This window comes from Physella acuta, unplaced genomic scaffold, assembly GCF_028476545.2.
Source record: "Physella acuta isolate Inbredline_101_S28 unplaced genomic scaffold, ASM2847654v3 ptg000562l, whole genome shotgun sequence".
Classification (NCBI taxonomy): Eukaryota; Metazoa; Mollusca; class Gastropoda; family Physidae; genus Physella; species Physella acuta.
Window position 1 is genome coordinate 1,752,686 of NW_026732081.1, and position 72,089 is coordinate 1,824,774.

Consider the following 72,089-nt stretch of genomic DNA (forward strand, 5'->3'; position numbering starts at 1 on the left):
CTCCCCAAATACTCTGGATAATCCCCAATCTGCACCTTCCCCAAATACTCAGGATAATCCCCAATCTGCACCTCCCCCCTCCCCAAATACTCTGGATAATCCCCAATCTGCACCTCCCCCCAATACTCAGGATAATCCCCAATTTGCACCTCCCCCCAATACTCAGGATAATCCCCAATCTGCACCTCCCCCCAATACTCTAGATAATCCCCAATCTTCACCTTTCACCTCCCCTAATGTTCTGGATAATTCCCTGCTACAAAAATAGCTGCCCTTTTCAGCTTGTCTTGCTAATCAGCATGAACAAATTCCTAACTACGCTTGAGCTGTCTGTCGGAGACTCAAAACTTCGTTAATTATCTTAATGACTTTGTTAATTATCCTAATGCTTTGTTAACCAACCAAAAGATACCGAGTAACAATCAGAAGTACAAATTTGACAAAGCGATTAGCTTTTTTAACCAATGTAGCTTAAAGTATCATTTATCTAAAATCATATTGTGTTGTTTTTCTAGTTCAGGCAGTAAAAAAATTGGCAGGCTAACCCGACACAGCACTTCACGAACAATTAGATTTGTGTTAAGTGGTTTTTAATTATTTAGACGAGTAACTGGAGTTATCTGCCGTTGATGGATATTTTACGTACAAGTGCAAGGTGTTAGCCAGGATGTGATTTGGTGTGAAGGATCAGGGTTGTCAATTGCCTTCACATTGGCCTTGTAGTAGGCCGAAACCCTTTAGCTAATTATTTTTTTATTGAAGGCGTGTATAATATTTGTTAATGTCTTGGGCACAGTTTCCTACATATTTTATGTGATTATATCCATCCTTGTTTAGATAAGTCAAATAATTGACAGGATGTTATAGAAACAGTGCATACAATGAAACCAGTCGGTTGGATTCTGGGATGTAACTAAAGTTACATTTATTTCGTTAAATCGCTAGCAAATCGCTATTTATATTTACTTGTAAAACCTTGATTTTGTGCAAATAATTTGGCTAAAAATGTAATATTTTAGTTATACAATGTTCCTTTTCTGTCCTCGTCTTCACATTTTATTCTCTAGATCAGGGGTCTCCAAACTTTTCAGTCCGAGGGCCGCATTAACTATCAAATTTTAGTTCGGGGGCCAGTTTCTACCAGGCATATCTTTGATTATTTCTGGGCTAAGCTTCTCAGCCATCACCAACTAACGATTATTCCTTGGACAAAAAGATCTCCGCGGGCCGGATGAGAGGACTTCGCGGGCCGCATCCCTCCCGCGGGCCGTAGTTTGGAGACCCCTGCTCTAGATAACCCGCGTAGACCCAATATATAAGTGTATTCTCAATGAAACCCCTCCAAACCTACAGCGTAAAAAGTGCATACTCATTCTGATAGTTAAGTATTTTATGATGAAGGCCCGTCTAATATTTTTAGCGCAATTTCCATACGGACAATTGCGATTATAACTCGTCAAGGATGGATGTGTGTCCGATGTGTGTCCGCAGCTTTAAGTCGTATCTCCTCCTCAACGAAGCAATATCGAGGACTAGTTCCAAAAGCAAATATGTTAAGCAAGTTCCGAGGATGATTGTGGGCCAAAAAAATTCCCGGAATTCCTTCCTGGATTTCCCGGAAAAGCCAAAAAAACCTCGAAAAAATGCAGCTTTTGGCCCATATTTCGGCAACCAGAACACTTAGCGACTTGAAACATTTACCAATCGATTACTGCCATAATTTAGAACAATATACCCGAAGAAAGTTTTCAAAAATATCCTTTCGTTCGGTCACAAATTTTTTTTTTTAATTACATAAACACCTACAAACCGATCGTTCTCCTAGCTTGAACGCACCCCAGCATTATATCTATTTTTTAGATAACATAAGAAAATTGCGCTTAAATTGTCACTAGACTTTTTATTTACTTGTTTAATGCCTTGGGGAGATTTTACCAAATATTTTCTCTAACTATATCGATCCTTGTTTAGAGTAGTCAAATAATTGGCAGGATGCTACAGCAACTGTACATAAAATGAAAACAGACAGTTGGGTCCTGGTCTAGTTTCTCCAACTGTCCCCAGTTGTGACCCACTTTTATTATTGGGTCCTGGTCTAGTTTCTCCAACTGTCCCCAGTTGTGACCCACTTTTATTGTTGGATCTCGTTCTACCTACCCCAACTGTCCCTGTTTTGACCCACTTTTATTATTGGGTCCTGGTTTGGTTTCTTCAACTGTGTCCCACCTTTACAGTTTCGCTTTCCAGATTTTTCTTGGCTTAAAATTTTGCCGTGTAGGTGTTGCACTCGGTGAGTTGAGTGACGACAGCAGACGTCAACATTCTGTCCTCTACGTCATCGCGCTGGCAGACGTCAATTGCCATTGATGTGTACACTGTTTCTCTACAGGACCGCTGTCTGGAGGCAAGTGTCTCGTTTGGTGGGCCGCAGTAAATGTGCTGCTTACATTTTAATGGATTTTCAAAGCTTTTGAATGGGTTTTCAATCAGTTCTCAATGAGTTTTTAAATGAAATGATTATGTGAGGTAGACACTGGCATAGATTTCATACATTAATATTACCTAGCTTACGTTTCTATTTATAAACACGTTTCTTAAGTCCTCATATTCCGCTTTTATTCAAAAACACGGAAACTTTTATTGCTATTCAATTCTGGTTTAATAAGTTGATTAGTAATTAGTAATTTGTATATGTAACATTTTCTTTAAGTAGATCTAGCTTGAACAGTCACTCAAACAAAATTTACATTTATTTCAGTAAATCATTAACAAATCGCTATTTATATTTAAGTGTAAAACCTTTAATAATCAACATAAATTATTCTTCTATAGTTGATTGTAATTTTAAATATAAATGGGAGTTAACTTACTACTGTATTTAAATTTTTATTTTAAACATTGATATACTCAATATCAGTAAAACAATTTATATTAAGTTAATATTACACGTGAAACAAAAATAGGTTAAACATTATTCATGATTTTTTATATAACCATATATAAAAGTTAACTAAATCAGAATTATAAACTCTATATATTTTAACTATTAAGGATTTAGCGATAATAAATAATAAATATTAAAACATTTAATTATCTGCGATGCACTGGCTTTTTTTGTCTAAACAATAAATATTAAAACGTTTTTCTGACTGTTTTTTTTTTTTTTTTTTTTTTTTTTGACACTAAAAGTTATCGACCCGGTTGGAGATTCTACTGATGTAGCAAATAATTGAAATATTCTAGTTTTGCATTTCAAGAAAATTTCTAATAATGTCATTTCAATTTAAGAGAATTTAAAGAATCAGTGACTTTGGATTAATTTCATCTCTACTTATTTAAACTCGTGTGTACTTCCATTTGGAACCTTGTGTGTGTGTTATTTTTTTTTTCTTCACATTTTATACATTGTAAGTACTTTTTATTCTTTTTTATATCTTGTGTGTGTTGCCTGGCCCCGGGTGGGCCTCACTCAGAACTATGTCGGAAAAATACATCAAACGGTTATTCCTGCCTAAGTTTGGCATGGCAGGACATGCACCAAAAACTTTAGAGATGTTCATAGAAGAGGGTTTTTCTTTAGCTACCCTCACAGCTGACGAACTAAAAAGAGAGCTATGTATGTTATGTAGCCTAACACCAGCTGAATTTGAAGGTCTGTATAACTATGGGACACTGCGTAAATGGTATGTCACCATTAGATCAAAGGAACTATATGAGAAAATGCACCTAAAAGAATTTCACAGAGATTTGCCACCTGGGGTAGCATCCAGATACAGAGTGCAGAGAATATCAATAACCCACGCCGATAAATCTGGGCAAAGGGGCATGCTGAAATGGCTGCCTTCCAAGACAAGCGACGATGATATAATGGCGATTCTGAAATCTATAAGCAGTCAGGACTCAACACCAACATTTAAGAGAATAGACCAATCAAATGTGGTCCAATTCACCATCTCTCTGGAGAAAGAAGATGTGGAGAGTGTCCCACACTATATTATACTTACAAATGAGGCCAACAAGGAGAGCAGAGTCCTTATAATCCTCAATGGGAGGAGGGTGCAATGTTGCCACTGCAACACAGACAGGCACCTGCCTAAAATGTGTGAGCATTTGAGGATTCGCGCTCTTGACGGCGTCCAGCTAGTAGATGGACAGTACAGGGCAATTGAGCCTTGGGATGCAAATGATAAAGAAGAAGTTAGGGAGCATCTAAGTAACAATAGAAATTTCTTAAAGCATTGGGACAGTTATGATGTTGACGGAGAAAGACAAAATGAAATGCTTAGAGAAGCAAGGCATAGAGAGGTAAAGATGCCTTTGAAGTAGATGGCCAAACTGAAACACATCATACTACTGCAGCATCACAGCAAGTTAACGAAAGCGTAACAGAAACCACCATAGAAGCCGAAGCCATGGAGACAATAGCGATCAGAAATTCCAAGGTAACGGGGTCTCAAAAAGATGGGAATCAGGAAAATTTGGAGGCTGTCGACGAAACAATAAATGATATTCTTCAAGATAACACTAGTTCAGCAATCAGTTCAAGTAAAAATCAATTACCTACAGTAAAGCCACCTCAAAGGGTCGTGACCAGGGCCCAACGGGATAGCAAACCAGCGGTTGGAAAGTTTGGCGTTAAAAGACCACCACCATCCAGCCCTCCAGAAACAGATGTTCGAAAGAAAACCCCAAATAATTCATGCTAACTCTGGCAACATTGAACATCAGGGGGGCTAGGGACAAACACATTATATAAACAACATAATAAATAAATACAATATTGACATCCTACTTCTACAGGAAACTAACATTTGAACTACAGAAGAAGCAAATAAACTAGATGCATAATTAATATCGACAGTCTCAAGCTAAACATCACTCGATCAGCCCTGAAGTAAATTAACATTAGAACAGTGTTCTGTTTCGCAGGTTTTTAAAAGTGCACAACCTGAATGGTATAAAGAGATACACACCTCAACCCCCCCCCCCCCCCACACACACACACACTTCCCCCACTCAACCGGACTGGCGGATTATTCAAGGTAGCGTGCCCTCTTTGCCAAGGGTCAATTTTATGTCATGGAAAGTTTTGGAATGATAGATCAGTATGTGTACTGCAGAGACACTTCTCCCACGGTCGTTTCTATTTCTGTCCATGTGTGGCTACAATGTGAACTTTTGACTCCTCAGCTAAGGACAAAGTACAGTAAACTAAGCAGTCAAGAGAAACCTAGTTTGCACACCTTATTTTAGTCTAGTTCTTATGCCCTTTTATTTTCTCCATTTGATTATTATATATGCAATTGATGTTCATGTCTTTGATGCTGTGTAAAATCTATCAAATAAATAATTATTACTGATTTAAATGCTTAAAACAATTGACTTAATAAAAAAAATTTAAAAAAAGGAAAAAAAACTAATTGAGGACTGTATAGATATAGATGTTTGAAAGGGAAGAGTGTTTGCTTTTACGTGTCTCATTGTAATAACATAGCTTTTCCGATTGCTTAAAATTTGTATCATTTTAATTCTCTGTAATCCCAAATTCATTTCAGCTCTACTTAAAAAAAAAAACAAATTCCCCCCCCCCCCCTCTCGTCCCCTCAGCCCACCACGCCGAAAAAAAAAAATCCCTTGAATCATCATTTAATTACACATTTGCATTTTCAGTTTCAGGTTGGTTTTTAATTTTTATTTTTTCTTTATATTTAGACGTTTTGTATTAGATCTATGTATAAGTAAACCATCTTAAATGAATGAAAGCAGGCTACAAGTAAGAAAGAAATATTACTATTGTAAATCTGGATCAGTCCTCACAAGCCGATGAAAAAAAAAAAAACGTTTTTCTGACTACGATATTCATGGCTTCACCTAAATCAAGTGCTTGGCATTTTATTAGGAAAAAATAAATCGTATGCACATATTAATTAAGTGAATTCTCTTCTCAATGAAACGCTTCCAACCCTACAGCGAAAAAAAGTGCTTACCCATTTTGGGTTGTTTTTTTTTATCTCCCCCACCCTCCCCTCCGTCACATCGTCAATAAAAGCCAGATCACCCACCCCCATCCCTCCCAAATTGACGTCACACCTCAGCCCACAGTCCACCTGTAAATGCATTTGAATTTTTCTTTAAACAATGATATTTTCCCAAAATGTTGTCTGAACTCTGTCAAAGTAGAGTATTTTAATCAATTCTTTTTACTATGTATTAAAGCAGTTTTCTAAACGCAAAATAACGGCTAAAAATCGTTTTCTAACACCGCTTTTTTATAACGCAAAAGTGTGGAGTCATACCATCTGACCCCCCCCCCCCCATACGAGTGTGGCGTAATTTATAGACGACCCCTTATTTTAGTATTTTATAATGAAGGCCCGTCTAATATTTGTTGATTTCTTAGGGACAGTTCATCACAAATTTTCTCTAATTATATCCATCCTTGTTTAGATAATTCAAATAATTGAAATGGTGTTATAGAAACAGTACATAAAATGAAATCAGACAGTTAGGTCCTGGGCTAGTTTCTCCAACATTCCCCACTTGTGACCTACTTTCATTGATGGGTCCTGGTCTAGTTTCTCCAACTGTCCCTAGTCGTGACCCACTTATGAGTCCTAGGCTAGTTTCTCAACTGTCCCCAGTTTATTTTAGTAAATCACTAACAAATCGCTATTTATATTTACGTGCAAAACCGTGATTGTTTAGTCATCATTGAATTAGTACGAATAATTTGGCTAAAATGTACTATGGAGAAAGGATATAAATATGTTTGCATAAAAAAATGTAAAGAAAATATAATTGGGATTGAAATCCTGAAATCAGAGAAGGAAATTATTTTGAGCGGACAGTGAGAGTTTTCACATTCTATCAATAGTTTTTGTATAAACGGTTGTTTCATTTTGAAAAGCCACAATACCAATATAATTTTTTTTTTTTAAATGAACATAAGTTATTTTTCTATAGTTTATTGTAATTTAAAATGAACATGGGAGGTAACTTATTATTGTATTTTAATTTTAATTTTAAACATTGATATATTCAACAACTGTAAAACAAATGATATTAAGAGAATACTTAACATGAAAAAAAAATTTGCTAAATATTAATCATATTTATTCTTTAATCATGTATAAGAGAAAAGTAAATTATAATTATAAACTGTATTTGTTATAACAATTAAGCTTTTAGCAATTTTAAATAATAAATATAAAAAACATTTTCTAATCAGCGATCGTTGCACTACATTTGACCAGGTGACATTTTTTAGCAAAAAAAAAAAAAAAAAATTGCCTAGCCCAGGGGTCGGAAAGGTACTTTTTTCAAAATTACCAAGTTTTCAAAGAGCCACTAACTTTTTAATTTCAATATTATATTTCATTATATATATATATATATATATATATATATATATATATATATATATATATATATATATATATATATATATATTTATATATATATATATATATAATTTAAAATAAATAGCCTTAAATAGAAAATAATATTTATTCATATAAAAACATCCACATGTTTGGCACAAAAAATATGCTAAAATAATAAAATCAGTAATTAAATTATATAACTATAATTATTGAATAAAATTTACAATAGTTTGGATTTGCATGCCTTCTAAAAGTTTGTTTAAATCTGGCCCTTAACTTGTTTTAAGTTTCAAGCACGCCTCTAGATTTGTATTTGTTAGTTGGCTTCTTACTTTACTTTTAATTATATTCATGCAAGAAAACTCGCATGAATGTGTTGACGCGAACATGGTCAGCACTCTAAATGCCAACATCTTCACATCACTGTAGCACCCTGGAAACTATTCCATGCGTCACATAATGCGTCACATAATAGTGTCTCAACTCGCGGCATTTCTTTTAGAGCTGTCCAGTTGTGCAGCGAAACGTGCATGTTTTTCTGGACCTCCAACTCTTCGAACTTGCTCCTGAGTTCCGTGAACTTACCACTCCAAAAATATTTCGTTTTCAAATCCAGTAATTGCTTTTAAAGCGAACAAGCATCAATTCTGAATAGCTTAATGTTAATCTCATTTGTTTTTATGTTGAGAGAATCTACTTTGAACGTCAGAGTACTTGCATTTGTTTTAAATTGCTCAATCTCTCAGTGAATCTATCCTTCATTTTGCTTATGGTAATACTGAAGTAATTCATGTTAATCGTAGCATTGGTTTCATCGTGATATTTGTTTTTTTTTTAGACTTTTCTAAATTAAATAATTTACCGCTCTCTGTGTGTTTAACAAGAAAAAAGTTTTGTTTTTCCAAAACAATCCAGTTCTTCAAGCAAGGAATAGGCTTGGTTTACATTTAACTCGTTCAGAGTTTCTTCCAGGCGTCTACCACCCCCCCTCCCCCGAACAAGATGGATTTTATATAATAAACCATACACTTTAACTAGTGTCGCCCCCCCCCCCCGAAAAATGTTGACCCCCCTTCCCCGAAACCGAAAATTTCGAGTGCCCCCCCCCCCCCCCCCGGAGAAAAAAGTCTGGAAGAAACACAGAACTCGTTATACATTTACCGCGTTTAGTTGCGTTGTGATACCCACCATGAAGCTGAATGTTTCATAGAAAGTACATTGAAATATGGAGTAACAAAATATGCTAATAGAATAGCGAGTGTTTATTTTTTTATTTATTATTATGTCAACTATCAAGGATTGTTGCAGAACAATATTTTGTGAGTTTTGAAAATAAAATAGTTAGATTCTATTCAGAGGCGTATCCAGGTTTTCGTTGTAGGGGGAGCGAAAAGAGCAAAAAAAAGGCGCCGAATTTTTAACATGTTCTATATACGTGTATCATATATATATATATATATATATATATATATATATATATATATATATATATATATATATATATATATATATATATATATATATATATATATAATTCTCTTCTTCGAGCCGTTAGAAAACAAGCTGCAAACGCTCTCCCTACCTCCCCACCCCTACATGGTTTTAGTGAGCTGTGTTCACTCTAAATGTTTACAAGCAGAGCCAACGATTTTAAACGTAGGGGGGGGGGAGGGGGGGAAGGAGGGGGGGGGGGGGGGTTATGGTCCTTAACGAGCTACTTATAGTGTTTTAAAGAAATATTTTCAGTGTCAGCGTTGGTACTGTCGAATTCACAAATTATGAATTATTGAAAATTAGAAACAACTAAATAGCGGCGTATGTTATGCCGCGGGCCGGTTCGTTTATTTATTTATATATATATATATATATATATATATATATATATATATATAGATATAGATATATATATATATATATATATATATATATATATATATATATATATATATATATATATATATATATATATATATATATATATATATATAATTACTAGCTGTATGTCATTACTTCGCTATGATGTAAAATAAATTGAAAGTAGCACTCTGAAGAAATAGGAAAAAACACACAATGTAGGCCGACAAAAGCAAATATGTTAAACAAGTTCTGAGGATTATTGTGGGCCAAAAAAATTCCCGGAATTCCTTCCTGGATTTCCCGGAAAAGCCAAAAAAACTCGGGAAAATGCAGTTTTTGCCCATATCTCGGCAGCCAGACCACTTAGCGACTTGAAACATTTACCAATCGATTCCTGCCATAATTTAGAACAATATTGCCGAAGAAAGTTTTCAAAAATATCCTTTCGTTCTGTCACAAAGAATTAATTAAGAAATATTTACTACTTTTTTAAACTGAGCATCGTGTAGGCCTACTCGTTGATATAGGTTAATATAGTTGTCTTTTTTTTTAACTGAGCATCGTGTAGGCCTACTCGTTAAAATAAAACTATTTCCGTTGCTGAATATATGATTTATCTCGATTTAAAATTGTTATGGATAACATAAGGAAATTGCGCTTAAATTGTCACTAGACTTTTAATTAACTTGTTTAACTTAGTGATAGGTATGGGTTAGATCACTGTATTGATCACACACCTTTTTACTGGGTAATTGCAAAAACAATATTCACAGAGTTTTATGTTTAAAAAGCTAATTTTCTGGCGGCATGGTACTCTGGTACATCATTTTTACATGTACTTAACAGATGAGTTCGGGGTGGGTGGGGGGGGGGGCGGTTTCAACTTCATTCACCACTGTCCGTTCACTTTAGGTCAATTATCCAACCCAGTGTATACCTAGGTGTGACATTAATGTCGCTCTACACAATTGTGGTGGTGAGGTGGGGGGGGGGGAAGATAACCAACTCAGAGTGAACATACTGTCAGTTTTTAGATGACTGTTCTAAACATACACATATTACACAAATATATATTACTAAAATATATATTACAGAAATAGATTTAAATAAGTAGCAGTGGTATTATGACAATATTTTTTTTACAGAGGGGTCCATGGGGGAGGGGGGTTGTAACTGTTTCATATAATTTGTAATCGTAATCACTATCGCCCAAACTGTAAGAATACTACTACTTCATCGTGATGACGTTGTTGACCTTGTCAAAATTTCCCTACCACTACGCAGTTTGCTCATAAGTAAATTTAAATAGAGGTGCCACATCAGTTGCATTTGTTTCTGTATTGTAATTTTTTAAAAATTAATCACACGATTCAAACTGTATATTTAAAGTAATTATGTGTGAAGTTTTATGTATAACATTTTCTAATTCAATTATTCGTAAGCAAATACATTATACAGTTGCCTTAAACTTAACACCCCTCTTGCCAAGTGGTACTACCGTAGAGGTTTTTTAAACATTGCAATGCATCGTAATGGTTATTTTTAGAATGGCAAACTGATGCAGCTGTTAATACGTGTTGTAAACGTAGACACTAATAGACTAGTACAATAATGCTTAATTGCTGCATGAAAAGAAATCTTGTGATTTACATAGATGTGCCGACCAAAAATATTTTTTTAACAAATATCATTGTTTAAAACTTTGAGTTTAAAAAGTTTCCAAAAAGGCGCCACTTTGCTGAAAATGGCCAGAGGGGGAGCGGCCGCTCCCCCTGCTCCCCCCCTGCGTACGCTACTGATTCTATTAATATTTGTGCATGGAGTTGAAGAGCCGCATATTGACATCAAAAGAGTCGCATGCGGGTTGCCGACCCCTGGCCTAGCCTCTCTGGGTAGCATGGTAGCACTTAATTAATTAAGTGAATTCTCAATGAAACCCCTCCAACCCAACAGCGTAAAAAGTGATTAACCATTTTATGGTTATGTCGTCTGAGCGGAACTAAATACGCTTTATGATGAAAATTATCAAATGGGTTGTGCTTACATTATGTATGTTTGCAGAATTTGCAATTAGCCTATATTTTAAAAAATTAACCATAAGGAAGTTGAAACTTGCAGATTTGAGACCATCCAGAGAAAAAATAATTTTTACAGCTTACACCACCGATGGTGTATACAGAGGGCTTCGGGGCTTTAACTCCCTACATCCCAATGTATCCTCACAATTTTAGCAGTCTTATCATGCTGCGGGTTTTGGTCGAAGCGCCCGTGTCGTTGTGAATGCTTTCGATTTCAAACATGCGATGATCTTAAAACCGCCACTTAATATATATATATATATATATATATATATATATATATATATATATATATATATATATATATATATATATATATATATATATATATATATATATATATATGTTGGCTGGTACCAAATTGTTGATTCTTAAGTAGGCATGTTGGCTGGTATTATATTGTTTATTTTTAAGTAAAATGGTAACTTGGGTGCTTATTAAAGGGGTTTAGGTGACTAGGACTAGTTACAGAAACCCAAGGGGTTAATCTAAGATATTGGGGATGAGCAGGCCGGGGATATCTAAAATTTAATTAAATGTTATTGGCTCACTCTGGTCGTTAAGGGCTACGAGCTCTATGCAGGTGCATGAGTGGCACGTAATGATGGGAAGACACCCGCGGTGATTTATGTCTAAAGTTGAGTTTGGACATGCCGCTGGACGTCCCGGTAGAATCATTACTCATGATCTCTGTTGTGGTCAGTTGTCAGGTGTGAAACGCAGCGGGAGTACCGCGTGGTCGTACGTTAGCTCGAGCGGTGTATGACACGATCGTTAGCCCTGAGACAATGTGAAGATCTATAGCTGTCAATTATCAGGTGTGCAACGCATGGGTGCATAGTGACCGGTGTTATCTCGAACGTCGAGAGATGGGACGGAGCCCAACTCGGGTTCTATAGCTCTAGGGAGATGATAAGGGGGGTGAGACTAACCTATATATGAGGAAGGGCGACTATGTTGAGGTCTCTTTTCTCTCACAGACACATAGGCTAGACACGATGGTCTAGGCCTCGGATGGTGGCAGCCTTATGGCTGGCCACTAAGGCTGGATTATTGGCCCAGTCGATGTTTTGTTGCTGTACATATGTGCTTCGTTCCAGATATTTACATATGTGACCTATGTTTATACATGTGGCCAATGTTGTACCAGTGGCCAAACGTCTGCCGTGTAGATATGTTCTTCGTTCCAGTGGCCATTATCTTTGTGGCCCGATGTTTGTACCAGTGGCCAGATGTTTTATTCCAGTGGCTGGAAATCTTCCTGCCGTGTAGATATGTTCTTCGTTCCAGTGGCCATTATCTTTGTGGCCCAATGTTTGTACCAGTGGCTCAATGTTTATTTCAGTGGCTGGAAACTTCCTGCCGTTTGAGTGTCGAGCTAGATTGTTGTGAGTACTGATGAGTATTCATAGATGGACTTTAACCGTGTTTGATTAGTGGAATCAGAATTAGTGATGATAACATTTACCCGTGTCATTCTGGGATTACATAACAGTGCAAGTAGTAAAGATAGACGAGACGATGACATTTACGTTTTTGATTTTGAGCTTACATAGCAGTACAAGTGAAATTAGAACTAGGAAGAATAACTTGGACAAATGTGATTCTGAGATTACATAAGCAGTGCAAGCATTTAATTTAGGACTAGAGGATATGACATGTGTGAATTCTGAGTTGTGTAAATGTAGATTTGCTATTCACACTTATATATGTGTTTTCTATGAATTAATGTCAGTTACCACGGTGACTAATTCTGCATTGAAATGTAAGTTTGATTATTTTTGTCTTTTTGACTTGTATTAGAAATTCAAGTGATGTTTTCTTGAATATGAAAGACTGGCCAGGTCTTATTTGTATTGTGTCTTTGCTTTTAACATATAAACCTTTGTGACGTCAAACAAAGATAAATAAATGCATATTTTGTGTGTTTACTATGTTTTATTTTTAGTTTAATATTGGTGTTGTTTAGATGTAAATTAGTTTTGTTCAGGTCTATTAGACCCCTTTGTCACCACGCAAAGGTGCACGGATGAGTGAATAAGATCACCTCTTCGGTTTAAACCCCCCTAACATATACATAATATTTTATATATATATATATGTTTATTTTATATATATATATGTTTATTTTATATATATATATATATATATATATATATATATATATATATATATATATATATATATATATATATATAAACATTTCACCGTACAAAAATTCTGCAATGTACACAACGTATTAATAAAGAAATGCACAATTTCAACTGGGTGAAGGAATGTTTCTAATAATGTTGTTAGTTTTGCTTGTTTGAATATCTAGTGTGACGTAAATGTTTTTTACAAGTTTGTAAGTCTACTGTGACTACACGTATACACCAGTGAATACCGAATCTCTAACCAAACTGTAGAATATGTGAAGAGTTTTGTGAAGAAAAGGTGATCTACAAGTAACGCCGTTATATGTTTAACCTATACATTTATTTACTCAGTAGTATCATACAATCTTCATCATCAGCATTTCCCTTTCGTGCCCAAGAGTAGAGTCAATCTGCTTCAGAGACCTCGGTATATGAAGGGATAGTGTGGTCACCAGCTACCTTTGTTTCCTCGTAGGTTGGGTACCCATAAGAGCTGAGTGGACTCATGGATGTTACTCTAATTAGAACCCGGATTCAAACTCGTGACTCTCGCGTTAGCAGTCTAACTCTCTACCGCCTTGTGTCATACAATATAGATATCAAAATGTTCAAGGAAAAACAAACACTTATGTTTAAATATACAATTTTATCCTAAACTTATTTGCATTATAGCACAGTGAATATCGCCCACAATATCGTGTCAACAATTGCTTTTATATAGATCAAGTACTGTAAAGAAATTATGATCGAATATTACTATCGTATTTATAATGCAATTATCCGGTTCACAAATTTTATATTTATCATATTGTTTTTAAATTTCTTTACAAGAGGTAGAAAAGCTGTACCTGAGACTTCATTATATATATATATATATATATATATATATATATATATATATATATATATATATATATATCCATTGATTAAAGAAAAATACAATTTAGTTATTTCTGTAATATTTGGTAGTACATATGTAGGACAACTAACCAATAAGTAAAGCCATCTAATACTACTGATTAGTTTTTGGTATGCTTTATTAGAAATGTGAGTCAGAAAAAAAAGATAATTTAACAAAACAAGTAAGAAGTTTAAAATAAATTAACCTGAATATACATATATTTATACACAATAAAATATAAGACTATATTTTAAACAATTGCTCTTTTTTATTAATTAATGATAATTATTCTTTTATTAATCGAGAATTTGATAGTATGTTTTAGTATACCGTCTACAAATATTAAACTAAATAACATCAAACCAAGCAACTAATCAACACTTGAAAGAACGGGTGTAATCAATATCACTTTTCGTTTGCTTATCTCCCCTAGTTTATTTTTAGACTGGAGTAAAACAAGGTCGCAAAACGTCACAGTTTCGAGACATACGTCTTCGCTGTGCTGGAAGACCTCATCGAGACAAGCCGAGACTCGAGCGAGTCGTAGATGGTTCTGGTGTTCTTGTGGCTCCGGCACCAGCACAGACATCTCTTGAAGTTCCTCCGGAAGTTCTGGCTGAAGATGCCGTAGAGAACCGGATTGGCAGCAGAGTTGATGTGCGTGACCACCATGACGAAGACGAAGAATTCCCAGCTGTCTAAGACAGAGGACCTGGCGAAGGTGGAGTAGATGAGGTGGACCTGGGTGGGCGAGTAGCTCACCATGTACAAGACAACACTCGAAATCAACATCTTGACCACGCCCCTTCTAGCTTTGATGGTATCGTTGGTCGAGTCATTCGTGCGATTCGCAGTCGAACGCATCTGTAACCGAGTACTTAACTCGTGATTACTGGCGAACAAACGCTTAGAGATAATCGAATACAACACGATCTGGATTGCCAATGGTAGGAAATAAAACAAAGCGGATTCCAGATATCTGTAGATCATATGCATTCTTAGTCTATCTTCACCTGGAAGAGTTATCTGACACAGGTGTATACCCGGCAATGAAGGCACCATTTCGTTGTAGATGACAACGGGCAGACCACACGAGAAAGAGACTGGCCAGATGACAAAGATGACCCCGATCATCTTTTTTCTCGTGCAAAGTTCATAAACCTTGAGAGGGAAGACAATCCCAATAAACCTGCAGGAGGAAAATAATTGAAGAAAAAAAATGTATTAAAAGTTGTCTCCCTTAAATGTAATTTCAATTTTTTTAAATTTAATTTTTAAGGTAGCAATAATTCTTTGAACTGGATGCATTTTAACTTTTTAAGCCTGGGTGTTCCGTTCAACTCCCACAACTTAAAAATTGAAAAAAAAAAACCGCCCCAAACACATAAACTACAGTGGCAGACGTAAATTGTATACGTTTACGTCCCTTTGTGAAATATTGTGAGTTACCTTCTCCTGGACTCAGTACACGAGCTGTCGTCGTCGTGTGTTTAACTTAAAATTTACTTCCCAAATTGAATTTTTCCTAAAGTTTATGAAGCAAAAACCATTTTTTTTAAACTTATTTAGTATTCAAATGCTATCAATGTCATTATGGAATAATCTAGAAAAAGTTACGTGGATATCGAAGTTGTGTACCTTGTGTTAAAATTGGGATAATAAATGTGTTTGGATCTTGTAGTGCTAAAGGGGGTAAGACTGTTTTTGGTTGGTTTGTTATTGTTTAGCTTTTTAGTTAATTTTCTGAACCCACTAAGGTTAACATTTTGTACTTAAATAATTACAACAAAAGTTAACATTTTAGTGCTGTAGTAGATGCGAAGGGAATACAATTTCGTCGATGAATTAAAGAAGGCTAAGCATAAAACATTGGAGCTAAAATAAAAGGGCCTATGGTCTAAGATTACAATTTCGGCGATGAATTAAAGAGGGCTAAGCATAAAAAATTGGAGCTAAAATAAAAGGGCCTATGGTCTAAGATTACAATTTCGGTGATGAATTAAAGAGGGCTAAGCATAAAACATTGGAGCTAAAATAAAAGGGCCTATGGTCTAAGATTACAATTTCGGTGATGAATTAAAGAGGGCTAAGCATAAAACATTGGAGCTAAAATAAAAGGGCCTATGGTCTAAGATTACAATTTCGGTGATGAATTAAAGAGGGCTAAGCATAAAACATTGGAGCTAAAATAAAAGGGCCTATGGTCTAAGATTACAATTTCGGTGATGAATTAAAGAGGGCTAAGCATAAAACATTGGAGCTAAAATAAAAGGGCCTATGGTCTAAGATTACAATTTCGGTGATGAATTAAAGAAGGCTAAGCATAAAACATTGGAGCTAAAATAAAAGGGCCTATGGTCTAAGATTTCAATTTCGGTGCTGATATGAAAAGTACTAAGGTTACAACTTTTGTGCTCGCTATAGCTGTGCAAATGGTTGACATTTTAGTACTAAAATAATTGCAGGTGGGGTTTACTGTTTTGTTGTTGAATTGTAAATAAGAAGCAAATATTTCCAACAGACAGACTGTTAATTGTGCTCTTATGAGACTTATTTTCTGACTGTTAACTGTGCTGTTGTAAGACGTATTGTCTGACTGTTAATTGTGCTCTTGTGAGACACATTATCGCAACCCTTAAGTCTGTTTGACAAAAGGTAAATTGTCTGCACCCAAAAGCACTTGTAAGCGTTTTAACTTTCTTCATAAGTCGCTAGATGATGGGTTGGGGGGGAGGGGGCGGGGAGGGTGGGGAAGGGGGAGGAGGGAGGTAAAATTGTTTACAAAACATTCGATCATAACATCAATGTCACTAAGGTTACATCACAAGGTAGGCAACATACACATACACACACATATATATATATATGTGTGCGTATGTGTATGTTTGTATGTTTGTATGTATTACTAATGCCTGCCCAGGCCTCACAATACCAGAGTATCGCACACTCAGGAAAAAATTGAGTGTAAAGAAGTAAAATGTTTCCGTGCACTAATCTGCACCTGATGACCCCTTATTTTGCTTAGGTTGTCTGCCGTTAATTAGTCGGAGTTTCTTTTTGTAACGAATCTCCTAGCCCTGTCTGTCGTGTTTTATCTTGGCTATTTTTGTTGACATTTATCTGGACACTTTACGAAACCCAGGTCACATACTCACTGTGTGTGTCTATCAGTGCGTGTGCGTTTGTGTCTTTGTGGTAGTGTGTAAGAAAGTGTGTCTTTTTATGTCTGTTTGCGTTTGTGTGCGTGTGCGTGTTCTATATTCAAAAATTATTTATGGGAGCTGAAACAAGTGTACAGATGTATGTATATATATATATATATATATATATATATATATATATATATATATATATATATATATATTTATTTATTTATTTATTTATTTATTTATTTATTTATTTATTTATTTATTTATTTATTTATTTATTTATTTATTTATTTATTTATTTATTTATTTATTTATTTATTTATTTATTTATTTATTTATTTATTTATTTATTTATTTATTTATTTATTTATTTATTTATTTATTTATTTATTTATTTATTTATTTATTTATTTATTTATTTATTTTTTTATTTTTTTATTTATTTATTTATTTATTTATTTATTTATTTATTTATTTATTTATTTATTTATTTATTTATTTATTTATTTATTTATTTATTTATTTATTTATTTATTTATTTATTTATTTATTTATTTATTTATTTATTTATTTATTTATTTATTTATTTATTTATTTATTTATTTATTTATTTATTTATTTATTTATTTATTTATTTATTTATTTATTTATTTATTTATTTATTTATTTATTTATTTATTTATTTATTTATTTATTTATTTATTTATTTATTTATTTATTTATTTATTTATTTATTTATTTATTTATTTATTTATTTATTTATTTATTTATTTATTTATTTATTTATTTATTTATTTATTTATTTATTTATTTATTTATTTATTTATTTATTTATTTATTTATTTATTTATTTATTTATTTATTTATTTATTTATTTATTTATTTATTTATTTATTTATTTATTTATTTATTTATTTATTTATTTATTTATTTATTTATTTATTCATTCATTCATTCATTCATTCATTCATTCATTCATTCATTCATTCATTCATTCATTCATTCATTCATTTATTTATTTATTTATTTATTTATTTATTTATTTATTTATTTATTTATTTATTTATTTATTTATTTATTTATTTATTTATTTATTTATTTATTTATTTATTTATTTATTTATTTATTTATTTATTTATTTATTTATTTATTTATTTATTTATTTATTTATTTATTTATTTATTTATTTATTTATTTATTTATTTATTTATTTATTTATTTATTTATTTATTTATTTATTTATTTATTTATTTATTTATTTATTTATTTATTTATTTATTTATTTATTTATTTATTTATTTATTTATTTATTTATTTATTTATTTATTCATTTATTTATTTATTTATTTAAGTACATTGCGCAGAACTTACTAAAGAGCTGAGAAGGATGGATAGATAAAATGATACTATATTAGCTCATCTAATATCAAGAAATATTAAATAAGCAATAGGAATCTTGTCTAGATTTTGTTTCATTTACTGTTAAGTTAAGGTAGATGTTAGTACATTGTTTTTGATGATGCCAAACATTGGTGATTGCGGGTGATAAATTGTGGTTTCAAGTTGTTGATAGGATGGGATGGTAGATGATGGTTAATGGTCAATAGTGGTTGGTTATTGTTAGTTTAATTAACGGTAATGATAACTGATAGCGGATGATGATAATTGATAATAAATAATTTGAGGTAGTGATGGTTGGTTATAAATGAATATAGGGGATGGCAGATGATCATAAAGGGAAAGATTCTGTCACTGTATATTGGGTAACCAAAGAAAAGAAAACTAATAAGGGAAATAATTCTCCTACAGAGACAACTCTTAATGAACCTCGAGAAAAAATAATTCACTTGTCTCGTTCTGGACGGACTTAATTAGCAGACAAATTATTTCCGTCCATATGCTTTTTATTCATTTACTTTCTCATTTTTTATTTGATAAATTTGTATATAAACTAACATAATAAAAAATGTGAAACACAAATTATGTTTTCGTATAAAATAAAAATCATATGCCTACTAAAAAATGCGATGCACGTCATTCTCCTCGGAATACTTTGTTTGATTGCAAAAAAAAAGAGTTGATGTTTTCAAAATATTGCTACTGTTCAAACTGAAAATGTCTGAACTTTTCAAACATTGTAAAGCACATTAATAATATTATTCAAGCATAACCAGTTATCCAATCGCTACATATGCAGTATGTTCAATTTTACAATCCTACATATTGAAGTATTTAAACGAAAAATATGTCCTAACAGAATTCACCTCTCGCCTTCATCTCACGCCTGATATAACTCCCACCCCACTAGGTACAACCTGATATAACACCCCTCCCACCCCCACTTGATACACCCCTGACATAACTCCCCTCCCATCCTGACTTGAAACACCCCTGACATAACTCCCCTCTTATCCTGACTTGAAACACCCCTGACATAACTCCTCTCCCCCAACCATTTGATACACCCCTAATATAATTCCCCTCCCACACTATTTAGTAGATATAACCTCCCCCCCCCCCACCCTCCTCTTGTTATAACCAGAAAACTAAACCAAACGACTTGTGTGTAAATTAACCTGTAACATTCCCCTCACAACTAAAACAGAAGATCACCTGCTCCGACAACCCCCCCCCCCCCCATGCAACACAAGAGTAAGGTGTCACCCCCAGCTGTTGCCCCGTCCCCGGGTCTTGTTCCCCCTGTCACGTGTCAGCCTCAATTACTGCACGTGTCGGTGGCTGGATGTTTGTGAACACGTTCTGTCACGCGCAGGTTGCTTGATGAAATCACAGGAATCTTGCTGCAATGTGTACTCACGTTTTGCTTGTTGGTAGAGGCGAGTTCCACGTCGATGCTCATCAACAAGTTTGTTTATAAAAAGTTGAGTTGTATCGAGTTCAAGTTAGTTTGTATCAAGTTAGCCAGGAGCGTCGACATATTGCTACAGTTATCTGCCTTCATTGAGGCTTGTTACATTACAACCAGTCAGGTGGTCGAAATCATCAAGTTCAGCATCTGATTGGTAGTTGGGGCACGATTTGGTAGCGATCACAACTCTTAAGTAGGCGTAACACACCCTACCTTCTTAAATAGGCGTGTCCCATCATACCCTCTGAAGTAGGCGTGTTCCATCATACCTTCTTAAGTAGGCGTGTCCCATCATACCCTCTGAAGTAGGTGTGTTCCATCATACCTTCTTAAGTAGGCGTGTCCCATCATACCCTCTGAAGTAGGCGTGTTCCATCATACCTTCTTAAGTAGGCGTGTCCCATCATACCCTCTGAAGTAGGCGTGTTCCATCATACCTTCTTAAGTAGGCGTGTCCCATCATACCCTCTGAAGTAGTGAAGTAGGCGTATCCTATCATACCCTCTTAAGAAGACGTGACCCATCCTAGACTTTTGTATGTGTAAAACGGCGATTATAATTCCCCCCCCCCCCCTTTCCAAGTAGTCGTGACCTCAAACAGGTAGTTATGAGTGTCTTAGTTGGTAGTTTAGACTTGAGTATTTCTCATGTTTCTATTTTTTTAACGAAGCCAGTGCAGACGTTGTGTATGTTGTTGTTTATGTTGGGAACGTTGACAAGTTACAGATAAGAACCTTATACTAGGCAGCAGGCACATAACCCTGCATGTTGCAGATGCGGGTCCCGATCTATAGTAGCCACATGCCCAAACTAGAACCAGAGATGGGTCTGCTACCAGAGATACCCATACCAGATACAGGCAGATACCCATACCAGATACAAGCAGATACCCATACCAGATACAGGCAGATACCCATACCAGATACAGGCAGATACCCATACCAGATACAGGCAGAGATACCCATACCAGATACAGGCAGATACCCATACCAGATACAGGCAGAGATACCCATACAAGATACAGGCAGATACCCATACCAGATACAGGCAGAGATAACGATACCAGATACAGGCAGAGATAACGATACCAGATACAGGCAGAGATAACGATACCATATACAGGCAGAGATAACGATACCAGATACAGGCAGAGATAACGATACCAGATACAGGCAGAGATACCAATACCAGATACAGGCAGATACCCATACCAGATACAGGCTGAGATAACGATACCAGATACAGGCAGAGATACCCATACCAGATACAGGCAGATACCCATACCAGATACAGGCAGAGATACCCATACCAAATACAGGTCTGGTACCAGAAACTGAACCCTGACTGGAACCCAACCCTAAGGCAGACCCCAACTCCCCACCCCCCCCCCCCCCCACACACACACACAGCAAAGGTAGCATGACTTGGATGGAGCAGAGACATGGACAAGGAGTAGCCCTCTAACGAAATAACAAAGACATATGGCTAGGAAAGCTAACTGAGTGTTGGGGTAATGAAAACTAGCTGGGTGTTGGGGTAATGAAAACTAATCTCCAGACCTTCAGCTAAGTCTGAGAGGCTTCAAGTATTTGATTCCCCGCACTGGAGCTGGTAATGTGACAACTGGAGTGGTCGTCAGGGTTGCGTGTTTATATGGAGGGGGGGTGTATACATGCACCTGGAATTTTGTATGTGACAATATCGACATTATTGGCCAGGTATAAATCGCCTGTGCTATTTTAAGAATATTTTGCCTGCAGTATCTGTGTGGGATATTTTGTAGGAGACATTTTTTTCTGCGGTATGTTGTCTTGATTATTTTTAGAAAATTATGATACGGATAAGGGTTATATACGATAAGACGGTAAAATGGGTGGAGGGTGGCGTAGGACAGCCAACCCAAACGTCTCGAGTTCGGATACATTTCTCGGGTCCGTAGGACATATGGGTACCTGTTGTTAGGACATATGGGTACCTGTCGTTAGCGATGTCTACACTATTATTTCTCATGCCGAGGTCAAAGAAACAATTGGGCTCTACTTCATAATTACCTTACCTTATAATACGGATCTTTCAACTGTGATATATTGTCTGGGATATTTAGAAAAGGGTATTTTTATACCTGTTTCATTAACAATATTTTATTTAGAATTTTTTTTTTCTAATATACTCTGTTCAGCTATCTATTATGTGAAGTCAGTTTCGTGAGATATTTTATCATGAGATGTATTTTGACGCACACAACTCATTCACAAATTGCATTCAACAGATACGAAAGTTGTCATATCCGCTCTCGGTATAGAACAACAAATCTCGCGAGACCGACATCAGTGTTTACGTTCAACATACTCTATCTGCCAAGGTGGCTTATATATTTATAGCAGCAGGCACTGTTTTGAGATAAGTAAATTGAAACTTGTATCTGTTCTCAGTATCTGACCGAGTTCTCTCCTGCCCTTGTTACTGAAAACTGGGACAGGGGTGGGGTGGGGGAGTGTTATTTTTAGTTAACTAGAGGCTAACTCACCAACTGGGTGGCACTCAAAGATGCGGGTGCAAATAAAACAAAGATAAGACGATGTATGATACACGGAGGGTGGGGGGGGGGGGTTGTCAGGGAGAGGGCGCTATTATAGAGGGTGTCATAGTTTGCTGTTTACAACCTTGGATTAGATGTATTTGGACATGTAAGCTGTTCTAAAGGGGACGGTAATAAACAGGGGCTATTATAATCCGGAGTTTGATGCGGTTGTTTAGCAATAAGGATATCGCTTCAGAACAGCCGAGAGTTAAACTACACAAGTGTCTAAATTAAAGGCAATGTCAATAAATGAAAAGTGAATTTCTAACTGTTCAAGGCAGGCAATATCACTATTTTATACTACATAACCCATATAACAGACAGTATTTTTATATTTTAGTTGAAAAAGTTAGGCGGTTAAATACTAGATGTAAAGTGAATTAATTTCAACAACAAAAAAATGTTTTTTTTTAAATAACGAGTTTGAATACATTTCACGCTATCTTTAATTCTTTGTTGATGTACATTATAGGTGGGAAAACATATGTTTTAACTCTAAACTAAATCTATTAGATAGTCAACTGGCATTTTTATTTCTAGATTAATCCGTCAAGATTCGCAAGCAAGCTTCTTCCCTTTTGTGCAATAGTTTTTTCCCTTTTGTACAATAGTTTTTTCCCTTTTGTGCAATAGTTTTTTCCCTTTTGTGCGATACTTTCTTCCACTTATGTGCGATTCTTTTTTCTTTTTGTGCAATAGACCCTTTTGTACAATATTTTTTTCCCCTTTAGTGCGATATTTCTTCCTTTTGGCACGAAGTTTTAGCTTTATTATGGACTTACTGCCGCAACAATAGACTCATAAGGGGAGACAAATAAACTTCTCACTCGCGACAGGTATGCAAATAAAACCAGAAACGATGCCATTGTAAAACTAATAAACTTTTCCACCTGAACCATAAACATATCGACTGTTTCAAACTCTTTTGAAATTAAATTTGCGGGAATAATTAACTGTGCGTGAAAGAAATTTAGAAGGTGACATCTTTGTGTTTGCAATAAAAATATTTGGATCTGTCTAGACGGACATTAAAGAAGGTTAGAACAAGACACCTCTCTAACTAGTTGCGTGTGGTGGGATCTCCAACAAGAAAACAGATAGGGGAGTGCTGTAAAGACAAGGTTAAAAAGATATTTACAATGAAGACATGGGGTTTCGAACCCGCAACTGACGTGACAGATGTCGTATTCTCCACTCGGCCACGACGCCACATATTGGTCAAAATGTCGTATTCCGGTTTATTTCAAGTTTAGGGGTCTAGCCTGGTCTGGACAACATGCCACAGTCTCTAGCTATACAACAAACTAGTAGGCAAGTGACACATTATTTTTTTAGGCATACAACCAGAGGCGTAGCGACCCCTTTTGGCGCCCGGGACAAACTTTCAATTTGCCCCCCCCCCCCATATATTTTTTTATACTTATAATTCAAAATAGCAGCTAAAATGAGCTTATTTTAGCGCCCCTAGGGTCGGCGCCCGGGGAAATATGTCGTCCCCCCCCCCCCCCCCATCGCTACGCCTCTGCATACAAAAAGACAATGAGAGCCGAGCTAGCAGGGCCTACATGAACATTTCTCCAATACAAGACCTACGTGATAAAGACGTTCATTTTAGGTTGAATGAAAAAGTAGCACTGAGCGATTTTACTTTCTTGAAAGTTGTCGGTCTGTTATATGTCTGCGGTAATGAAGGTTAAGACATAACAACTAAGCTCTCAATTACAATATCATAAATTTAAAATGCGTCGTTTCAGCTTAAAACTATAAGCACTTTGTGATATTTACTTAAGATTATATCTCAAATAATTCGATTTGATTAAAGTTTGAAATATTTTCATTTATTACTAAAATATTTACACTTAGCTCTAGACATAGCCCCCTACTCCACACGTCTATAACATTGTTTTATTGAGTAAGAAAAAAAAGTGCGTGTATAACTTTTGTACTGTACCCTACTGTAGTCTAGACATCGTATCTCGGTGATAGACGTTTCAATTATTTCAGTTTTCAATCAAACAGAGATAGATTTGAATCAGTCTCAGTGAGGAATAAGTCTGGGCTATGTTTACATTTGTTATAGGCTGCTGTAGTTTTAGATCATGGAGTTGGTTCCCTGACAATACATGCCTGAGTAGCTACCAGTATTTTTTGTTAAGTATCTTTAAATTTTTGTACTTTACCACATTGATACAACTCTAATCCTTTGAACGCTGCAACATTTGTATCACTCTAACCTTTTGAAAGCTGCAACATTCGTACAATTTTAACCCTTTAAACGTTGCAACATTGCACCACTTTAACCCTTTGAACGCTGCAACATTCGTACAATTTTGGCCCTTTAAAAGCTGCAACCTTCGTACAATTTTAACCCTTTGAACGCTGCAACATCGTACCACTTTAACCCTTTGAACGTTGCAAAATTCGTACCATTTTAAACATTCAAGTGTTTGAACATCCATGCAGCCTTAACCCTTTGAGTGCTGGAGAAAACTTACAACCTTAACCTTTTGAGTGTTGGTGAATACGCACCACATTAACCCTATGAACGCTGCATAATGTACTACTCTTTAACATCTTAAATGCTGCAACATTTGTATGACTTACCATTTACGCGTTCCAACTTACATACCACATTAACCCTTGCACGTTACAACATGCATACCACTGTAACCCTTTATACTTCCTAAATGTTGCACCTCTACGTCAATGAACAAGCCCTGTCTATTGTACCCCTTTAACCCTTTCAATGAACAAGCCCTGTCTATTGTACCCATTTAACCCTTTACCCGCGCAAACTTCCGTACCACTGTAACCCTTTACACGCTCAATCTGTTTTAACCCCATGGAGTCCCTTGAGAAAACAAACATAACTCTGCTGTACTAGACACCAGGCGAAAACATGTCGGAACTTTTTGCGGAAAATTGGCCATCACCAAACACCTACGTTTTACAATATCGAAAGAGTTTCAGAAAAATCCAAACGAAGAGTCAATTTTTTAGGTGTGGACTATATAAAAAAAACTTTTAATGCGTCAGTGTATGCGTCATTTTCTAAAAATAATACATCAAATATTAGTAGATATTGAATGTTTTCGTTTAATTTCCGTCGTGGTATAGGGTACAGTAAATGACGCACTAATCTTACCTGATGAAAGTCATCTTTAAAGGACGATCTAACAATAATTCATGGATAAATTGTTGATTGGATAAGTCCGAGTATGATTGATGTTTCGCAGATTACTGATCGGATTTTGTACAAGTACACTGATATGATTCGAAGTTTAAAGATCGGATTTAGTACTAGTAAATCATAGGAGGACTTTCCAATTTTTCTTACAAAAATAAACTTTATTTAATTGTAGAATTATTTTATATGAGGTGTTGTAAATGTTAAGTGGCAGCTTTTCCAGAGATATCGAAATGTGGGCTACGTCATATTTTAATTATCTGGACATCGTATATTGCCAGTGGTGTGACGTCAATAAGGGACATATCCACATACCCTTCCACACCATCCTTCCCTATACAGTATTACAAACACACATTTATGTAAAGTTAACTTGCAAGTATTATAGAAGTACAGAAAATATAAACACAGAAACGCTTGCATCTTTTATATATTTTATTGCAGCTGTATAAAACTCCTGATGATATAATTCTATTCGGTTTTGCTCATTATAGGATGGATGACGTCACTGATATATTAAAGCCGGTCGTTTGTAGAGTCGAGAATTTTATGTGACGCCGCTTGATGACGCCACGGAGCAAAGAGTCGAACACACAAACACGAATCCAGTGGGAGAAATGCAAGTGGTAATCTGTTTACTCACGCCTAAATCTAATCAGCTCGCGGCACGTTGATGCACGTGCTTCGGCGAAACATTGTTGAATTGTTCATTTCGGCATTTCGTGGGTAAACTGAAAGATGGACACTTGAATGTCAACCGTCGGAGTTTGTCTGGGAAATGACATGGGAAATGACATTTTGAAATTTGTCTCATGTGAGAGCGAGGAGTAATTAAAGCCCTAGCAGTGTTGGTACCCTGGGCGCTACTCGTAGTTAGCGAGCTCTAGGGGTGGGGGTGTCGTCTGGGGTAGGAAGGAAACGGGGAGGGGGTTGTTTATGGATAGAAACTGGTGGGAGGGGTGGGGTCATTGTCGGTAGATGAAAACTGGTGTAGACGTCACTTGCTATGTATAGGTAGGCTACATACGTACAGGGGTGGATCGGCCCGACGGAAATATCCCGGTTAGCCGACAGGAAAAACTTCAAGTGGGTCCCAGGAAAAAAATTCCGGTCCAGGAAAAATTTCCGGTGAGACACCAGGAAAAAAATCGCGGTAGGCCCTCAGGAATGATGGTGTAATACGCCTATAGTGTTTTGATTTTTTTTATAAAATGCTATGTTGGTATTTCTCCATTTTACTGTCGTCGTCTCCCCCCCCCCCCCCCCCTTCCTTCATGCCAAGGCGTAAAATTCAATTTTTTCAAGCCCAGTCACGTGGGGTAATGTTTACAAACATAAAAAGTATTTGACCTTTCACCGAAGTACCGGGCAGAATGTTAATTTAAAACAAGAATAGTTAACCTACTTTCGCTTTTAAAATTGTAAACATTTGGAATGCCTCAATGGCTACTGAAACGGACGATGCAGCAAAAACATAATCAAATTTTCAGTAAAATCGCAAGTTTAACTTAATTTAGAAGTAGGCATATAAGAGTCTGATTAATGTTTAGAATTTGAAAAAAAAACAGAACAGGCCTGCCTGAAATCTAGCTGACAAGTTTATAACCCGAGTCTGAATGAGTTGCTACAAAACCAGCAGTGTAGTGCTGATATTTTGGTTTATAGTTTCAATGAATGCATTCATGAGGTTTTATGTCAAGTTAAAAAGTAATATTTCAAAGTATCGTTTAGTTGTCGTTCTTCTTTTCTCATTTGGTGCCCAGGCACACGAGGCAGATGATGGAGAGTTAATCTGCCTCAATTAACTCGTCTCTCTCTCTCTCTCTCTCTCTCTCTCTATATATATATATATATATATATATATATATATTTATATATATATATATATATATAGATATATATATATATATATATATATATATATATTTATTTATATATATATATATATATATGTATATATATATGTATATATATATATATATATATATATATATATATATATATATATATATATATATATATATAGATATATATATATATCTAATATATAAAGCTCAATTCTGTAACGCATATGTTTGTTTGTCGCTGGTTATCAATGGATTTAAGTGTTAGAAAATTATCGTGCGCGTTTGTCTAAATTTATGAGTTAAAAAATTACTATTGAAAGTGTTGGGAAATCATTTTCATTTTTCAAATTATAGTAATAATTGTCGGCATGTTCATTAAACACAAATTTTAAAAAAATATCATCTTTTACAAAAATTCTAATTATGTCTTTATTTAGTCCTATAGCGCTTACTTCCCTTTGATAAATTAGGCAAAACACAATTACTTCCCTTTATAAAACCATTGCATTAGTTGAAAAGCATTTACTTTTTAATTACTTTGTTTTGGTGTTGGGAAAAAAATAATTACATAATTAGCGGGGATTGATCAAGTGCAAATGTAGGTATTTTACGGATAAGCTTGGAGTATTATAATTGTTCATTAAATTGAAACAGGCGCGTTCGTTTAAGTGAGTGCAAAAACTATGAATAAGTTGGGGTACTATAGTCGTTTTTTAAGCTAAAACAGATGATTCTGCCCCGGGCGTTTATGTTCGCGTCAGTGTTTCTTTCTTTTTTCTCCGGGGGGGGGGGGGGCACTTGAAATCTTCGGGGGGGCGGTAAACTTTCTTCAGGGGGGGGGGGGGGGGCGGACACTGTTAAAAGTATATATTTTCTATATAAATTTTATAAATTTCATTTCGTTCGGGGGGGGGGGGGCGGTAAAAATTTTTCGGGGGGGCTTTGCCCACCCCGAAGAGATGCCTGGAAGAAACTCTGGTTCGCGTTAGTGTTTTCTTTGTGTTTAGGTGGGTTTGCGTTAGTGGTTGCGTTTTGATTTGGTTCGTTTTTGTTCTTTCTTTTTTCGTTTGTGTTTGTGTTTTTTTTTGTTTGGGTTTGTATTTGTGTTTTTGGTTGGTTTTGCGTTTGGATTTGGTTTGTTTTCGTTTGCTTTTTCGTTTTTTTTTTTTTATTGGTATTGGTGTTTGTGGTTGGGTTTGTTGTTAGGTTTTTGTTTTCGTTTGTTTTTTCTTTGTGTTTGTATTGGTGTTTGTGGTTGTGGTTGGGTTTGTTGCTAGGTTTTTGTTTTCGTTCTTATTTGTAATTGTGTTAGCGTTATGTTTGCGTTTTGTTGTTTTGTTTTTGGTTGGTCGTGGTTTGGGTGAGCAATGCCGGGTTTATGATGATTACTAAACACACAGGTAATGGTCTTTAACAGAAAGGTTTTTCACAGAAGCCAGAGCAGGGCCTGGCCGGGACGGCTAGTATATATATATATACAAACATATACGCACACATATATGTGAGTGTGTGTGTGTATCTGTAACAAAGCTTAAAAGAGTAAACCATTAATTTTTTTCGTCACACCGTTCGAGGATTTATGTTGTTATGAAAATCTTTTATCCGCTTATAAATTTTGATATTACCGTCAAAATCACCTCCCCTTTTGTGCTATTGCCAAAAAGAGGTATAAATACTTTCCAAAGTTGCAACTATTTTGATACTTTCGGCGGTATTGTTTATGGTTAGGCCCAAGTTATGCTATGCACAGTGTACGAAAATAGCATTGTGAAGACGTTATTTTGGGAGCATTAAAACACAAGACTTACGTCCCATTATAAGCTTCAACTCTACAATATTTGAGGTTTTTATCTTTCTTGTTAAGTAGATTTAATGTTTCAATCTTTCTTGAGCCTTTTATTTATCTCCCCCTCCCCCTGTACAGTTTTTTTTACAAAACTCTATTGGGCTTGTTTTTAAATAAAAATTTCTGTCTTATATCTTCATAAAGTGTAAGGTATTTTTTGTTTGCTAGATAAAAGCCAAACTGAAGTATGAATAATTTGGTCAAAATTTTAATTAATTCATAAAAAATTAATTTTGCATCCTATGAAGTCAAATTTAATGTCACGAGGCATTCTCTTCATGTCTTGACCCACGTACAAATTAAGAAGTAAAAGTGCCTGCAATTTCGCTCCGGCGTTTCGATCTAGACGGACTGACGACAGACCGACGAGGAAGTGAGTTAAATAAAAGCTTGTAATAAATTGAATCAAAATTACTGTATTTTATTGAGTTTTAAATTAAACACTTTTAAACAGTGATGACGAATAATTTCTGTTGAAAAATCAGCAGAATGTTTTTTAAATGTGAATAGTTTCCTTGAGAAGATTATTGCCTTGGTCGGACAGTCAAGCTCTCTACTATTAACCCCAAAGTCCCGCATTCGGAATCAGCGGCTTGAATCTATAGGACGTCCCTGAGACCACTCAGCTCTAATGGGTACCTGACTGAAGTTACGGAAAGTAAAGACGGCTGAGCACAGATCTGACCACTCTATTATTAAATACGCCGATGTCTTAGAAACAGGCGGACTCTACTTCATGTTAATAACGAACAATTACGAAGGGTTAACTTATCGGCGAGACAGAAATTTGCCTTACTGCAAAAAAAAAATATTTTAATAACAATATTAAAGTAATGCAGTCTTACGGTCAACAGTCATAGTGTTTCATGTTACAAAAGTTTGGCCTACGTCTGTGGATTAAAAATAAATACCCAATTTACAATATATTTTGTAAAACTAAATCCTAAAGGTAAGAGGTACAAACATTCTTAATTGAAAAATTTGCTAAATTTATTTAATGATCTACTTTACAGACGAACTTTAGTCCCCCTAGCTGCCTGCCCCTCCCCCCTACCCCTCCACCCCACACTGCAGGGTCCCATGTCACTGTAACACCACCACTACAAACAAACAAAACAACACGCGCACACACAACAAGGTACATGCTCGCTATTTGGTAATCGATTCTGGAAATAAACCGAAATTTTATCACAGACGGCCCAGAGTTGGCGCCCGCCGAGTGACCTGTGAATCACGTGACTTCCTGTCGAGGAGCTGCCTGTATCACGTGATTGAGAGGGAATGAATGTAAATACGAACATTGGCCACTTTGCTACACATTTGAAGACTTCCTCTCTGTTTCACATAACGCAGAAATTATGTTGGCCGTACTTTACAACAGAATCGATTGTTTTTGGATTTGAATATGTTATGACTACAATAAACACTAAGGCTAATTAACACGTTTTTATTAACTCAGCTTCGCGTTTGTGTGTTTGTTGTTAAAATTGACATCGAAAATTAGCCCACTTCTGATTGCTCTAGAGACCTGAAATTTGGCATGCATGCTACTTTCGCCTAACAATTTCAGATGCAATCATAAAAACTAGCAATTAGTGACCGTAATTAGCTTAATTTAATTACGCCCCAAGGACCATAAAATTGAGGACATGATTTCTAAAGATACCGACAAGACTAGAGGCCTATTGATACAGTTACTTCGGCCCCAATCGATGTGAGCGCGCTGGCCGTGATCGTATAGTGGTTAGTACTTCGCGTTGTGGCCGCGACAACCCAGGTTCGAATCCTGGTCGCTCAAGATTTTTTTTTAGTCCGTGTATTTATAAACACTTTTTTAAAAACCACGTGTTTCATGTGTAGCAACGGACTAAAAAGGAGAAAATAAAATACTTAAAAAAAACTTTTTAAAAAACCACGTTTTTCTTGTGGACTAAAAAGTAGAAAATAACTATTTACATACATTTGATGACAAAAAACGTGGGTCGGGCAGATGGGTCGGGAAATGTGATGGTGAACGTACCCACGTTTTTTGTCATCAAATGTATGTAAATAGTTATTTTCTACTTTTTAGTCCACAAGAAAAACGTGGTTTTTTAAAAAGTTTTTTTTAAGTATTTTATTTTAGGGTTAGTGTTTTAGTTAGAATTCGTGATTCATTATAAGGTGTACTTTCTTAAAAAGATATTAAGTATCTTCTAAATTAAAGGATTTACGGATTCGCGCTAACATTTAATGCCCCCCCACCAACGAACTCTCCCCGCCTTCCTTTCTCACAATCGTCATTAATTAAGTAATCCAAGACCTATCCCAGAAGTCGATCCTACCATTGTTATAGCGCCACCATTTTAGAACTGTCTTGCCTCGTTTGACCCTGATCACAAGGACACAAACCGGATACCCAAATATGGAAATGCAGGTCACCCTAACCTTGCCGATATAAACCAGTGCTGGCAATAGTCTAACGCAAACACCGCTTTAAGAAAGTTCAAGGTTCCGATACTTAATTATAAGAAACATCCTGTTGGTGGAAAAGTTCATCTTGTCTCTAGAAACTAGTAAAAGTTTCCGGCGTTTGAAAATAAAACTATTAAATTATGTTAATTGTTTTCTCTGAAAACAAAACTGTAATTTTCTGTAATTGCCCAAACAACTTTATATTTATGAATGTTTATCTCAACATTGTTTCACATTTTTATACAGGTAAATCTTCTGTCCGTTGATCTTCTATTTACATTTGTATCATTGTCCTCTGTATATCCTATCAATCTATTTTTTATCTCAATGTAATTCATAAAATATATTCTTATGGAAATCGTAGACGTGTTATACATCTTTTAGAAACAGAAGACATGGCAATATCGTTTAGGGTTTTATCATTTATAGACAGAGTTTGTTGTGATTAAACAACTTAAGAGGATTGGTACTGTCTGAACAATGGCTAGCTGTGATGATCCACTGGATGGATGAGGTTTGATTGGGTGTATAGATCCGCTATATGAATGAGGTTTGATTGGGTGGATAGATCCACTGGATACCAGATTTTCGCTTTGATTTACATATCCAGTGAATAAATCCTAGTTCGATATACCGCCCTAGCAACTTGAAGATTGTATGCCCACAATATCCAAAGCTTCAAATTCCATGTCTAGTACAGAATGATATCGAATCATTTGAATAAATCCGCCTACATAACTGTCGAGTCAATTTTACATTTGCCACTAGCGGTAATATATCAGCCCCATCCCTGGCAGAAACTATTTTTGTTTTATTCAGCCTTGACTTCTAGTATAATTTAATTTCCTATCGCTAATATGACCACACAAGGAATTGTTATAACTTAGTATGATGTAAAATATTGAACAAACAAAGTCCTTGATGGCTAAGGAAAAGAGATTTAGCCTCGCTTTACACTAATCTACCACGTGTTCTAAATTAAAGCCACAGCTCGCAAATGGATATGTAAATTATTTCCAATTTGCATACCAGATCATTTCCTGTCTGCCCCCCCCCCCTTTCCCCTCCCCCTAACCCATCTCGCCCACCAATATTAAAAAACTGTTTTCGACTTTAAGCCACCATGACGTCACTCTCTGTGACTGACGTGTCTCTGGGTTTCTATTAAAGGTTCCAGATTTTTTTTTATCATGCAGCAGTCAGGATCGACTCTGCTGTAATCGTCTGCTAATGCAGTGGCGTGCAGACGATAGAAGACATCCCCGGTGCGGTTGAGTCGCTCAATCTAAATGACCTGCCGCGCGCGCCGACCAAAATGGTGGATTCGTTCTTAATTATTTTTTTCAGTTTGATGATTTAAATCTTTAAAGTATCGAGTTTAACTATTTCTTTTATTTATCTCTAACTGTAGTAGGTGTTAGTTTTAAGAACAGTAAACAACCTTTCAATGAAAGGCACCTTTCAATCCAGTGGTGGATTAGTTCTTCATTTTTTTTCAGTTTGATCATTTAAATCTTTAAAGTATCGAGATAAACTATTTTTTTTAAATCTCTAATTGTAGTAGGTGTTAGTTTGTATAACAGTAAACAACCTTTCAATGAATGATACCATTGACAAAAGCAACCACGTTAGACCTAACTAGATAACTGTTGCTTGTTTTCGTGTAAGAAGTTTATACCAGGCTGAGATATTAGCTGCCAGGGTCCATAGAAAGTTTGATCTACCTGGATTAGATACAGGAGTTGTTTCTATACAAATCTTAGACACATCATCAAGACCGTAGTTTAAAACCTGTTACATTGTAAGATGAGCTCTCGTTGTTGCAGTGCTTATGTGAAGACACGCCACCTAACTTGTAAGTACGGCACTACAACATTGGCGTATGCCACAGTTGTCGAAGACTTAGGACCAGTCTTGTCGTAGGTTTACGGGAGTGCTTAAGTGAAGACACGCCACCTAACTTGTAAGTACGGCACTACAACATTGGCGTATGCCACAGTTGTCGAAGACTTAGGACCAGTCTTGTCGTAGGTTTACGGGAGTGCTTATGTGAAGACACGCCACCTAACTTTTAAGTACGGCACTACAACATTGGCGTATGCCACAGTTGTCGAAGACTTAGGACCAGTCTTGTCGTAGGTTTACGGGAGTGCTTATGTGAAGACACGCCACCTAACTTTTAAGTACGGCACTACAACATTGGCGTATGCCACAGTTGTCGAAGAATTAGGACCAGTCTTGTCGTAGGTTTACGGGAGTGCTTAAGTGAAGACACGCCACCTAACTTGTAAGTACGGCACCACAACATTGCCGTATGCCACAGTTGTCGAAGAATTAGGACCAGTCTTGTCGTAGGTTTAGATCACCTGGACCAACAGTCTCATATTCTGGAACATCTTGTACCAGAATTTCTTTAGAGTTTAGGTCCGTGGACAGCGTGGTGCAGCAGTATACCGTAGGCTTGCTAACCCGAAAGTCACGAGTTCGAAACCCGGGCTTACCGAACTATCCCTTGTGTGCAAACCAGGTGGTACGATGCACTGAGGGAAAAAGCAAAAGCCTGAAAGAAACCCACTTCATTAGTGGCTGGTAAGAGAAAAACAGTATTCTTATACATGTTCTAGTCTACCTGGCTAATGAGCAAAAGCTTGAACCGGAGAACTGTTTGAAAGAGAGCGTCCAGAATAGTTTGAACCAGTCTTGCTATAGTCTTGATCGCATGAACCAGTCTAGCTTTAGAGCATTGACTATTTTGGACCGGCCTTGTAGTCGATTCTAGACAAGTATGTTCCAGACTAGGTATATAATCATCAAACAAAGCTCTAGGAGCTACAATCACTGTAAAGTAAAAATAATATTCCTTTAACTGACTCTCTTCCACCTTTTGTTTGACCTTGAAATATTTACTTTGACCTTGCATGAGAGCGAACATCCTGCCCGTCAATTCAAGCGGCGCGCGGTCTTGTAGAAGTCAGCTCCCATGTTGCAGAAGTCAGCTTCGATGTTTAACATCAACAGGAAACATGGCGAGTAACCAACTGCAACCTGTGTCAAAGCTAGAGAAACAAATATTCGCAGATACAGAAGCAACGCCTCACCTGCATCAATACTAAACAAGCGCAGGGGAGGGGGGGAGACGTGAAACTCCACCCCCACGCCACGCACCTCCTGTCGTCACAGGGATGCGGGTTGTTTACGATCTGCCACCATCAGAAACCCATCTCTCGGGGTGAGGTGTCATCCCTCTTTCAACACCTATTTTACTCACCTTCTACGCCAACTCTAAACCCCTAAAGTATTTTCCTAACGCCGCACAAGACATGAAAACCGATGCTACCATATTACACTATTCACGCCGATTTTTCACAGTTTTAGACCTTTAATTTTAACAACGCCACTTGTATAACAAATCCAAGTAAAAAATGGTGTTCCGATTTACTGCTTTTTATTGATGTTTATATTTACAAGCTTTTATTTAATTTGATTACTCGCCATACCATGAAGTCGGTTTCATTGGAACTTAGAGATTGAAATTGTAAACACTACTAAAAATTTTTGTTTAAAAATCGTTTCAAACGTCAAGCTAGGGTAAATAATGCATGTTGACTTAGGCCGTGACGTAGAGTTTAATCAATTTTGACATAAAAGGTAATTAATTGCTAAAAATCTCAACATAATGTGACGTACTATAAAACGGTTGTATTTTAATAAATTGCTAGCAAATGCTTTTTTTCCCTGTAAGTTATTTAAAACTATATATATATATATATATATATATATATATATATATATATATATATATATATATATATATATATATATATATATATATATATATATATATATATATATATATATGTATATATATATATATATATATGTAGTCTCACTTAAGAGTTGTTGCCGAGAGTTGAGAGGAGGGGAGGGGGGGTCATTACCCCCTGTCCACACTAAGATTGCATTTAGTGACCCCGCTGCTAACAGCATGTTTCACCAAAAATTCAGGTGAAAAAACAAAGCCTTAAATTTAATGCTTTGAAAATGTTTTGTTTTATGCCAGATGCTGCCTAAAAAATAATTTGTTTTGTTCGCGAGTCACCGGATATGTCTGTTCAATATTTTTTTTCGGGGCGGGTTGAAAGTAATTATTTTATTTTTAGTAACAAGAGACAACACTGTGTGGTGATTTTAAATTAGAGTTGTCTTCCCCTGTTGTTTTAAAAATCATGTTGCTCTTCTCATGCGAAAATGGGAGAAGTTAATGACATGACAAGTCATATGACATGTCAGTCACATGACAAGTCTGTCACATGACAAGTCAGTCACATGACAAGTTAGTCACATGACAAGTTAGTCACATGACAAGTTAGTAACATGACAAGTCAGTCACATGACAAGTTAGTCACATGACAAGTTAGTCACATGACAAGTTAGTCATATGACAAAGGCAGCCACATGATTAGTAAGTTACATAACAAGTCTGTGTTAAGTTCCTTATTTGTCAAGCCTGTATTAAGTTGTTAAGGCATAAAAATGACAAGTCAGTGACATTATACAGTCCAGTGAAATGACAAATTTAACGACATTACACAATTCGTGAAATGACAAATTAACGACATTACACAAAGCCGTGAAATGACAAGACAACGACATTACAGAATTCAGTAAGATGACACGCTAAAAACGCGTTTAAAATGCTCAGTTTCCACAGAGGGAAACCAAATAATATGGTTTTAAAAAACAAATTTAATATTATTTTCGTTGATGATGAGTCGACGTCGGCGTATTATATTGGACTGGACAAAAGTTTTCCTGCATAAGGCCTAAACAATGGAACTGACATCTCACACGGCATGGTTGAGTGGTAGAGCGAAGAGTCACGAATCAGACATTCACGAGTTCGACTCCCGAACAAAGTTTGTAGGATATCACTGAGTCTACACAGCTTCGATGTCTACTCCACCTAGTCATTGTGCGTAAAGGCGGCTGTACAAAGTACTAACCACACTTCCCCTTCTGTTTCTATAATATTTTTTTTTAATTTAAAGGAGCAGAATTTATTCTTTCAAGGTATCATGCCACCATTATAAGACCATCAGTTAAATTTAATACACCCTACAACTTTAATTCAATATTCCTAGCAACTAAAGCCCTCTTTTAAACTATCTTATTGAGAATACTATAACATTATATAGAGTGGGCTGCATGATGTCAAGCTTTGATAACTTGATTTTTTGACTACAGCAATTCACTTTCAACCAATATATTTTGAAACCGTTTCAATAGAAAGTAAAATTTTAACTTCAAAATATGTTTCAACTCTAACAAAAGGAGACGTTTACATTATTAGGTTTAAACTAGACATAGTGATTAGGTTTCACGGCCGAATAGAAATAATTGAAATAACTTAAAATTGTGTACACAACATTGGTATATAAAAGATGTACATTTTGTATAGATTTTGTAGCTATAGCTATGGCTATATTTCGAGAGTTATGTAACGTTGGCATTATCTCCCTTTCCTAACCCAAATGGCCTTTTGTGCACTTTACCGTGTTGCGTGTATCGCGTGATGGAGGGGAATATCCAACTTTTACTTTATCAGGTTCATTACAGCCTTGTTGTGTAAACTGTAGACCATTGACTACTTTTTTTAAGTCGCCTATTTGTTTCTAACGTACCTAGCGACCTTACAGAAAACAGCAAGAGAGACAGAAAGATAGATTGGGGAAAGAATAGAAGATTGATAGCTGGGAAAAAGAGACATCGTGACATGCTGACAGAGTAACTTACTGACAGATAGAGAGACAGACACACAGACAGACACACAGACAGACTCACAGACTCTCAGACTCATAAACTGAGAGTCAGGCAGAAAAGCAGGCAGACAATGGCAGATAAATTCTGACATTATTTTCTGTAAAATTGCTACGTCAACAGCACATTGCTGTACCAGCCATTATTGCTGCACCACGTTATCATTACCCACAACCATCTTCACCCACCATCATCATCCCCGCTAGCCCCTCCCACCCCTTGAAAGAACACCATCTGATGTCCCCGATATAAAATCAACGCGCAATATTATCCTCCAATGCACGTCTCCAATCAATCCTTCGAGTTTTTATCAATGGGCACCATCTTGTCAGAGGCCATCTTGTCGAGGTGAGAGAACTAGCATTCAATCTGCCGCAGACGTCAAACCGCGGGGTCACGTGCACCATCAGGCGGTAATGTGAGGGCATCCATTGTGTGAGGGAGGGGATGGGTGGACGCAAGCTGGTTATGGATTGTGTGTTGTGTTTGGTTGGGTGGGTGGGTGGGTGGGTTGGTGGGTGGGTGGGTGGACACAGGCTAGTTATGGATTGTGGTGTTGTGTTTGGTTGGGTGGACGGGTGGACACAGGCTAGATATGGATTGTGTGTGTTTGGTTGGATGGTTCTAACGATGGACATTGAAGGCGAGAAGATCCAAGCCTCACGGTTTGAGCTTTTTAAACAAACTTTTGAAAGATGAAAGTTGAATTAGAAAAATGAAAAAGATTGGTAGATAATGGGGTGAAAATGGACGATTATTTGGTGGTGTTAAAACCCCGTTTGGGTACAGTTTAAATAAATGATTGGAGAATGCTGTGTTGAAATGGAAATGCATAGGGCGGCTTTAAAAAAAAATTGTGCTTTATTAACAATATGTTAAAGATGGGGAATTGGTCGAAAATTAAATGGAAATATTACGTTTTATGGAATTAAACAAACAATATGATATGTATCAAAACATCATTAACTAATTAAAAATGTATAAAAATGTTGGTTGATTGTTTAACGATCTACTTCATGAGGGAGGGGGTAGGTAGAGCTCATGATGACAAAACCGAAAAGTCTAGAGTTCGAACCTCATGGGCAGATGAGACTCGATAACTGGGGACAGCAAACAATTTAGGAGAAAAAAATCTCCAATATTAAACTCCTGCAGCCTTGTAGCTGTTTTTGAATAGAGAAAGGCTACGGAACAAAATCGAGTGAGAAATGCAGGCAGAAATGCGAGTCAACGGCCCATATGGCGCATAACAGGTTGACACTTAATACGTAATTGTGTTGCATGAGTCACGGTCAAGACTCACTACATTGCTTGCAACAAATTTTAACTATTGCAGATTTGTTCTATAGATTAGCCGGATTATTTAGCTTAGATTTATTTCAACTGCCTAATAAGTATTCATACTGGGTTTTTTATCCTTTATTATAAAATGCGTACAGTTTAGTAATAGTTGATCGGTTAGCATTGATACATTGAAAACTTTTATTTAATTTAAAGACTATTTGTTAATGAATGCAATATTTCAATTATAATAGCTGTTCCTGTTAACATGTTATGAAATTGTCTTATTTAATTAATGAAATATTTGTTAGTTCTCGGCATTTAGAATATTTCCACCATAAAGTGGGCGGGGATCCACAGCTAATAACATGCGCAAACATGGAACAGACACAGTCAAGAGACAGAAGGCGAATACTTTAATTATTTCTAGTACAGCAAAAGAGCAGGGGGGGGGGAGATGGTAATCAATATACATGTTTTGGAATACACAAAAATATTAATATAGAAAGTTTTTTCAACAGACCTGACAAAGCAAATGTAATTATAAGGTTTAATGACATGGAAATCAATAAGCTCTAATTATGTCAGCCATTTTTTTTCATTCATTTTCAATCATAACATTAAATGGAAAATACGTTTAAGATAGAACTAATATTTTAATTGTTCAAATTAATTAGCTAATTAAAAACCACAAGACTTGTTCAAAATAACATTATTATAATTTTACTTGGTTGCTAGGATAAAGCAAACAATAAAATTATCATGATTAGATTTTAATTAATCCAGCGGCTATAAAACAACAAACCAAACAACATAGGTGCTTAACATAATTTTAGTGTTGATTTCCCTGTAGAATAAAATGCTAAACGTATAGTTAGCATTATACGAAACACATCAAAGTTAAATTTTCTAACGTGTTTAACAATGTGGAACAGCACTCAAAGCAACTAATTCATTGAAGAAGTTCGTTAATTGCTTTATTATTTATTTGCCCAATATTAATTTATTCTTCGCAAAATATAAAAAAAAAATTGGAATTTGGAAATGTAAACAGATGTTGTTTTTTTTTTAAATTAAAAAATGGTATTTATGTTGCTATGTGTTATGTTGAAATGCTTAGAGATAGTAATAGTTGTAAATAATGTGGATAAAACTTTAGACAGTAATAATTGTAAATACAAGCTGATTTCAAAAGTCCACATCTTCCAAGTAAAACTACAGAGCATATGCCGCGAACATGTCAGATTATGTAATAATCTGTAAGAGCCTCGAATGTAAGCAGAGAAACGTTTTACATTACATGACATCACTTGTGTAATCTTTTTATCTCAGCTAAATGTGTAGCAGCAGTTGACGTCACAACAGAGTGTATCAAGACAACAGACACATCCCATGGCTAATTGTCTGCATCAGACAACAGACACATCTCACAACAACGTCTGCATTAAGACAACAGAAACAGAAGACATGGTTAAAACAGGGCAGACTTAAACAGGATTATGAAGATGTTAAGACGCTGTAAAACACCGTATGTTCTCCCTCACCGGGCCAAACACATTAACAAACACTTCATTATCTGCGGGTTAGACTTAAGCTCCAGGAGTGAACGTTGTTAACATTCAGGTTGTCTTGCTATAGGCACTTATCGTGTGAGAAAACCGTTCAGCGTTTTACACCTTTTCCTGTGTGATTAGATTACAGAGTTAGATTACAGGTATAGATTAAGTGAAGCTGTGCACAGATTTAGCAACTTATTTCTTGTAATCCAGTCGAATATGGAACGACATCTGGAGGTCAAAGGTCGCGTATTGTTCATGTTGGGGGATGAATTGAGCGTTAAATTGTTAGGTTAGTGTTATGTCGTTTGTTAGGATGAACTATAGTCACGCGTTATTAAAGTTATGGTTATATGAGAAATCAAACTAACTTTTGGTCACATGTGATCCAGGTTACTTTATGATCAGGTGTTATACAAAGGTTAATGTATGGTACAGTTGTGTGTCTATGTATCAGAGCATAATTTATGAACTTATGCAAGTGGCTAAGGTGCCATTCACTAAATCTCCAGCCCTTCCGATTGCCCTATTGTACTAAAACACTAAAACACTTCTATTTCCAGGAAAACTGGCAATGATAAATGTTCTGCATGGTTAATTTAGAGGTCAAGGTTGATCTAAAGCCAGCCGAACAAGGCCAATCCCAGCCACCATTAACGCGAATCCCCCGGGCAGGTAAAATATTACTTGTTCCTCGTTTATTTATGTTCTCGCGGTCTATGCGTAACACCTCTGTTCGTGTGTGGCAGCCATTTTGTGATGACGTGATGCTGTCTATACTAAGTGGGTGTATTGTTTCATTAAAAGATTAAACATTGACTGAGACATAATAATAATAAATTCAGTAGGATTTCCACATACAACCCTGTTCCCACAATAGAAATCCTTTTTACGGAGACTACATACAACCCTGGTCCCACAATAGAAATCCTTTTTACGGGACAACATAGAACGATATTGCATAACACAAGATAACTATTTACTTGGTTTAGGGCAAGCGAGATCACTCTTAATCATGGAATCATTACATACTGTATATATTTATTTGTAAAAGTCGAGGTATAACACGGTGTAGAGTTATACGATGGACTTAAGCCTTTTGTTTTCAGGGTAAAAATACAAGTATTATATCGGCATGATTTTGTAATTGATGCAAAAAAAAACTAGGCAAGACACTATTAGCAAAAAAATCAAAAGTACAAATGAGGATGGATTGGATACACCCTGAATAAACCAACTCGCAACTTCACTCGGCAAACTCTAGACTGGAATCCACAAGGAAAGAGGAAAGTAGCTAGCTCAAAACAAACGTGTAAAAAAGGTCGTTTGTCAGTGAAGCAGAAGCAGCCGGAATGTCGTAGACCCAACTTGAAGGAATCGCCAAGAACCGGGTATAACATAGAGGTGTGGTTGCGTCCACAAAAATGATGACGATGATGATGATGATGATGATGATGATGATGATGATGATGATGATGAAGTGTAGCGTAAATTCTTTAAAAAAACTTTCTCTTTTTCTGATTCCCTATTTTCTTTATATCTCTATTCCCTCCCTCCCTTTCTCTCTCCCTCTTTCGCTCGTTTATTCTCCAAGTACTCCAGCCCTCTCTTCCTCTCCCCACATAAGCTCTAAAATAATCAAAACGCCCCCCCTCCCCCTCACCCACAAAACAACTTGAGACATGAAACCATCCCATCGATTGTGTGTTTAACTAAACGATCCTTGACTTTTCCAACCCACAAATTTCTTTGTCGCTTTTTCTCAGACATCTGTAATTGAATCATGTTCGTCCACAGCGAACTGGAAGTACTTTTTTGTGATTGGACGTTACTTGAGTCGACTAATTTGTTTACTGTGAAATTTGCTTTCTCCAAAAATGGTTACAAGGAGTGCAATAAGCAGCGCCTACACAGTCTACTGCAGTTTAAAATTTAATTCAACATATCTGTTGTGTGAGATGTTTTGATTATTATAACACAAAATTTAAATGCTGGGAGGAGATTGAAGTATCGTGTTGTGGTTGTTTCAGCCAGTTACACTGTTGGTGTCAGCGAGTATTGTGACGTTAGTGGGGAATCAAGTTACAGTGTTAGTGTTAGAGGCAGTTTTTTTAGGCATCTCAATGAAGTGTGGGTGGCACTACCCCCTCCCTGAACATGTCCAACGCCCCGCCCCCAAACAAAAAATTAAAAAATACATTCATATAGAAAATATGTATTTTAACCACTGCCCACGCCATCGGAATTTTGAAGTGTGCTCCGCCCCTGGTATTTCAAGTGTCGCCCTCCCTCCCAAACCCCACCCCGGAGAAAAATAACTGAAACAAACTCTGGTGAGTGAATAACGAAGCAAGTGTGGCACAGAACTTAAGCATTGCCCAAGACATACAGGATAACTTTAGATCAATTGTATTGTTTGTTTGTTTGTTTGTTTTTGTTTAATTGTTTGTTGGTTTGTTTACTACGCTGAACAGGTTAAGGACCCATTTCATAGGCAGACTTAAACTTTCTTAAATTGAAGGCTTAACAATGAGAGATTACGACTTATGATGTGACAAAAAATATTCTTATATGTTTTTTTTTCCTTATCAAAATAAATCTTATTTTGTTGAATGCTGGGATTTTCTATATATATTTTTGTTTTTTTATTAATGTTTTTTTTCATGAAAACAAGAAAACACATTTTTTGTGTAACAAATATATTTTAATCCAATCCAAATATTCCGCCCTCACAACTTCTGCACATTTTACGTTATAGTTTTTTTAGAAAGGCGGAAACATTTTCGTTTGTGGAGGAGGGGGAAACGTGAACAATTGGACGTCAACAACAGGACGTTAAAAACAGAACGTGAACAACAGGGCTGTACCAGGGGGGACGTCAACAACAGGACGTCATCAACAGGACGTCAACAACAGGACGTCAACAATAGGACGTCAACAACAGGACGTCTAAAACAGGGCGTCAACAACAGGGCTGTACCAGGGGGACGTCAACAACAGGGCTGTACCAGGGGGACGTCAACAACAGGACGTCAACAATAGGACGTCAACAACAGGACGTAAAAAACAGGACGTCAACAACAGGACTGTACCAGGGGAACGTCAACAACAGGACGTCAACAACAGGACGTCAACAACAGGACGTCAACAACAGGATGTCAACAACAGGACGTCAACAACAGGGCTAGTGAAATAATCAATTCTGACTAACTCGGGTGTCAGGGTAAGCTGAAGACTTGGGGATAGGTTGGCTAGTTTGGTGATTTAGTTCAACATATTCTGTCGATGATTTCATGAGTTCAAATCTTCTGCATAAATATATAATCTTAAAAATAGTATTATAGTCATGGAAACTAAAATTAAACAAAAACAATGTTCGTTATACAAAATTATATTTGAATTAATTACACATTCTTTCTAAAATATTTTATTTAAATAATATAGTTTTTTTTATTTAAAAAAATATGGTTTTTCATAAAATAATTTAATTTTATATCTAAATCGACATAAAGAGATATCATTCATAAAACAATGAAAACTTTCAATAAATACATTCGTACCAAGACAGTGGAACACCACACTAATCTCATTATAATTTAAATGTTATGTAGTTAAATTGACTATTTTGTTTCTTGATCAACCGATAATTTTCAAGTTCATTTTTATTATAATTGATATGAAAAGATATTGTCATAAAGATTCCGCTAGAGCATTTATTTTTTAAAAAATTATTCTGTGTTTATATACTGGGAAAAGCTTGCCTCAAAATTATCTTCGAACTGGAAAAAATGGTAAAAAATTGTTGACGTATAGCTCGCTAACATGTTTTCTCACTTCCGCCTGTGATTGCACGCGCTGTGATGGAATTTCCCACACAGCCACATAACCATTCACCCACACATATCCGCACACATATTTTTATATAACTACAATCCAGAAACAGACACACACACACACACACACACACACGAACCCCTAACAACACCCCGATACACACATACACATACACAATCTTTCTAGAAATGAAATCCAGTTATCAAATTGCTAGTCACTTTATATGGTGTCAAGGTGATTGATTCGATTCGATTGATTCGATCACTAAAATATTGCCATTCATCCACCCCCCCCCCTCTCTCCCCCAGTACCCAGCCCACGCAACACAGCCGTCCCCTACCTACACTACACTATTATACCAAATCATAAAAAATTTATCACGGTTTTCATATTAAAAAAAGTTATCGGATTTTCCCTATCGGTCGTTCATAAATGATGTCACATTCAGGGGAGGAAACCACCCCTGAAATAATTTTCTTCTCTTCTATCAAAGGGGGAGAAGTCTTGGGGAAGAACTTTGCGAGAAGTAGCAGACACAAAGTACCGGATACCGTCTGATCAAGTCAGCCGTTTATTTCGTAGTCGCGTTTATTAGTCGAGTCTAATCTATAAGGGAACTTTTCATCACTACGATATCTATTAAAAAAATTATTCCTGTAATTATACTACCGCCTCACCAGAACAAAGACCGTTAGAAGACAATCTTCAAGGTAACCAACTGTCTTGTGGCATCCTTAAAGTCGTGTCTCCCGGTATTTTCTATATCTGCCTCGTCGTCTTCTGACCGTTCATAAGGCTTTGTATTTACTTTTTCTGTACCACAACATGCATGTGCATTAGCCTACCTCCATTCGTTATCCTGACCACACATTGACCAACATCATGCATGTGTTCCATTTTCTTTAAATGTATCATCTTGACCATTTACTGACAACCTTTATGCACGCTCCTATTTTCTTTGAAAAAAAATTATCTTGACCATTCGTTAAAATCTTTATGCACGTGCGCAATTTTTTTAAAATTTATGAGCTTGACCATTTACTGAGCTACATTGTTCACGAGCACTAGCCCTTCTGTTTTCATCAACTTGACCACCCACTGACCAGTATCATGTACGTGCACTAGTCCTCCTCAATGCATTACCTTGACCATCCACTGACCAACATTATTCACAAGCACTAGCCCCCCCCCCCCCTTCCCTTTTTTTATCATCTTTTTTTCAGCATCATACTCTTTCACAAGCCCCACCCCCTCCCCTCCGACCCTCAACTTGACCACTCACTGACCAATACAAACATGCCCTAGCATCCCTCCATACATTACTTGACCATCCTCTCCGTGTGTTACCAGCTCACATTCCGAGATATCTTTTTTTTACTTAGTTTCCATCAAATCTTCATACAATTTAAGACCGTCCAAATCTTCATACAATTTAAGACCGTCCATCTTACTTAGCGGGTTGTTAGGAGGACGGTAACGAGGCTAGAGCGAGGGGGGGGGGAGACAAGCTCAGAGTGGCTGGAACTCGAGAGTGTCATGAAACTAGGTTAGCGTTAGAGAATGTCGTTCAACTGGGTTAACGTTAGTGAATTATCTTCAGCTAAAGAATGGGTCTCTTCAACAATGTAGGGTAATGGTCGTGGCATGGAGAATGTTCATAATGTTGGCCATTGAAAGCGTCATCTCTGTTCTGGTTGGTGCCTGATGTAACGCGAGTCATACCAGCTGTGATGAGTACTTGCCCCTTATCCATCGAACTGTAATGAGTACCTGGCTCGAATCCACCCAGCTCTAAAGGGTACCTGACTCTATTCCACCCAGCTCTAAAGGGTATTTGACTCTAGTCCACCCAGTTCTAAAGGGTATTTGACTCTAGTCCACCCAGCTCTGATGGGTATTTGACTCTAGTCCACCCAGTTCTGATGGGTACCTGACTCCCCGCCCAACTCTGATGGAAAGAGTCGAAGAAAGTAAAGGCAACTAGATCTAAATGTAATGCTGACCACACAATCCCTTTATAAATAATATCGATGAAAGAGACTTCTTATTTAATCCTCTATACGGATAATCAGTCCCATACGTTTCTTAGCTTATACTTTATTCAATTCTATACTATCATTAATCAGCCAACTAAAAGAGAAGATCTTTGAAAACCACATTTTTCAACTGTCTGGTAACGGCTATGCTAATGACTCGACCACCTTTTTTTGTGCTGTCTTTTAAAGCGACCTCAGCTGTCAAATCCACAGCAAAGAGACACCACTGATCACGTGGTACTTTCTGACCAATGGCAGGCTGGCATGCATTAGACAACCAGACCCTTATCGAGACGGAAATATCCGCCTTCAAGTCGGACGTCTAAAGGGAATGTGTTATCATCTTACACGTGTCTTCAGTGGTGAGAGGTCAGCTAGAGCGGTCGGCCGTCTAGAGATAACTTGCTATCGTTAAGAACCGCTCCCATTCATAAGTCAGATTCTACAGACGGTGGTGTAGTGTGAATGTGTTATCATTAACCACCGCTCCCATTCATAAGTCAATTCATTCTACAGTTTGTGGTATGGTGTGAATGTATTATCAGCACCTCCCTCATTCATAAGTCAGATTCTACAGCTGGTGGTATAATATGAATGTGTTATCATTAAGCACCGCCGTCATAAGTCAGATTCTACAGCTGGTGGTATAGTGTGAATTCATAAGTCAATTTTACAGCTGGTGGTATAATATGAATGTGTTATCATTAAGCACCGCCGTCATAAGTCAGATTCTACAGATGGCGGTATAGATTGTAAGTGTTATTCACGAAACACCACTCTCCATTTTAAGAGTTCGTCCGTAAATGACGTCACACTGTTATTGGTGTGTGGTGGGGGGGGGGGGGGCGGGGAGGTTCAGAAAGTGAGAAACTGTTGCATTTTTTTTAAAAGTAATGTTATAAGCAGAGTTTAAGCCGTTATTTCGCGCTTTTGAAAGCTGCTATTGTAAACTGTAATAGGAATCGATTAATATTTTCTATGTTGATTAAGCTCTGTCAATATTTTAGAAAGAATTTGATGTTTAACAAAACATTACCTAGCATATTAATACAAAGGAAAAAGCCTTACGTCGCGTTCACACTTGCGACATGTATAGTATACATATAAGAAAAAAAAAATCGCAAATAGTTAATTTAAAATGAAAACGTTTTTCCCACGAAACATGTATACTTATTTTTCGGAGTTTTATTTTCCCTATATTTGTATACTATACAAGTTGCAAGTGTAAACGCTACGTAAAGCTTTTCCCTTTGTTGTAGAGAATTAACACAGAGTAACACAGCCCATGAGCTTAAGCCCTGTTGTAACTTGTTAAAACGAATCCAGAGTTTAATCTCTAGGTAGTCCGCACCCCTCATGTACTCCTCTGATCTGAAGTACACACCTCCCTCTGAGCTTATGTCTTGTGCGCCAGTCAAAGATTTTAAACACCGCGGATTAATTTTTGAAGGTTTAGATACCTGTAGCTGACAGAATGTAAGTATTTAGATTCCCGTGAAAATATTCCTACGCCAAAGGAAAGAATTCCATTACATTTTTATTTTCATAGATGAAAAATTGGTTTAAATCTCTTTTTTTTTAAAGGTCAAAATCCTGTGAAATCCTACAGAAATAGTACAAAGCTATAAAAATATATTAAAATGGATCTTTATGTAATAAAAATATTTTAAAAATTTCTTTAACGTAAGGATTACGCTTTAAAAAAATATAGGGGCTTACAAAGTTTCAATAAGTGAATAATTTAAAATGTTATACTACAAAAGTATTGGCTGAGCTAGGGTTGGTTTAAAGTTGAGGCCGTGTAGATCCTGTATCCGGACACATGACCGTCAATTTCTAACCCAACTGGATAAATCACAAGCCTGCGGGGGCTTAACTGGACTGTCCATTAGTAGCCTGGAACTGTCAGTAGTCTGGTTAAGTCTAAGAATGAAATACAATTATTTATTTTTCTTCGTTCTTGATTGAAATGTTGCACGGTTTTTCCTCCATTAAGTATTACGTGTCAACTTGTAAAGCGCCATATAGGCCGTTGACTTCTGGATTAGCTCCCTTGGCCTTTTTCCAACAGGAATAAACTACAAGGCAAGATCTTGGAGTGAGTTTTCTCTCCTAGAAGAGTTGATAGATAGCAAACCTTATCTGTTCGGGGGTTCGAACTCGGACTTTTCGATACAACCAATTATTGTTTTTCTACTTTTGACAACAGTGGGTGTGTTATTCTATATTTTGTAAAGTGAATAAGTAGGTATATAAAAACGTTATTCTTGATTGATTGATTTATTTTGTTTGTTTTTTTTTTTGTTTTTTGTTTTTTTTGTTGTTGTAAGCCTTGAACATAGAAAAGAATATTTTTATTCTAGAGTTGAAACAGATTCGCCTTAAGATGAAGGTCTTGGGCTTACACAATTCATGTTTGTGTTTATCAAAGGTGATCTGTAATCTCGTCAACTCCAGGTATGCTTCAGGTGAAGTATCGGCTCCGTCACCCCCAACTCTTCCCTCCCTTGAACGCTTGACATAGATAAAGAGAACTCTCATCTACAATCACCATAAACATTCATAACGGTGGGTCGTCTCCCCTGCTGATCGCAGTGCATGAAACAAAGCAGGGAGATAATCGAACTTCAAAAGAAAGGGCGAAAACTCCTAGAGAAAAATGCAGAACTTTCATGGGGTAGGGGAGAGAAGTTTAGGTCATATGTGATACATAATGATTCTTGTACCGTGAGTCTTGCATGGGGATTAGTTAAACTTTTAATTAAAGTAATTAACAGCTAACAAGTTGCCTCGAAATACTTAACATATGCACTCAATCAAAGAATAAGTATACTGTTAATGCTAATAAAACCAAAAAAAAATTGCAATTAAAATTACATTAAGCTTTGTGAATGCAATCAAATTAAAAATTAAAAATCTATGAGTTATATATACATTTTAATATTTATTGAAATTTCTCCACAAAAGTTTTACTTAGAAATTATTTTTAAAGAGAATATTGAACAAATCGGATGCTTTAAACAAAAAGAATTATCGTAATGTTGGTTATGTAAACAAGGCAGTTATAGCTCGTGGTTAGTCGTAAATCAGAATCGTGTCTAACGTCCTACTCGTCATTTTTTAGTTGAATTGAAAGTCTAGCCCATTGTCCTGGGTTCAATCCCCGACTATACCAACATAAGAAACCTAACTGCGAACGTCTTGCACGGCACTAGAACTGCACCAGCATGAATCATGAGAATAGTTTCATCTGAGCATGCTCAGAAATACATTCTAGATCTAGATTTAGTGTGAAATTTACGAACGGGCGAAGGAAGAAACAAACAAGTTGATTGGAAACTGTTTTTGAAACAATAATAATTTGTCTAAAAACGTTCGCTTCTTTACGAGAAAAATGTGAACATTTAACTGTTTTTCATAGCTGTTTCCTTCTGAGTTTGTAAACATTTTTGAAAAATTACCTACTAAAGTAGAAAATAATACACAAACGTAGGTAATCGTCGGCGAAGAAAGTTCGCTATTTTAATGAAGGGTGTTTGAAGTCGAAGCATTGGTGTAATTAATAAAATGTAAACAAATCGTTAAAACGTCGCTCACGTTGTTGATTCGATTAAAAACTGGGAACTGGCGCAGTTCAACGGCCCGAAGTTCCAGGTCTGTCATCGGTCTGGGTTAGGGTTAGGGTTGGGTGAGCTGCACGTGCAATTAGTGCGTGACGAGTGATGGCGTGTTGATGCTGGGGGATGCTGAGTTACTCACTCCTACAGGTGGGGGGTTGGGGTTTTCAGGGGCTGCAGGTGTGAAATGAATATTTGGCGAGCTCAGAGCTGGTTATAAGACACTAGAGGCTTGGGTGAGAAATAGTCTCTAGATCGGTCTTCGTTTGAAGGACGTTAGTAGTAGGTGCTAAAGGAATAGTGCTAAATCGGCCTTCGCTTCAAGAACATTAATGGTAGATGGTAAAGAAATAGTGGCTAAATCAATCTTCGCTTCAAGGATGCTATTGGTAGATGCTAAAGGGATATGTGGCTAGATCTATCTTCGTTTCAAGACGCTATTTGTAGATGCTAAATAAATATCTGTTTAGATCGGCATTCGTTTTAAAGATGTTAATGGTAGATGCTAAGGGAATATGTGGCTCAATCAGCCTTAATTTAAAAAGAGCAATAAAAAACAGACGATTGCATGCCTGTCTGCTTATACAGTTAGTTATGGAGGGGTGAAATAAACCATACGTAATAATACAAACATCAGAAAGGGTCGAATTATGCTGAGACGGAGCTGAATAAGCGAATTCTAAAAACCATTTACATCAATGTAATGGGGCCTTCCCCACCGCTAATCGTTAAAAGGTAATTAACATAACTATGTTCATGCTTTGTCTGGACTCGACTTTAATCCATTATTCAATAAAAGAGGCGCTCCATTAAAGCATGTAGTGTTAAACAAGAACCACAGGGTAATAACGTGTATTGCTAGTGTGAGGGTGAGCGCTTTGTGTCCATGATAAAAGATCAATGAATACAACAACCCTCGTTGTTTGAAGCCTCGTTGTACTGTCGGTAAATGGTAAACAAACGTGGAGTACCGCTGTCTAAAATTAAAGGCAGACAGACATTTTAGTGTGTGGTCTGATTAAAAGATACAGACATGAAGATTTTTTTTTACTGCTGTGTGCTGTGTTTAATGAAAAAGAGATGTAGACTTTAATGCAGATTCTGAAATCCAGTACGCTATTGCTCGCAAAGTCGATGTACAATAATGTAAACTATTATGTGTCTGCGTATATATTTGTTTCATATATATATATATATATATATATATATATATATATATATATATATATATATATATATATATATATATATATATATATATATATATATATATAGGGCAAGTGAAGTGGACTTCACTTGTTTCTGTGACCTCATCATATGAAGAGATAGTGTAGTCAACACTATGCCCAGCCGCCTTTACTTTCCCTAACGTGAGTTAGGTACCCATCAGAGTTGGGTGGACTCAGGGACGGTCTGCTGACTTGAACCCGGATTCGAACTCGAGACTTACGGGTTAGCAGTCCAGCTCTCTACCGCTAGACCACTCCGTCCCATAATGTATACGAGTATACTGTTTCGAATTTGGGTTGTTCCTTGAATATTCTAAACATTAACCGTAAGCCCGAGCATTAATAAAAGAAAAATTATGTCCCCTGCTGACTTACCTTTCTATGCACAACACAACAAGGGAGATGACCGAGGAATAAAGGGCGACAACCAGGATGTACCTGTTGACCTTGCAGGCGACAGACCCCAGAAGCCACCCCCGGCTCATCATGAACATGACAATCTCCGGCACCCCGAACACCATGATGATCAAATCCGCCATAGCCAGGTTGATTATCAACAAGTTCGTCACCGACTGCCTCATCTTCTGGTCAGTTAAGATGACCACGATCACCAGACAGTTGCCGATGATTCCGATGAAGACGATGGCGAAGAAGAGAAGGGAGAGTCCTACAGTACCAGCAAGGGAGACAACAATATCAGACTGAGTTGATAAATCCACGGTTGTGTTGATGTCTTGGGAAAAACTGACAGGCCATGATGTGGCGTCGGCTGGGGTAACGTTGGCCGGGGGGAAGCTGAATGGCCAGGTTGTTATATCGTCAGGTGGCCGAGTGTTGTTGTAGAGTGGTGATGATGTTGTTCTTTCGTATAATGACCTGCTACCTGTTGTCTGTAGAAGCATGTCCTGGGCGATATCCGGTCCTGTTGTATCCAGAACTTTGTCCATCTTTACGGGTACCATATGCTTTCACTGTAAATTAAAAACAACTTCAATTGTAAATACTCTCTGAATCTACAAGTAATAACAGTTCAAAGACAGGAAATCAGGTAAGTAAATACTCAGATATTTATAAGCAACTACCAGATACATATGTTAATAAGAAACGTCTGCATTGTTCCACAAAAACTAAAACAAAACTCATTCTTTATATTTTGACCTTCACATCAGTTCATTACTGAACTGTTCGCATTCTTCGGATTTACATCCAGACGTAATAATTGCTTATCTCATCCAAATACTCATTGTGCAATACATTTCGTTTCTGAGTATTTCGTGTTTTGTATTTTTACTCTCTTGAATTAGTCTCTTCTAACTAAGAAGGAATTTCCTTTTCAAACTCCGCACACAGGAGAGTGAAATATTGGTATGCAAGCTATCTTGGTTTCAATACAGCGGAGACTATCCAGATGCATGCGAAAGCAGATGATAACTGTAAATCTATTTTTAGACATCAACTGGATGACGTGACTTTTTTCTTGTATGTATGTGATATTTTTCTTTGTGATAATCTTGACGTTGTATCACAAAATGACATAAATCACAACCAGACCAGTGAGCCTTACTAAATATGTGTTTCATTCATTTCCCAGAATTAAAAAAAAGAATGGTCAAGATAATTTGGAGAAAGAATTTTACTTGTTTTACTACTAAAATAGTTTTATTTAAAAACACGAAATTATAATTATTTCGCCAATAAATACAAGACACTATTAAACTCGCGGCAGGCGTAAAAAAAAAACTTCTACATCGAAATTACGGAAATCTTACATAACAGCTGGACAGCTCAGCGATGATTGGTTACCATGGCAACAACTTCCTACAAGGCTTACACGAGAGCTAATAAAACAAAAGATAACACTGCGTCACACAGTAAGTGGAAGCAGACGAGAGTTCAACCGTTTGCCGCGTCAAACTTTGCTTGTTGTTGCAGGCTCCAGGCGTTACCTCTGTCTGAAAACACCCCCCCCCCCTTCTTTCCACCAGCGCGCCCCTGTCTACACCGCCCGCAATCAATTTTCATTCAGAAACCAAAGTCTAGACCTCGTGACCAGCTATCGTTACGTCAGATTTGAATACAACTTTACCAGGTACGTTTACCGCACCGCTCACACAAGACGTAAGAAAATACACGCATTCACGAAACATTTCACGCACCTACAACAAACACACACACGTTTTCACTGCATATCGCCCCACCAACGTTGCCTTTTATCGGGATCTCCCCGATTCTCCCCAAATCTCCCCAAGCCTCCCCAACTCTTCCCTTCATAGACAAGGGACGGCTCCTATCAATATTTACAAAACTTTTAAATTACATTTTAATACAATTTTCTTCAAAAGGATTAAAATAGATTCCTCCGGCATCTGAACAGTAGCGACTGTTTGAAATGTTTTATTTTTAAACAAATAGTTTTAGGAGCTAAATTTAAACAAATAGTTTTAGGAGCTAAATTTAAACAAATAGTTTTAGGAGCTAAATTTAAACAAATAGTTTTAGGAGCTAAATTTAAGAGCTAATTTTAAACAAATTTTTGTCGTATCTAAATGTGAGAGCTATGTTGAAATTTTTCTTTTTAGCATATATTTTTTAGAACATTTAATTTAATAAAATAGTGTTTAAAAAGCCTATATCTCCGCATAGGCTAATTGTAAAAACTCAATTAAATTTTAGAAACGGATAATTAAAAGAGCTAAATTTTAAATTAATCTTAATAGCAACTAAATGCAAGAGTGTTTTTAAAATGTTTTGAAGATTATAAGAATTGTGTTAAAATAAAAATTTGTAGGAACATATTTATTTAAATAAATATTTGTTAAATCATTGTTTAAATATAAACAAGGTACTAGAACAAAGTTTATGTAAACATTCGGATAACAATGTTTATATTACCTCCTGGATAAATAAAGGTGAAATACAAAAATTGTTTAAGGAGAGATTGGACCAACTGATGTTATTAGATTCTCTTAGCTCTACATCAATGGCACCACGATCTTTAGATGGACAGTTTTATTAGCTGACCGTAATACAGGAACATATCGACAAACGTAGGCGTTATTAGCTCCACTTCTGGGTCCAGTACAAATAGAGACGGCGGCTAGCGCTTATTTCAGTACATAACATACATAGGTTAGTGCTTATTTCAGTACAATAACAGACATAGGTTAGTGCTTATTTCAGTACAATAATAGACAAAGGTTAGCGCTTATTTCAGTACAATAACAGACATAGGTTAGTGCTTATTTCAGTACAATAATAGACAAAGGTTAGCGCTTATTTCAGTACAATAACAGACATAGGTTAGTGCTTATTTCAGTACAATAATAGACATAGGTTAGCGCTTATTTCAGTACAATAACAGACATAGGTTAGTGCTTATTTCAGTACAATAATAGACAAAGGTTAGCGCTTATTTCAGTACAATAACAGACATAGGTTAGTGCTTATTTCAGTAGAATAATAGACATAGGTTAGCGCTTATTTCAGTACAATAATAGACATAGGTTAGCGCTTATTTCAGTACAATAATAGACATAGGTTAGTGCTTATTTCAGTACAATAACAGACATAGGTTAGTGCTTATTTCAGTACAATAACAGACATAGGTTAGTGCTTATTTCAGTACAATAATAGACATAGGTTAGCGCTTATTTCAGTACAATAATAGACATAGGTTAGCGCTTATTTCAGTACAATAATAGACATAGGTTAGTGCTTATTTCAGTACTATAATAGACATAGGTTAGTGCTTATTTCAGTATAATAATAGACATAGGTTAGCGCTTATTTTAATACAATAACAGACATAGGTTAGTGCTTATTTCAGTACAATAAAAGACAGAGCCTAACGCTGAAAAGCTTTACCGATGAACGGTGTTATTTCGTAGAAAGATTACTTCTGGTATCGACTTACTAATAACAACATAGCTACCACAAAACAATAACACCACCATCGCTACCACAAAATAATACTACCACCACCATCGCTACCAGAAAATAATACTACCACCACCATCGCTACGACAAAACAACCCTACCACCATCCCTACCACAAAAGAACATCACCACTATCTCTACCATAAAACAACACTACCACCACCACCTCTACCACAAAACAACACCACCACCATCCCTACCACAAAACAACACTACCACTGCCTACCACTTTACGAAAACAACACTAAAATTTTTTTACATATAATCGTTTCAAATAACCAGCTCCATCACTAATCACCAAAACAATAGCAACATTTCTTTGACGACTCTAGAGCAAAACAGAACCACCAACCAACCACTCCACACAAAAAGAGCACCATCCACTGTGATCTCTGACCGCTTATACTTATCCCTAATCCAATCTACATCTTCAGAATAACCTTGAACCTTTCTCGGAAAACAGTTAATCTTAACCCCATCGGGAAAACCCCATTCAAATCTTGACGATAATGTCACATGACATGTGACGTCATGTTAAATCGCCAGAACATGCCCCCATCTCTAAAAACTGCGCCCTACGCTTGCATGTACGTGTTGCATAAAAAATTAAGTTAAAAAATTTTAGAATGCTTCGACCAAGTACATTGCACGCTTGGAAATATTGAAATGGAAAGATGAAAGTAATCAGGTAAATAATTAAAACTTGAGAAAATTAAAACTTCATCTTTATGTATAAAGACTGAGCTAGTAACGAACAACTTCTAATTAAGAGATGTCGCTAGCAGTTAAGAAACTTTAGTAGAATTCTTTTTATTAGTTACGTGACTTTTTTCCGTGCTCAGATAAAAGGGTCTATTTTTCTTTGAAATTCATCTTAAGATTCACCTTGGCCTACAATTAGGTCTATCCTAGGAGCTAGCCCAGGATACAAGCCACGATTTACGCCGAAAAGATAAGCAGTCAACTTCAGGATAAGAGATTTCTTTTTTCGCGTGGAGGAAGAATTTTGTTTATAACCTTGTTAAAAATTTAATTAGTCTCGCTAATTGCCGAAATTGTATCGCATTTTTTTCATTGGTGGCGGAACAAATTATGAAAAATTATTTTTAAAATATTTTATTTAGGCACGTATACGTTGAAAACGAGTAGTTCGATAATTTAAATTTTTATACCAAATTTTCCTCCAATTTCCCATAATTTTTAATTAACTTCTTGACTAAGTATGCATGACCACATTCAGCTGCCGTAGATAATTGAGTTTTTAATTTTGAGAAACGCAGACTAGAATCTGCAAGCCATTTTATTCCCTCTATAGCGTAGGTAAAATATAATATAAATAATTTTCAGACAGAAAATATTTGCTCATACGTACCTGAAAAATTTGAGTTGATAACTCCATTATCACGAAGAGAGAAATATGTTAACACGGATGGAGATATTTTTAAAAAGTCGTCACAGCAATGACGAGTGATATCCCTTGTATGAAGAAAAACGAGTGATGTCCCTTATTCAAGGAATGACGATTGATGTCCCTTGTACGAAGAATAACCAGTGATGTTTCTTTCACGGAGAATAAAGAGTGGTGTACCTTGTACGAAGAATAATGAATGGTATCCCTAGTAGAAAGAATAGCCAGTGATGTCCCTTGTACAGTGTGAGCGGTGTTATGTCCCTTGTCCACCAATTAGCGCAGGTGTAGTAGCGCTCATCCCGTCTGCTTCACAGGTAATTATTTTCCCCACCCTAGTCAGGCTCGACTCTCTCCCCGCCCGACCCTATGGCAGTGAGCGGCGTGTCTCTTGCTCGCCAGCAGTTCCCCCACCCCCACCTCCCCCACCCACATTCGTGCAACGCTATGGTTTTGTATCCGCTATTCATAATCACGCATACAGCCAAAATACTAATTTTATATAATACAGTATTAAACTGTTTCAATTCATTACTTAAGGTAATATTGGGTAATATTTTTATATCGCCTTTAGGACAGCCAAGAAGATAAAGAAAGTGATCTTAATCTTCGATGTTTAAATTATTTAGATAGCCGGCTCGTCCGGTCAAAAGCCAGAGAATTCCGGCAAACAGAAATATAATACGGCTAATTTAGGAGCCATGTAGAAGCCTAGAGCGGATGTAAAGAATTATTTGAACTCGAGACGTCATCACAGCCTGCTTGTGGTACATTGGAGGTCTAGATGTCAGACACATGACATTGGAGGTCTAGATGTCAGATACATGACATTGGAGGTCTAGATGTCAGATAAATGACATTGAATGTCTAGATTTCAGATACATGACATTGGATGTTTAAATGTCTGTCACATGACATTGAATGTCTAGATGTCAAATACATGACATTGAATGTCTAGATGTCAGATACATGACATTGGATATTTAAATGTCTGTCACATAACGTTGGGGGGGGGGGGAAGGGTGCATTTAAAATTTTCGGGGGCGCGGACTAAAAATTCCGGGGGGGGGGGGGGAGGCAGAGCCCCCACGAAGAGATGCCTGGAAGAAACTCTGTTTGCATGTCTGGACTTAGCTTAATTGAGACCATCAACTAATTTAATTTAGGTGAGGGTAAAGGGCGAGATATATCACGTGAGTCCATGCATGAAGTTTACCTGGCTAGCTAGTTGCATAGGCTTATATCTATAGGTAAATCAAAAGAATACCTAAAAGGATGTAACCGCCCTTCCCCCACCCACCTCATGAAAACAACCGAATGCTGTTGGTAAATTGTTTTTATGAACACCCCCCCTCCTCTCCAGAGATTAGTTAACAATCAGTTTTCCATTGATTAAGCAAAATTAAAAAGATAGATTGCTGCACTATTTATCCCCCCCCCCCCCCTTTTCCATCTGTAAATACTTCACCCTCGTTATTCTACCGCTGTCTCTATGTATAGTTGCCCAATGTTTTCATGCGTGTTCAAACGTTGATTTGACCATTTATTTCGTATGTCTCCGGTTAAAATAATCGTCTCCCATTATGTAGTAGTACTGCTGCAACAGTATATCATGATGAAACTACTACAACATTTTAAAGAGACGAACCAACAAACAATTAACAGTTGTATTTGTGACATTCCGTTGGCTTAAAACCCAGTAACACTTGTAAAATTCTTACAACTAATATGTTAACCACGAGCACTACGAAATGAATAATCTCCGAGTAGTTCTTCATTAACAAACTAGCCGCAATCAACAGCTAATCAGACGCTATAGAGAGTGGAGCAAGTGTTGTAATATTTTTGTAATTATTTAAATAACGAGTTAATTAGCGCGCAAATTAGGAGGCTGGATGGGGACTTAAAATCAGGAAATGTTGAGCGAATAAATTGTGTTTTAATTAGGAGGAAACTATTTTTCTTGCGGAAGGAATAAATATTGTTGTTTACAGTGTGAGGAACTGAATGCGGTAATGTGGGGGGGGGGGGAGTTAGTATGACAATTTGTGTAAGGGATTATTGTGTGGGTATAATGTGTGTGCTACTGCGCGTGGGAAGATAATGTAAAATTTCTGAGTACTGAGTGTGGGGGTACTGTGCAGTGTTTCTTCCAGTCTTCCAGACTTTTTTCTCCGGGAGGCACTTAAAATTTTCGGGGGGGGGGGGGGGGGGGGGGCGGTAAAAAAATTCGGGGGGGGGGGGGCAAAGCCGAAGAGATGCCTGGAAGAAACTCTGGTAGGCCTACTGTGTGAGGCACTGTGATAGTATGGTTTGGGAATACTGTGTCAAGTTCTTTCGGGGGTACTGTGTGGGAGGGCTGTGTGGGGATACTGTGTGGTTGTATAATGAGTGGTACTGTGTGTGAGGACTGTTGGGGGTACTGTGTGGGAGTAATGTGTGGGGGTGCAGTGTGGGTGCACAATGAGTGGTAATGTGTGGGATACTATGTAAGGTCCGGTGTTCGTGGTACTGTATGTGAAGTAAAATATTGCGTATTGAATGTTAACTAAAATATTGAGTACTGTATGAAGTAATGTATGGGTACTGTATGTGAAGCAAAATATTCTGTACTGTATGAAGTAATGTCTGGGTTACTGTCTGTGAAGTAAAATATTGCGTACTGTATGAAGTAATGACTGAGTAACTGTATGTGCAGTACAATTCTGCGTATTGTATGAAGTAATGTATGGGTACTGTATGTTAAGTAAAAAATTGCGTACTGTATGAAGTAATGACTGAGTAACTGTGTCGGATACCCTGTTTACTCGTCGTTGGATAACCCAGACTGGTAGGAGAAAACTGTCAGATAAAACTATGTTTAGATGTCGCGTTATCTCCATGAACTTATCCTATGTACAAAAAACATCCGTCTCTTCTAACTTACTAAACTAAACAGACACTCTTTAGAAACTGAAATATCTAGACCAGGGGTTCCCAACCTTTTTTTACTCTAGAGCACATTCTAAAATATCGGTAGGGTAGCGGGCACCACCTATTTTAAATCGACAAACTCGTTCCAGAGGCGTAGCGACCCTTCCCGTCATCCGGGGACAAAACTTTCGATTTGCACCCCCCCCCCCCTCAAATTTTTTATTTGCACCCCCCCCCCCTAGACTTTTGATTTGCACCCCCCTCAAGTGTTCGATTTGCACCGCCCCCCCCCCCCCCCCCCCCTCAAAATTTCAATTTCCATCCCCTTCAACCTTTCAATAATGTTTATGAAAAAAATTCTGTCTCTGTCGAATAGAGAGAGGCGGGCACATACGAATCGTTCGGCGGGCGCCATGGCGCCCGCGGGCACGGGGTTGGGAACCCCTGATCTAGACTATACCATCGCTATAAATACTCAGTTTGTGCAAACAAACTTTAACTAGCTTATAACATTTTACAATACTTTCTGGCAACGATTTTGCGCAAATTGATAGCTTTATGCATGCATCGATATATTGAATTATGCGCGCCATATTCATTAGTTATATTTAAGCAGATAGCATATATATTAATGATATAATTACTTACACTTTTAACAGATAACATCAATATTGATGATATAAGTAGTTATACTGTAAACAGACAACATCAATAACGATACACGCTCTTCAAACTCCGAGTATTAAGATTTACCCTATTAGAAATCACCGGTGCAGATAAGTAATAACACACTCTAGTATTTAGATTTGTGCAACTGGCTTTAGCAATATGCAGATAGCTTTAGTTAGAAGCAAAATGGCTTTATTTGGATGCACAATGGCTGTAGCAGGGTGCATAATGGTTTTAGCTGCAGGAAAAGGGTTTTAGCTGAAGGACAATGACCTTCGTAAATGGCTTTTAGAATAGCTGTATCTAAGCAGTAAACGGTAGCATCAACTATCAAATATTGAACTTAAAGAAACACACTATATTGCAAGTTTGAACATTGTCACTTATATTTTGACGTAACAACCTTTCACGCTTTGCAAAAAGTAAAAGCTTTAATTAAAAAAAAACCTCCCAAATAATCAATTTATTTTAAAACGATGTAGACCTGTGTAACTACAAGCCCACGTACAAAATGTTTCCGTGTTTTTATTTTCTTAGTTGTGGTTTGATTATCATCAGTCTAGCAAACAGCTGATTAAAAGAATGTTAAGCCGTGTTATCTAGAATGTTAAGTCGTGTTTATCTGCTCAACGACTGGCACCCCCTGGCATAATCTCAGACCCAGCTTCATTTGTCAGACTGCTTTTACCTGAGCAGATTATCATCTGGCTACGGCAGGTGTCGGAATCAGGCCGTCTACCTGATAATCTCTGCTGTAGCGCGTCGCCAGCTCACGACGGCGTCGTTCATCAGACGTCACATACCTGAACTTGTCATAAGCAGCGCTATTTTACGTGTCTAATTACCTGTTAAAAATCAATGCACTGTTCAGCGAAGCGCGGTGGAGACGGGTGGTTTTTTAACAGGTAGTTGCAATTATTGGACGGGAAGACAATGACGTTGAGTCGTCTGCTTCAGGCTCTGTTTCTCTTGCAACACCTTGAGTCTGGCGCTGGGGGGAAGTTTTTTTTCCTGCTGAAGATGAGTACTAAAACACGTTCTCACGTGTCTGAGTTACCGCTCTGTCAGGCTGTGAGCAGTATTTCATTCACGCCTTGCATTCTGTTCTGGAGCAGGTCCCCCTCCCCTCCGGATATTTTAAAATATTTTAAATAGAAATCTTGTTGTAATTAGGTTCTCCTAGTAATTAAGGACAAAATTATAACGTCATTCGATTGGAGGAATGTAAAAACAATAAATTGCATTTGTTTCTTTAAGTTATCGAAATCTTGCTTTTTAAATTGAGACGGTTTTTTGTTGTTGTCAAGCGGAGAATAATAAATTTGGCAGATTCGCAAAAAAATAATCTGAAAAGCAAAATGTACGCTAAAACAAAAATTGAAACTGATTAAGGTTTGTTTTAATTATTTTTTAATTGGTTGTTTACCGGTTAGGATCAATGAGTTTAACTGTATTCAATAGAAATGGCTCCGTAAATTGAATTTTATCAAAAAAAACACTGACCAAAGATTGGCTGATCACAAAAGGATAATGTGGTCCATTGTTGCTTGTTCGTCTGCTTTAAAGAATTACCTCACTAGGGAAGCAGCGTGGATGTTAAAAGGAAGCAGCGAGCTTTATAGGCTGATGGGTTATATCCCTTGATCTTGCTCGTGGGCGGACGGGGAGATAAATCTCTTATATAACACGATCAGTGTTCGTGTGTAGAGGTTTACTCTCCAACACTAGACTTTGACATAAAACATGTTCAGTGTTCGTATGTAGAGGTCTACTCTCTAACACAATACAACACGTTCAGTGTTCGTATGTAGAAGTCTACTCTCCAAACCTAGCCTTAAAATAAAGAGGACCAACTTACCCCAGTATGTTACTATGCAATGCAATGCCTCTAAACCTTTCAAAGACTAAACTTCAGATCAAAGATCTTTATGAACTCTCCACTCTTAAGACATTTTCTTAGAACTTTGAAAACGGAAAACCAAAGCATCAATTACTGGGTTCATTAGCCGGGGGTTTAATATACGTGCGTTAAAATTCTTAAGTTGCATCTTATACTTTTGAAATACGAAACGAGTTTTTTAGGATGACTTTTATTAATATATTCTATCAGCTGGTTTTTCTATGGAAAATATAGACCTTGTATAAGGGATTAAATAATTAATAAGTAATATAAGGGTAGCTTGTTGGTTTGTGATTTGTAAACTCAAGTTCTCTGCACTTTAAATTTAAAATTGTGTTTAAGCTTAACTTGTATAGTTTTCAAAATGGAAGTTATTTTAGGAGACGAAATGAACGAAATAATTCTTTGTCCCGTGTCAACTAAAACAATCTGGGCTGTCTCGGTCAACCTGACCCTAAACGACATCAATGCTGACATATTATTATTTGCTGCGCACTTTTTGTTATAGTTTTTATAAATAACGACCATTACAAATTTTATGAAACTACGTTCAACTTTAATTACTACTCTGGATATAGAGCCAACAGTGTCTTCAAATGTGTGGGTATCCCTCCCCTCCCCACCTCCCTACCCCACCCCGGCAATCAAGTAACAACTAACACCGTCCACATCCCGGATAGTATAGTATCGTGTTTACCTTTTTCACCCGGAAGTCGTAGGTATCGAACCCGTCGTGTTAAAAACAACCACCAGGAACTGAAATAAATAAATTTTATTTGACCTCTGTGACGTGCCTGTCGTCTGGTAAAATTAGGACCAGGTCGGGACGAGACATTTGGAATCCGAAAGAAAAACAAAGATAATGGAAATCGATCTCCGAGTTTCCGGGTCAGCGGAGATGATGTTGTTGTCCAGGGCTGGAGTGCGGGCTGACCACTCACTGCAGCAGATGGGTGTCCTCCGTGACCCGAGGGGGTGAGGACACGGTGTACCTGATGAACCCAGTGACCACTAATTTTGTTGTGAGGTACAGTCGTGGTCATGTGAGGGAGTGGAGATATATCGGTCACTGAGTTCATGTGGATATACAATATGTATATATATATATATATATATATATATATATATATATATATATATATATATATATATATATATATATATATATATACATATATATATATATATACATATATACATATATATATACATATATATATATATATATATTTATATATATATATATATATATATATATATATATATATATATATATATATATATATATATATATATATATTTACAACCCCTCTTTAAACCCCTCCCCTCCACCCTACACTCCATGTTACTCCCACCTCACCACTAATCTCCTCACCTCCTTCTGATGTAAGAAAACCTACACCCCTACACGCCCACCGCTAATCTCCTCACCTCCCTCTGAAGTAAGAAAACCTACACCCCTAAACCCCCACACTGCAAAGAACTCCACAGACACCTCCATCTTTGAAGAAACATCAGACAGATAAACCAAACACCAACGCCGCAAAATAAACCCGCTATCTCACCGCCCCACGACTGAAAAACAAGACCACAACAAGTCCTCTACCCATCTCATAAACCTTTCTTCTGATCCACCACGTCAAAAACAAGATAATTTCCCACCAAAGTCTCACTCGGCCAAATTCTACCCTCCACAGTTCCACACTCGGCTATGCGTGTCAGTGGCGGTGTTATATGAGCTATATTTTCAAATTAATTGACGCGCCCCGGAAGGAGTTTAGACAAGATGATTTGGTGTAAAGAGATTCGTCCAAGTTTTCTGGGCATCAACAACGGTGTTAGTCGACCCTCTACAGTCAAGTAGCTTAAATTACTATCTAGATGAAACAAATAGACTTGACTCTAAGTAACTGGTGAGTTGAAAACCAAAACAGACGAAAATGTGTACTTTGTGAGACCTAAAATAAAATTCGTGTTTCGAACAAGATGGGAAGTAACTCCGTTTAGGTTTGAATAAGAGTTTCTTAAATATTTATGCAGAAAATAGAAAAATTAGTCTAATTTAGTAACGGTGTTGATTTCAATATTAACAAATTAAAGCAAATTAGGATCACGCTTTTAATAATAAAAAAATCAAAAACTTACCATGTCATGGCCCAACTATCAAACGAAATTTGTTTTACAAAGCAGACTTACTTCCCTGCCTTTCGTATATCTAATGTAGATCTGCATTCAATGACTATAAGCAGACCTAACTGTTCGGAACGGATCAAAGAACAAAAGACGTGTGATTTGATTTATTGATTGGGAATATCACCTACCCCTGTGATATTTTTAGAATTTTGTAACAGTGCACAGGCTAATTATAAGGGATTTATTATCGATTCAATTTGGTCTTTGTATTTCATTCAGTTGTGTTTATGTAAGTGGTTCATTAAAGTCCATGTATTCGATTCTGCTAGTCTGTGTAATGGTTTCAAATAAGTCTTTGTATTTGATTCAATTAGGTTTGTGTTCCTAATAAGAAATATCTGTAATTGAATCGTTTGATTGTAAAATGTGTCTCTGAGTCCCTTCTAAAAATGTGTACAAACGTTTGAATTCAAGGAAATCATATCACGGTTGCTTTATCCTATGTGATTGTTACATTTAGTCTTTTTATTTGTAGCATTTAGATTGTGTAATCGTAATATATTGACAGTGTAAATGTAACATTAAGTCTTTGTATTTGTAACATTTAGTATATTTAACTGTACCATTTAGTCTATTTAACTATAACATTTATTCTTTGTATTTGTAACGTTTAGATTGTGTAATCTTAATATTTTGACTGTGTAAGTGTAACATTTAGACTGTGTAATCGCTGTATGTAACCACCAAAATGTTATCAATCCATGTGCTCTAACTAAATCGATACATTAATTAGGTAATCGATATGGTGAAAAACTTAAAGTAACAGATTAAATAACACCAAATTGGGTGGTGGTTTTTTTCTGGACTTGTGGGTTTTGTTGTATTGACTGGTGTTTTTTTTACTTCATTGGTAGGTTATTGTTGACTGGACTGGTGGCTTTTGTTGACTTGGCTTTTGTTGACTTGAATGGTGGCTTTTGTTGACTTGAATGGTGGGTTTTATTGACTTGGATGGTGGGTTTTGTTGACTTGATTGGTGGGTTTTGTTGACTTGGATGGTGGGTTTTGTTGACATGACTGGTGGCTTTTATTGACTTGAATGGTGGGTTTTGTTGACTTGATTGGTGGGTTTTGTTGACTTGGGTTTTGTTGACTTGACTGGTGGGTTTTGTTGACTTGGGTTTTGTTGACTTGGGTTTTGTTGACTTGGGTTTTGTTGACTTGGGTTTTGTTGACTTGGATTTTGTTGACTTGGGTTTAGTTGTCTGTTGACTTGACTTTAATCAAGCTGTCAATTCAAACTGTTCAGTCATGTCTATCTAGCATATTTTCTCTCGATATTTTCTCAGCCTTTGATCGAGGCTTGTAATTTAAAATTTCTTATTAATTAGCGCATGTTCGGCATATTTTTTCTATTAATATCATTTTATTCGTTTCAATTTTTAATCAAAATTTTAATCAACCTCAACCGAATTTAATTTCAACTTCAGAATCAAAATTTCACGAAGCAGCTTCTTTTAATTAATTATTTTAAAACCCGGTATCGATTTTATTAGCCTCCAGTTTCTTTTTATTATATTTTTTTACAGTCTTAACACCAGCCGTTACGCTACAATGTCTATTTAACCCCCTACAAACGGTGCACCTAGCACCGGCAGGGTTAATCAGTAGCGTCAGTAGTTTGGTGAGGGGAGGGAAGACATAAGCGCAGTGGTGGCTGCGGTTTTATGGCGAAGTTTGTGATGGGGGAGTTGAGCTACCACATTACCTCAGGTGATCTGCGGCGGGGTGGGGAAGTGTTGTAGAGAATTGGATTTGTTAGTCTGGGCGGGTGGGTGGGTGAGGGGGGGCGGGTTGTAATGTTGGTGAGTTGTGGGAGATAAAACTCTTCAACTTGTGAACACATTAGAAGAAAGGTTATATTATGGTCTGCAACCTGTAGGTCAATCGACGGCAACCTGTAGGTCAATCGACGGCAACCTGTAGGTCAATCGACGGCAACCTGTGGGTCGATTGTCGGCAACTGTAGGTCATGGTTCGGTAATCTGTAGGTCATGGGTTATTAACCTGTAGGTTATGTGTCGGTCATAGATGCGCCAACAGCCATCCCTGGGGTGTAGATTTTGTTTTGTAATAACTCCGGTTTGTGTTTTTTCATTGCTAGAAGAACGTGTACCAGTTGAATAGTTTATAAATGTGCGTAATGAAATTGTTTTAACGTTTGTTATACATCTTGAACTATTTGAACTAAGTATCGTTCTCAAGTCGGTTCCATGTAAAGGCGTTATCAGAGTAAAAATTAATTATTGTTTTATTCTCTATCCAAAAAAAAATGGCTTATACTTGTACCTTGATAGTGACCTGTGCTTAATTAGTTTTAACAATGTTTAAATTATACTTTCACTTTTATAACAGCACAATGCATAATCTCAATAAATTTATATTCATAATATAATTAATAAGGAAGCGTTTTTGCATTTTGTTAATCACTTGTCTAGATTATAATTTTGTTTTCTATTTAAAACTTTTCTGAAGATAGAAAAGGTTATATGTAATTTTTTGTTATGCAGGGTCTGTCTTTTAGTTTGTAATGAAACTCCCAAATGCCCTGACATCAAGCATCACCACAACGTGCCTGCGACTGATCCTATCATTAAACCACCTTCTAAACCAGCCATCTACTGGCGATCAAGGTTTGTGCCAGGTATTGAAATAAAATAATGGGTTCTAAACACACATTCCATGTTCAAAGCTTATACCAAACGTTATTAGATTTAAAGCATTAGCTTAAATCAAAGTGTTTGCACTTTTTTATAAAACGTCGTTATTCAAATGCTTAGCGAAATATATTTCTGTTAAAATCGATAGAAAAACATTGCACTCCTTAAGACAGAGGAAACACCTTTCATCAATGTACAAGAGTATTTTGCTGGTCTATACACATCACATGCTGTTTAAGATCACTGAATGCCACTGGTTGGTTTTTAATGTCGCGTAAAGAAAGTTATAAATGCGCATCTTTATTAAAAAAGTTCAAGAATAGATTCTGCAAATGTATTTATAGCCTTGAGGTATTTTAACGAAACAAAATACACAGCACATGTTCTAGAGCAAGAACGGTTGATCTTAGGAAGAGATCAAATATTAGGGGTGTTGAGTCCTTTACATATACCCTCCCTGATTGTGTGTGTGTGTGTGTGTGCGTGTGTGCATGTGTGTGTGCCTGGTGTGTAAGATACCCGCTTTTGTACATAGTCAAAACATTAAAAATTTTAAATATTATTTTGTTTCCAAAGAAAACGATAACTAGGCCACACGTGTCAAGAAGTTTACAGGCTTATTTTTTATAATCTCCAATCAGTATTTTTAAATTCAAATATTTTAAAGTTATTTCTTGCCAAATTATAATTTTGTGTTTAATATTATCGTTTTTCGTATGTATTCTTTTTTTAGTTTTATCGATTCTTGTTTACAAATGCAAGTTAGTCTCCCTGGTAATGTTAGATTATTTCATTCTACTTCCATTATAAAAGGTCAGACGAGTTGATTGTTGGGTTATGTGAGCATTTTTAAAAAAAAACTTTGATTTCTCCATTGATATAAAACATTGTAATATTCGTCCTAATGTAGTGTACATGAGACATGAGTGTACTATGAATGAGAACCATTTGTGAGTGTTCATTACGATTTGGTCAAGGTTTACTGTGCAAGCTGATTTGGAGAAAATGAAACAGAGCATCTAAGTTCATGTTAGATTAATCCGAAGATTTTTAAATTGAGTTATTTAAGACTGCATTGAATATTTCCTACCTAAACATCTGCTACAGCAAACATATTTGTTTTCAAACGTACTGTCATTTTTTAACACACTACTACATCATTAGTGTCAAGATGTGGTACAGAATTTTAGGCAAGACTTTGATGCAGACAAAATTATCTTTAAACATTGTGATTATTTCATAAAAACAACACAAAAAGTTACGTTAGGAGTATGGATATTTTACAAATTTTATCCTTTAATTTTTGCAGCTTTATGCCACGGTCATACAGTGTTGAGCAAAAACCGGACAAAATGTAAATGTAATTTTCATGTCAGTCTAGTTTACGAGATGTTCCCTGTATGTCATTGTAGCATAGCTCAAATTTACTGCGATCTTTTGTCGTGGAGACAAAAAACTTTTCTTAAATACAATTCTGGGAGGGGAGTTAAGCCAGTAAGTACTTCAATCAAAGTTGTCTTTTTCAAGTCGTAAATTAGAAATAATTTTCTTTTTTTTAACAACGCGTGTCAGAGTGGGCTAATTAAAACTTAAATTGTGGGTTTTCTGGGCTCTCGTTGTTTGTGTTATGTGGGGAATAAACAGTTTTATAAGTAACTATGTGATAATTAGTTCAACAAGTTAATGAGCGACTAAGCGGTAATTGCCTCAATCTAAACACAAATATGTTATTTTCTGCACGAGTTTTTCATATGAGTCACTTGACACACACACACACACACACACGCACATACACACAAACACACACAAATATATACAATCTGGAAGAGCATATGTTTATATGTTTATTAAAAAAAACCTAACACCCTAACTTTACACTTGACAAATTTCCCTGTAAAATTGTAACACTTTACAGGAGGCCAACGTTCGGATGCCAGAATGTTATTTTTAACAAAGATTTTAAAAATCCAGTTCTAGTTATATTAATTTGCAGATGCTTTAAAAATTGTAGGGTTTATTAAAAGACTTTAATAAATCGCTTTAAAGGGAAGAAACCGTGTCTATTTTCAAATATTGTATTTAGTTTAAGTTAAACATGAGAGTCGCAAAATCTTTTTTTTTTTCATTTTTTGACAAGATATTACCTTCCCTTTTTATCACAGCCAACTATCGTCGAGTTTCTAGAATCTGTATCTTGGTCCTTGGTATTTCCTCTTTAACCTTTGTTAAGTTCGCGTAGTTCTACATCCTCTATATTGTGTATACTCCCCTGCTCGAAGCCCTAACACCAAAATGTTGTGCACTCTATGCTTGCTCTTGGTAAAATATGCGTTCTCGTTTTCTCATTTGTTTTACTTAACCTAAGAGTAAATTTTGTTTGTTGAAGATAAAAGACGTGTACTCTAACTCCTGCTATGAAGAGAAAAAAACTTAATTTCTCACACCTTGATCTATCTCTGTGTAAGAATTACAAGACTAAAGCCGGATCGCTTATCATCAACTAAATCTATTTTTAGGAGCTTAAGCTCTGGCACAACAAGAGCCATTTGTGAGCTTAAGTTTTGTTAAATAATTAGACAGATGAGCTGGCGCGTCAAACATGGTTTGAACTCCGTGGACCGCCGCACTTAATGGGATTACTTTGGCAGGTATTTCATGGTAGAGAGGTGCTTTCATCATCAGGCTTAAACACGGGGTACAAATACAGTTACCAACAACCAAATACAGCTCAAAACTACCACATCCCAGAATCTATGAACTACAGCTCCCACTAGGCCCAGCTGTTATGTTATCTTTAGCTCCCACTAGGCCTAGCTGTCATGTTACCCTTAGCTCCCACTAGGCCCAGCTGTCATGTTACCCTTAGCTCCCACTAGTCCCAGCTGTTATGTTACCTTTAGCTCCCACTAGTCCCAGCTGTCATGTTATCTTTAGCTCCCCCTAGTCCCAGCTGTTATGTTACCTTTAGCTCCCACTAGACCTAGCAGTCATGTTACCTTTAGCTCCCACTAGTCCCAGCTGTTATGTTACCTTTAGCTCCCACTAGACCTAGCAGTCATGTTATCTTTAGCTCCCACTAGGCCCAGCTGCCATGTTACCCTTAGCTCCCACTAGTCCCAGCTGCCATGTTACCCTTAGCTCCCACTAGTCCCAGCTGTTATGTTACCTTTAGCTCCCATGCTGCCATGTTACACTTAACTCCCACTAGACACAGTTCCCTTGTTACCCTGAGGTTAACCTCACCCCTTCTCTTCCGGGTCGTTTGGTTTTGACGCTTCTATTTCTACCTGCCCATAATTCTATCAAGTCACCGTCAAGGTATTTTCTCGGTGTGTCAAACCTCTGTTGTTTACAAGACGTGCTACACACGCTACACTGCGTCAGTTCACTGAATTGTCACACCAAATCTAAATTACAACTGCAATACTTTTTAATAGCACATCAGCGTTGAAACGAAAGTTACTTTAGAAATAGGTGCCAATCAGAGTTTCTTCCAGGCATCTCTTCGGGGGGGGGGGGGCGAAGACCCCCGAAAAAATTCTACCGCCCCCCCCCCCCCCCGAACGAAATAAAATGTATATAATTTATATAGAAAATATATACTTTTAACAGTGTCCGCCCCCCCCCCCCCCAAAGAAAGTCTACCGCCCCCACCCCCACCCCCCCCCCCGAAAATTTCAAGTGCCCCCCCCGGGGAAAAAAGTCTGGAAGAAACACTGGTGCCAATTCCTATCAATAAAAACTAAAAATACTTGCCAATATCAACCAATTAAAAAGCAAAAAAATACTTGCCAATTCCAATCAAAAGAAAAAATAACAGTTTTGTCTCAAAAACAATTTTCTACTCAAATCTTAACTAAATATTTATTTTGTTTGTTATTTTGTTGCTTTAAAAATCATCTATGTAATGATGTATATAGATCTATACAAAATAGCAACCAAAATCTTCTTGAAACTAAATCAATACGCAAAAAAATATACTTGTGGGCCTTTTATTTAAATTTATTTTATTTATTGAATAGAAAATGATTAAAAATGACAGAATATTTCGTGTGAAAGCTACAAAACCAAACAACTGCTTTCTTGTAGTTTGTTCTAGGGAAGAAAAAAAGCTATGGGAGCAAATCCACAGTTAAAAACAGACTGAAGTCGGTGTCTACATGATACATGACTTATTGACAGGTAATATTTAGTATTATTAGTGATACTCCAATATTACGCTAAAAAGTGAAAAATAAAAATAAATTTTACACGGAATAATTAGATACTTCGTGTCACTTTTTGGACTAATCAAGTGTTAGTTTACTTGATTTCATTTTCTAGGATTGTGACGTCACAATACTGTGATACCTACTTGACATATCACAATGTAAGGTGATGTTTGAATGTCACGTGACGTATATCATTAGGCTAAACACCAAATATTGTTCCACATCAGGTCTAATTACCGAAAAGTAGAAACCATTAACTGGAATCACCCAACTGTAAAAATCGTTTGAAGTTGGTCTCCAAACTGTTGCTATCCAATTTGAAAACAGCACTTTACCCCATTCAATCAATACCTTTCCGTAAAAAATATTAGACCTAACCAATATCCTGTAATCTTTTGTGTGATGTATGTGACTAGTTGCTTCTTTCCTCAACCGTTTAACGTAAAAACCAGTTGTCTTAACTAGCTAAAGGTTAATTAAAATTTTATAGCTCATAAATACCAGCTGTTTTTACATAATTACCACTTCGTAATTTAGTAA

The 72,089-nt window shown here is 36.5% G+C and overlaps 1 protein-coding gene across 1 annotated transcript; it reads right to left on the reverse strand.

Moving 5' to 3' along the window:
* Positions 1–14,625: 14,625 nt before the first annotated feature.
* On the reverse strand, positions 14,626–57,257 carry LOC131946474 (neuropeptide receptor 15). Its single transcript, XM_059307244.1, has 3 exons — positions 56,968–57,257; positions 52,035–52,630; positions 14,626–15,545 (listed from the first exon to the last, which is right to left on the reverse strand). The coding sequence occupies exons 2-3, from the start codon at positions 52,619–52,621 to the stop codon at positions 14,828–14,830; spliced, it is 1,305 nt and encodes a 434-aa protein (XP_059163227.1). The 5' UTR covers positions 52,622–52,630; positions 56,968–57,257; the 3' UTR covers positions 14,626–14,827.
* Between the last annotated feature and the right edge of the window lie 14,832 nt (positions 57,258–72,089).

Bases quoted from the DNA above. Each gene is read 5' to 3' on its own strand.
- LOC131946474 (XM_059307244.1), bottom strand. From the start codon at position 52,621: ATGGTACCCGTAAAGATGGACAAAGTTCTGGATACAACAGGACCGGAT. The intron at 15,546-52,034 runs GTAAGTCAGCAG...TTCCTCCTGCAG, and splicing joins GTTGTGTTGTGCATAGAAAG to GTTTATTGGGATTGTCTTCC.